Source organism: Vidua chalybeata, chromosome 11 (assembly GCF_026979565.1).
Source record: "Vidua chalybeata isolate OUT-0048 chromosome 11, bVidCha1 merged haplotype, whole genome shotgun sequence".
In the NCBI taxonomy this organism is placed as follows: domain Eukaryota; kingdom Metazoa; phylum Chordata; class Aves; order Passeriformes; family Viduidae; genus Vidua; species Vidua chalybeata.
The window spans coordinates 16,590,384-16,658,506 of record NC_071540.1 but is presented as its reverse complement, the minus strand read 5'-3'; the positions used below and the strand labels follow the sequence as shown (position 1 = coordinate 16,658,506).

Sequence of the window (68,123 nt, the reverse complement as noted above, 5' to 3'; positions counted from 1 at the left end):
TAATTTTGTCATAGGCACATGACTGTTCTCATGACCTGGACTGTAGTTTTCCCTGAAATATTTTTCTATTGCTCCCAAACCACTGAAAAGCAGTGTCTTCCTAACCTACTCATGTTATTCTTTCTTAGGGTTACAAAGATGATACCAAAAAAGGAGAAGCCATATCAACTACCTCTCTGCATGATTTTTATTTCTTTACAGAACTTATTAATCCTTTGCTTTCCTTCTTTTTTAAATTTCTTTTTACTGTGTAATCAAGTAGTCCTGCCTTTGAGACAGGAGGGATGAGGGCCCTGCCTTCCCCTTTCTGTGCTTTCTTAGTGTGCAAAGCTCCTGCAGTGGTTGTTCATCAAGGTTCTACAGTGGGTTATTTAGGCTGTATTTTTGTCTAGTGAACACTACCTAAGTCACACATAATTAAGGAGTTCATTTTACATCTTTTGCCTGGCAATTGTGATTTCACCAGAGCAGGTACTTGTGGAAATAGTTTGACATATCATGTATCCACATGTGGCTGTATTTAAGATCAAATAGCCAACTGCTCTAATGACATCACAGAACTGAATCCAAAACTTACCCTTTGCAAACCAGTGAACTAAAGCAGCTGATTCCATTAGACTTAATATTTAATGAATCCACAAATGTGAACTCAAAGTTGATGTGACATCTGATGGTAAGATGGAGTTGTACACACCTGAACTTTAGGAAAACACAATAGTACAGCAGAGTTTTGGTCTAAAACTTTTTCCCACAATTTTAAAATGGTTATTAGCAGCTAAGCACAAAACGGGAACAAACCCCAACGATTTAGGTAGATCTAAGAGGAAGCAGGGGAATGCTTAATTCATGTAAGATGACTAAAGCAAAATTCATGTTGCTTTGAAAGTTCCTTCTTTCTAAAGGGATGTGAATCACTCGCCTTCTAAAGTGCCTAAATACACTGCTGGTAATATAGAAACCTTTGTAATGTATAAAAAGGGTTTCTTTTATGATCTGAAGGGATGTCAAAGTAATTGCTTTGGTGGTTTTTGGGTTTAAATCCTAGGAGCAAACCTTTGCTGCACAAGTCACACATCAAAGCCCTGCCAAGAGAGAATCCACTGTGTATTTAAGATGGTTTCATCTTCTCCACAGGAGTTAAACTGCAAAATGAGTAAGAGGAATGAGGGAGTTTGACTGTTCCAAAGGAGTTCTAACTTGGCAGTGGCTGATAAACAGAAGGCTCTTGTAAACCTAGTGCAAATGTTTTAAAAGCTCTCAGTACTTATCCATTATTCACAGTTCCATGCAGTATTTATTGTGACAACATTCAGGGCTCAGAGAGCTGGGAGCTTGATCCCGGCCTCTTACAAACTCCCTGCCTCAGTTTGTCTTTTACCCCTTGTGCACTTCAGGTGGGAAAGAGAAAGTTTGTTTCAAATACAGTAAGTGTAGGCAAATGGAAGTAGGAATGCAGGAAAATATTTCTTGATACTGTTTCTTTCACCAACTTTTTTCCCACTTGGCTGGAGATTAACAGGCCCTTCATTCTTTGCCATGTAACATGTGACCCTTGTTGATCTCCCCTGTAGAGATTATAAAAATGTAACACATTTTTATACCATTTTTCCTTAAAATGTTTGTATTCTTTTATTTTTATTAATAAAATAGTAATTTCTGCAATGATCTAGGGAACAATAAAAGCTGGTGAACCTGTTCTCTTCTCAAACTTTGCCCATTTAAACTGTATTAACAGTTTACATACATGAGTGTGGATAAATGACAACTGTCTGGGAAAAGTACCTGAAACAGAATTCAACCTCTCTTTCATGGTGTACAGGTGGAAAAGTGATGTTCTGTTGCTTAAAGAGGAGGATCAAGAACATCTCTATCCCTAATTGTTTTACAATTTTATACAACTTTAAAGTGACTTATTCCTCTTAAAATGGGAACAATAGCAGCTAAGTACTATTGTTCCCTTTTTTTTTTTTTTTTTTGTGTGGTTTATGCCAAGAGCTGTGGTGTGCTGTAGTTTAGGACAAATTATGTCTATTGGGCCAAATATTTTTATACCTTTTTATAATTCACACAACTACCTGAATTATGCTGCTAAAACAATGTGTTCTTCCTTGTTTGATGTTTGCTACCCAAGCAGAGCTCCAAGCATCTCATGACTTCACTAAGTTCAGCAGCAGCAGGAAGCCTCAGGCAGACTACAAGAGCATGAATGCAGCACTTGCTGACATGAATCCACAACAAATGTGTTTATCAACATAAAAAGATGGAGAGAATGTGCATTACCTTTGGTCTATGACACAATTTTAAATGCTTTTGTATAAATTGTTGGGGACAACGTCAAACTTGTTCACCAGGGTGTGCTCCTACAGAAAATTAATAAAAAGGGTGATTTCTTACAAAAAGAATCACTTTATCTGTGACCTCTTAAGTCTTGATCCTGAGCTTAAGAACTTAACAATTACAGAGTAATTTATACACATTATAGATTCAATATAGAGAGATTTGCTTTACAGCAAGTTATAATTCCACAACATCTCTATCTCCTGGGGGTTAATTATATCATCATCTTTCTTTGTGCCAACACTTCCTCACTGTTCCACAAGTACCAACCTCTTTATCTGCCCAATTATCTATCTGACTAATAGAAGCTAAACTTAGAACTAAGTTTTTCAATCCATATTTTATTTTCCAAGATTTTTATCAATGCCAGTCCCCAAAAGCTTGAATACCTTACATTTTGTCTGTTTTTTAGCCAGTGGGGTGCTGCATCTCTCTGACTCTTGGGCTTGTAATGTATATAGATAGAAATCATGTATTTATTACTTCTTACTAGAGAGAGAGAGAAAAAAAAACCCAACATTTAAAACTAAAAGAACTAAAATACATCAAAACACTGCCAAGTGTTTTGATGAGCATAAAAGAAGGGCAATGTCATCTTCACTCTCATTAAATTAGCAGTGAGACAACCTGTTAAGCAGCTCTGAATAGAAGTGCAGCAAATCTCAGTATCCAATGCTTGCCTGAACTGGTGTCTGCAGACAAGTGATGTCCTTTGGCTAAGGATTCTCTTTCCTTTTCCTTCACACTGATAGGTTGGGAATCTAAAATACCCCCGTGGAAATGGTTCCCATCACTGAGTTTTAATCTGCCAAACTGACACAGAAAGGACACGACATCCATCTTCAGCCCAGCCGAGTGAATAAACTGAACTGCAGCAATCAATCAACCTCTGGGCACACGAGGCTTTTCTGCCGTGGTGTGGGCAGCTCACACGGCAAAGAGGCAAAGGGAACTGCACCACCTGCACTAAGTATTCTGGAGGAGAGAAAGAAAGCCTAAGAATATCGCAGAATTATTTAATAAACACAGGTCATCAGTGGAAAAAAATGCTTCAGGTCGCAGACGGTGCTCTGACTGAAATGACTGCAATTAAAAATAGGCATTATCGCACAAATTCACCACACGGTGGCACTTGGAACCTTGGAGCCGGGGCAGGGAGCTCCCGGCGCCGCAGGCTCAGCGCAGCTCCGGGGCCACGCGGTCGCCCAGGGCAGCTGCAAGAGCAGCAGAAAAGATGAAGACACCATTGAAAATGTTTAAAACACACAAACACATTTCTCACAGCACTGCATCTAACAAAGAAATTAACTTAAACCTAGTTTCCTTGGACCCATCGTCATGTGACTGAACTGATGGAGAACAGTACCCTCGGGGATTGTATTTCCAGGGAACAGGACCTCATGCCTGTAAGGCAACATTAAAACACTCTCGAGCAACGTCCAACCTTTGCAAATTGCCATCAAGATATGCTGCAGATGGCACAGACAAATTTTGAGAGCAGCTTAGGAGTGTCCTTTATGTAATTTTCTCCACTCTCTCCACACTGTGAGACAGTCTAAGAACAGTCCTTGGCAGGAGAATTGACTCTGTGGTATCTGGATTGCTTAGTTTGCCCCACAATATTGATGTCTCTCCCTGACAAAGCACAATTCAGTCACTTCAGACTGATCTATTTTTAATGCAGTACAAATATCCTACATCCTTTGCTATTAGGCTGTTTTATTTGTTAATTGTTTATAGTGTTTAATTATTTATGCTGTTGAATGTATTTTGTGTAGAGAAACATTTAAATGCAGGTACAGCACTCGTACCTTTCTCTGCCCATGAAAGTCAATCCACAGGACAGGAGGATGAGTCTGCACTTCTCAGGACACAAACTTCTGCTTTCTGCCATCACCTGCCTCCCTTCTTTAGTGCGTGGGTCTGGATCAAGAGAAAATGACAGAATTAAGTGTCCAAGCTGTTCAGAGAAGTCCTCACTTGTGCCACAACTGGTAAGGCAAAGCCAGTGGTAAAAGCGGTGTAAAATCCCCCTTGTAGAGCTCCTTTTTCCTGCAGTGTATCACTCTCATCCACAATGGGTATTATTATCATTAGTAGTAGGACTGTCTGAATACTTATTTTAATTCCTGTTATTAATAAGACTATCTACAACATGTAATTCTGATTAATCATCAGATGAATTACCATAGTCATATACTGTCCCATGGAATAATGAACTAAAAGAAAAATTAATCTAAGAACAATATAAAACTACATTAAACTTCATTATAATCTTCACTCAGAACTGTAATCTCATTACTTTAGGACCATTCAAGTATAACAGCAGTTTTAAATTCAAAGCATATTCCTTACCAAAAGAAATCTAAATTACACTCTGTGATTCTAACTAATACAGTCTAATATTTATGTAATGGTATGTTAAGAAAATAGTTCTGGATTCTGTAATTTATGTGGGCTAAGAGTTCATTTTTACTTGAACAGAAAGATTAGATGGATGTTAAATCATGAAAAAACCCTCTGAAAAAAAAAAAAAAGGAAAGAAATCTAGGGCTAATATTAATTACTGAACCCTTCCAAAGAAACACATGCACAAAAAAAATTATTATTAATGAGACAGCTAGGCAGATGTTTCTGAAAGAGAATAGAAAAGTAAGTTGTACCAATTACATGAGAACAAACACAGAACATTTTTTCTCCTTGCAGCTACATGGCTTTTATCTGTATTATAAAAAAGGCTTAGAAAGTGTTAGTTAAAGAAAAGCTGAAAACTGTTCTTGGCATTGCAAGAGAAGATGCTGAACACACTAAGAGATTGAATAGCAGCACATCGTAACAATTCAAGAAACAAGTATTTTAAAGTAGGCAATGGACAGAGAAAGAATATTTGGAAGAATGCTTGGGATCATTCAGCTGATAGAGGGACAGCCTCAGCTCTGCAGTTCAGGCAGCCCTTCCTCAACCACAGAATGCTGAAATGGGACTGAAAAGGTGCTATTGAAACAAGACAATAAAAACTGCCATATGCTTTTACATCCACTCCCATCCCATCCACAACCAGAACTCCTCCTGCAGCTTCCACGGAGAACGCTCAGGACAGGCTGGGAAATGTGTCCCAAATATCAGGTATTTGTCTCAGATTTGCAGGTACATCCCAACATGCACGGTAGAGGTTTTGGAACATCGCTGCTTCAGATCCTCAACAAAAAAGTCATCATGGTTTGTGGATTAAATAAAAAAAAAAAAGAGTTTATAGTCACCACATGCTCATGATTTGTCTCATTAATTTTTAATGGCAGCTAGAAGCTACAGGTTTATAAATATCTCTTTTTCATAATTGTGACAAGCAGTGACTAGATGCAGTTTTGGTGGAAAATTTTCTGAAATACTGTAAGGCTAGGTAAATTACAAGGCATTATTAGAAAATGTTGAGTTTGACTTTTGGTGATATTACATTAACTTTTACAAACATTAGAAACAAACATTATTTGGTGAAATAGAAACATTGCAGAAGACACTACAACTAAAAGTAATTTACTAGTCAAGTACAGAGTTAAGTAACAATCTTTTTTTTCAGAATGAAGTCACAGTAAATCAAAGAAACAGTAATAAAAACCTGCATGTTGAAGAACACTCTCTTCAACAGACAGAACCTCTGTTTGTGTAACGCTACAAGGGAGGAGTTGGGTTTGCTCAAACCTCTCCAAGAACAGCAATTCTGTCACAGCAATTTTCCTGCAGTGCAACCTGGATTCTTGTCAAGATGTTGGCAGGTTTTGCACCCAGGGTGCCCCTCCATGAAGGAGGCACAGGAGGTACACAAATATTTTTTATACCACAGTTCAGAGACTTGACACACGAGTAATCCCAGCCAATTTTAGTTTGACTACTTTTGATCAGCTTTACAAACACACTTATCAGCTCTTTGTGTTTAAAAGTGTAGCACAAATTGGCTTTTTAAGATACAGTAATACAAAACATTTTGAAACTCACAACAGTAACACAACTTTTGTCCTAGAAGGTGATAAGTGTAACGTGTGCGACTTGATTATGCAATGTTATGAAATATTGTCTTGTTACTGATATCAGAGGAGTTTCTTATGATTTAGTGAAGTCAGGTTAGACAAAAAAGAGCCTAAAGTTGTAACACCATTTAAGACACACAATTTCCTTAATGACACTTTAAACAGAGTATTCTATACATAACACACTGATACATGAACTACACCAGTCAAGTTAACCCCTATAAAAACAGGTGCATCATAGAATTGCATAGAAAGAAATCCCTGGCATTAATAGCTTGCACTGGAGACTAGGACTTTCTCCCTGCCTTTCTAGATCAAAGCACACATGTTTTTTAAAAAGCACATCTCACACTTGACATTATTCTTAGCTATATTCTTTGGAATCACTAGTGCATATGTAATTTCAAGCAATTTTTATACTTCATGCTCATGTTTAATATGTAAAAAATGAAAATTGCAAGGAAAAAATTTCCCTGCCTTCCCCTCCAAAAATCTAATGTAAAATATTCTTCCTATGTAGAATAAAAATAAAATCAAATCTTTCCTCAACAACAGAGGCCTCAAGCAAAAGCCAGAGTGATTAATGAAGAGGATATTCATATGAGATGGGGAAACCCAGGGTCAAAAATCCTTTCTGTGAGGGTATTTTCAAACAGTATTTGTAACTTGGATAAAGAAAACCTCCAAGCAGTAGCCAATGGTTTTAGCTCAGTATCCGCTTTGCTCATGGAAGACCTACATTCAAGCCCATACACAGATGTAAGGAAATACCTTATCACTTCTTTATTTTAGGTAATTTTCTCCTGTCAGCTGAACCTGAGAAAACCTTCACTGAAACAGGTGTGTTTCCCTGAACATGTTTAATTTTGAAATACACCACTGTCTTCCATTTTAAACAAAATACTGATCAGCTCTACATAAGGCCAGTGGTCTTTGTTTTACAGCAATATTGACTGACTATATTTACTTCTTGCCTTGAACTATTTATTTTGAAAAATCCTTAATTTCAGTGCTCAAAAATATTTCCATTCCATTAATAATCCTTCTACTTACTCCAAGCATGTGCACGTGGAGTCTGTACAGGAAACAGAATTACCGAGGATTTGCCAAAAAGCCATGCAGAATAGCTGGAAGGTAAAAGTAATTAACTTCAGGCATTCCTTGCACTGAGCACTTTTGTTTAATGATATAAACCCTGCAGACAGATTAAATCCATCAAAAAAAAAATTTAACAGTATGCATTATGCAGCATCAGGTAAGTAACAGTAAAAGTTGAAAAGGCCAGGTCTCCATGGACAGATTTCATAGAAAACTAGAACTTCTGGCTTCAGATAGAATATAGATTTAGAATATTTGTGCAAGAAGTGAATATATACAACAAACACACTCTGCTATATTCACTGTAGTCACAACTGGTTTCTATTTTACATAACTACATAAATGCAGAGGTGCACCAGGAAGACATATTTCTGACTGACATTTCTTTCACTGTAATATGGGAAAATATTATCAAATCCTTCTGGCTGCTATAGATACACAATTTCTGGCACAGCTAAAAATGTGTCAGGAATTAGGATTATTTTATTTTTATAAAAACTTCATTTTAATGACCAGTTCATTATTGGACTTGTGGTGGGAGAGCTAAGGAACATGTGAGCTTTATTTTTAGGAAACGCTGAAAGGCACATAAAAATTTGAATATATGATATGTTCAAAAAATCAGATTCTGAGTATTCTGCAGGTTACTTTACATTAAAATTAGCAGCTGCTTGCCTGTTGGCATTATGGAAAAACATTTCACATATCTGTAAAGGGATGATGCTCATGCATGAACAGACATTTGTTCATTCAAGTGATATATTTGCCCCTCACATCTGCTGAGACAACTGAGTGTGCACTTACTCTGTTGTTTACTGAGATACCGAGGCACACACATTCACATCAAAAAGTTACTTGGTAAAAGGAGAAAAAAATTAATTTACCTGAAATTATGTACATTTAGTGAAAGTAAATACAACACCTTCAGTTAGTGATTTTATGCTAATAAATAATATGTTTAGCTAGCTGAAATTCCATTTACGGTCACTTAATAGTTCTCATTTGTTTTAGGATTTCTAATAATTAGGGTAAATCTCCAAAATAATGCCACAGAAGGCATAGAGTCACATGCAAAAACCCTACCAGTTCCAGTGTGAAGCAGCAAACACCCATGTCTATCAGACATACAGTACAACTTGACTAGCTGGATAAATGAGCCCACAAAACAACATGGCACATTTCATAAAGCTACAACTTTGCACCATAAATTACAGACACATTTTTACACCTGCAGAGAGATAAGCAATGAATAATTCACTTACAACTGAAGTACACAACCAAAGGATTATTGCCTTGCCTAAACCATCCTGGTATCACTTGGAAAGGGAGGGGGCATGGACCCCATTCATGCATTTAAAACCATTTTTTTCCAGAAATAGATTGCCTTGATAATTTCCAAATATTTAACTTTGCTTGTGAAAGTTTTTTCTTGAACAGATTCTTTAGAAATACAATTTTGAAATGATGTTTTGCTCAAGCTCCCAATAAAATAAGTGGTGTCCTGCCAACTTGAAAATGACCCCCTTTAACACAGGTTTTTCTCCTCAAAGTCATTGTTTATGTATTATATAAATATCATTTGATGTTGCTATTTCATCTCCACTTATCACAGTGCTTCTAGCAAGTATTAGATGGAATAGATGAGCTCAGATTGAAATCTAATGGATTGAAAACATGAATGCTGCCAGTGGAAAAATACTCCCAACCACTGAACTGAACACATATTTGGAAATGTGAATAAACCTTTCTCAGAAATAAATTCATGCGATAGAAGTGCAAGTGTGTAATTGAAGTAGCGCGGTTTTGGCATATGCTCCTGATAATTTCTATGAAAACCCCTCAATCTCCTTCCACAGATTTCATCAATAGCATTCTCTGGTCAAAGCTGGCTGGGTGCAGCCTTCCCTTTCCCAGGCATTACAATGGAACTGTCTCTAAACCTTCTACAAGACCAGGTCTTTTACTGGACTTGCACATGTCTCATCAATAATCTCTGATCAAGCCCACAAAGTTACTCACAAAATTTAGGTTAAGGTCAGGATAAACTGCTTGAAAGCTCAAGAGACTGTTTTGTAAAACCCTCTCCTAGTATGCTTCAAAAGGTTGAATATTCAGATTTGTGTTTGGCAAAGGTGGCCACAAATAAAAGAACAATAATATCTGAACAGTATTATAAAGCTGTAGCCCAATTCTGCCTGCAAAATTCCAACCAAAAACAACAGTAAGTTCACCTAAATCATGATCAAAAATAAAGTGAAATACAACAACCTCCTTGTGCACTTGATACATCCACTTAAGTAATCCAAATTGGAAGTGTTGAAGCCACAGGTGCTAGAAGGAGATTTTTAAACTTTTTTATAGACTTTTAGAGATTGTTGGAGACCAGCATATGCTGCATAAATCAAATTACAATGAAAACTACATAAATCAAACAACAATGAAAACTACCAATCGCTGGAAAATAATCTTGGAGGTCTAGAATTGCTCAGTGTTAAAAATGCTTTTTAGCACTGTGTTTTTTAAAGCCATTGAAAAAATAAACAGAAAATCCTGTTAAAACTTCATAAGCAGAGTTGCAGCATCAGTTGATCTAAAATGCATAGAAACGACTTTTTTTCTCCAAGCATTTTCATTAGTCCAAATAGCTGCTGTTGGTTCACTCTGTCAGTTAAAAAGGCCAAGCTCTGGAAAGCTACAACACATAAATAAATGATGGTTTGCTATATTTCTACCAGATTTCAAAGTGCTTTCAAATGGAGACAAGTCCTTTTCCTTCTCTCCAGTATTAAGGCTCTTATAAAAAGTAAAGTTCAACTAAAAGACACTTGGGCTTGCTTTATCAAATACACCACTTAATATGCTTTAATCATGAACATTTTAAGACCCTAGCTGTGCAATTCTAGCTTTATAAATGTGTTCTAGTAATTTACAGGATTACTGTATTACAAGATGGGGACCTTAATATACTAAAATGTGAAATACTCAGTAGATGCTGACAGTGTATTTCTATTAAGTTTAGTTTCATTAAAAGCACAGGGATTAGGACACTGACTGGGAAATTAAAACCAAGCTACCAATACTACAGAAAGTAGCCTTGCTATTACTTCCATTAAATCAGAACCAGCAATCTAGAGAAATGAAATTAAATATTCTTTTCCCATTGAGTTTCCAGACCTCTTTTCCCCCAGAATTTATAACTTTAATTATTCTCACTGAATCAGACCCTCAGGAGATAAAACTGCTCTCAATTCTCACTAGAGTCAAAAGGTTCTGCAAGAACTCTTTACTCCAGACATTTCTCAAGCTGCTTGGGACCCTTAACCCTTCCAAGAAACACAAAAATGCAGTTTAAAAAATTGCATTTCATCCCAAAACAACCTACAGAAAATTCAAAACCTAAAGGCCTGATCTTACAGCCCTTCACAACCAGAAAATCACACTGACATGGTTTTGCCACTGTCATTATATTTGCAGAGGCCCCACTCCAGCAAACACATTCATGCCTCAATCCTGGAAAATTAGCACCCAGATTTGGCACCAGCACAACCTGTATTCAGCTGAACTTCTGAAAAATCATGTTTAAAAAGGAAAATGCTTTGTTTAGTGCTAATATAATTTAAAACATACCTGTGAAGGCAGAAGTCAGTATGCTGTGTAATTCTGATTGATACACTTTCATATGGCAAGGTAGAACTTTCTTTGATTTCTTTGATTAAACCTCACCAGTTTTGTAAAATCCATCACTTACTGAAATTATTATGAAGAATTTGGAGCAGAAAATTCAGAAAGCAGGCTCCTGCACCGATATTGTTTAATTAAACTGTCAAAAGGAATAAAAATGAAGGTGTTGCCCATGATGCAGACTGGAATTACGAATTCAACTCCTGTCGTCTCTCGTTCTTTTGGTGCAATTCCACGACTTGCCTGCTGACCTGAACACAAGCAGCTCTGTGGGACCAGTCCTACTGAAACAAACACCAGATCCTAACAAACTTTCCCATCAACGTACCACACGAATTCTAAACCAAAACACTTTCTTTTAAAAATCTCTCAGTGAGTTGTGTTTCAAATCGGATGCGATGCTATTTTTCTGCTTTCTAACTATGATTAAATACCTGAAACAGGGTTCAAAAGTAAAAAAAAAACAAACAAACAAACAAAAAAAACCAAAACCACTTTGCTTTAAATCAAATACTTTCACTGCATAATGAAACACAGCTACGCCTTGGGGCATCCATACTTCTGTCTTTTTGGGTTCAAAACGAATCTGTCCCTCAGCCTGCACTATCAGGCCCTTGACCCCGCGGGACAATTAACACGAGCGGGTCAGCGAGGCGCTGAGGGCCGATCCAGCCCTCGCCGGAGCCGGGCTTTGCTTGAGCAGGATTAGGCAAATAGGAGGGAGGGATGCCCTGCGGCAGTGCCTTCCGTGCAACCTGCTGAGGTGACAGCAGCTCAGCCTGACCTCCGGGGCCGGGAGGATGTGCACTCACCCGCTCCTGACCAGCAAATCCCGCACACTCCCGGCCCCTGTCACCGGAGCCCGGCCGGCAGCCGCTGCTTTGGTGGAAGCCACAGTGCTCGGGACACCGAGGGGAACCCGCGCCCGGCCTCCCTGCCCACACCCCGTGAGCGCCTGGGAGGCGAGCCAGGGTTTCCCCCGGCCCCGCTAGTGACACAGAAAACACAGATTACCCCTCTGTAAACAGAACTCTGGAAAACTCCTGCGGGCGGCTCGCGGGGAGGCGGCGGGGCAGGCGCCGAGGGGAACGCGCCGAGCTCCCCCGGGAGGGCTCCCCCGACCCTGCGCGGGCTCCGCGCTCCCCCGTTTCAGATGAAGTGGATCCAGGCAGAGCTGTCGGGGTCCTGCGGGGGCCCTGCGGCGGGCGGGACGCGCTGCCGGCCCCGCAGCCGGTAGTTCTTGCCCTCGTTGTTGTCCCAGTACTCGGCGCCGGCGACGCGGTAGCGGACGGCGAACTCCAGCGTGGTCTCGGCGGCGGCGGCGGCGGCGCCCAGGGGCAGCAGGAAGGCGAAGCGGTCGGTGATGCCGTCGGCCGGCGCGGGCGGCTGGTACGTGGCGGCAGCCTCGGCGCAGCTGGCCCAGCCATTGAGCGTGTAGCGCACCGACACCACCTTCTCGTAGGCGAGATTGAGGACGCGCACGGCCCCGCGCAGCGCTGCCGGCTCTGCCCGCACCCACTCCAGCCTCACCTTGTGCTGCCGCACCCGCTCCGCGAAGCCGGGGCTGGCGCCGGGCTGCGGCGGGAACAGCGGCTCCAGCAGCGGCGGCGGCGGCCCGAACAGCACCGGCTCTAGGTCGCCCAGCGCCGGCGGCTTTCTGGTCTTGAGGAGGTCGGCGGGGCGCGGCGTCGGCGGCGCGGGCAGCGGCACCCGCGGCAGGTCGGCCTCGCAGAAGAGGTGCACGGAGGTGAGCTCCAGCCCCAGCGAGTCGGCGAACCGCACGGTCTTGCGGCGCGACGGGCTTTGCTGCAGCGCGGGGCGCAGGCTGCGGTCGCCGGGCGTGGGCAGCGACTTGGCGCGGCGGCGCTGCGTGGGGCTGGGGGGCACGGCGGGCAGCGTGGGCTCCCGGCCGCGGGTCGGCGGCGGCTTCTCGCCCGCCGCTTCCCGCACCACGGGCGTGGGCGCGGCGTCGCCGTCGGGGCTGCAGCCCGCCCTGCATTGCTCGGCCAGGCTGCCATAGAGGCAGGCGCTGCAGCTGAAGTTGCGCGGCAGGTAGAGCCGGGGCGGCGGCCCGGGCACCGAGCTGTGCAGCGAGCCCGCCTTATCCATGGGGTGCCGGCGGGATCGGCGGCGGTGCCGGCGGCTGGCGCGGCACCCGGGGCTCCTCCTCTCGGACCGCGGCGTGCGGATGGCGAGGCTTTAGCGCCCGGCCCGCGGGCTCTGTCTCTCGCCCGGACACAGCGGGATGCCGTCGGCGCTGTCCAGGTCGCGGCCGGCCCCGGGGGATGCCGGCGGGTGCATGTGTGCGGGGGCGGCGGCGGGACCGCGGCGCTCTGGCCGCTGCCGCTGGTGACGTGCCGCGGTCAGGCAGCGACACACGCCCCGAGCCATCCTTCCTTCCCCATGGCTCCCACCCGCCCCAGTGCCCGCCTCAGTGTCGGCCTCGCCACGGTCCCTAACTACACCCCGCGGCTCCCCCTTCCCGCTCTCCTCGGTACCGCGGCTACGCCGTCCCTCTCCTCCTCCTCCTCCTCTCCTCGCTCTGTTCTGGGTCTTTCCTCGAGGATCTCATCCAAAAAGAGGAGGCGGCAGGGATTCCCCAGTGGAAGCATTAAAATTCATAGCGGTGCTCTCGGCTCGTCCGATCCCGTTACAGAAATAGCTGCGAGAGGAAGCGGCAAAGCCGGGCTCGGGAAGATTACGCGGGCCGATAAGAAACAGCTGGCTTGCAAGTTGGATCTCACAGTGTACATTTAAAGGAAGAAATCCAGCTGATCTGCTGTAATGCGTTTACAGTACATCTGCCCAATAAAATACACCTGCCGCAGTCCTGCCACGCGTATCCGTCGGGGTAAAAGGAGCTCCGGCCGAAAGACGGGGAGATAACTGTGTGAAGCATAAACCGCGCCGCCTCCTGTCAAAAGAGCATCTGGAAATTGCTGAGCAATATTCAAATAAATTACATTTTAATGACAGACTCTGATGTAGCCGGTCCAAGGAGCTAAACCACCACTTTAGTAAGCCGCTTCATTCCAGACTTTCCGTAATCTGAGACTCATTTTTAATTAGTAAATGGCATTAAAAACAATGATCCTACCATCCTGCCAGAGCCTGAGCCTGAACTGTGTTGACATGTGATTCTGATTTAGCTTCTGAGCAGGAGCTTTTTACACCTCTAGCATTTTATCTGCAGCACTTGGTGTTCCTTTGACAGTGGAAATGCGGCTGATAAGATTAAGAATAGGACAAGTAAACCCGATAAGAACTAAGTGCAAAGAAAAAAAAAAAGCCACCAGAATACAGGGAAAAGTTACCCACTGTCTCATATTAGAACAATCAGCTTTAATTCCTTTAGTAGTAAGTATGAAAATAATTCCTAGATTATTGCTGCTGGCTTCCAAATCTTTTTAATGACAGATGATTCATAAGTAGAGAAAATTATGCCCATCGGTATTAAATTTGACACCATTATATTTCATTGTGCAACTGTCTCACACTTGCAGCATGATTACAAGTCTTGAAAAATCAAATAGTAACAACATAAATAAGTACATCTGAATTCATTAGCCCAGAATCTTTAAATTGTCTCACTTGTCCTTTAACACACACCATGGGAAATATATTTTTTAGGTCTCTTTCCTGTCTCCATCACAGAAATGAGTATTTCAGTAAAAGAACATGAACTCATGTCTGGTTTTTGTCTACTCATGTTAATATGGGGACAAGAACAGACTCAAATAATTATTCAAACAGGTTTTAAGGCTACATCCTTTTGAATTAATTTTTCCATAATTTCTCTCTGTCATAAATAACATTTTCTAATGAACTAACACTTGGTTTTGCTGATGTTCATTTCACTTAAAATCAAGTAGAGAACTTTATTTTTTACATCAATTAGTAAAGTTTTTGCATTTTTAAACCACTGCAAAACTATCAGCACTAATAAGCTGAATTGGTTTAAACCAAATTACCCATTCAGTCAGGTCTGGATGTTTTTGTGGTATGCCTGGGAACACAACTTTGGAGTAATTTAGCTTCTGCTGTACTTTACACAACTAGGGTACCTCTGTAAAGTTGCACTTCCCCTCTTCTGGTAATGTTAGTTGCCCAACTTCTTATCATAAACTTGTGTAATACTATTGTTTTTTGGCTTTCTCAAGTCTCCTTTTTCCTTCCACAACCATGGTATTTCATGGAAGCAAAAACCCCAACTCCCTTCTTCTCTGGCGAGGTAGTTCATGTAACTGATGAAAATACAGATTCCTCCAAAGTAGTAAGCAAAAAAAGATAGCATAAAACCCAAGAAATTGTAGTGAAAATAAAGGGGAAAAAACCCAAACCAACACAATAAGCTTTGGACTAGCAGGTCAAGCAACATGAGATGCAGGGGCACCTCAGCCTTGTCTCAAGCACTCACTGGGTAAACACCACCAGGATTCTCACAATGGTATTTCTCACTTTCTTCTCCCAATCCAAACATTCCCAGCAAGCCTCACTGAATCTGAGGATGCTGCTGCTTTCTTTTTACTCTTGCTCACTTGCCAAGTGTGCTATGGGGACTCTCACCCACGCCTTTCACTTCTGAGGGTGTCCTTACTACCAGGCTGGTCTGCCCCCTCCGATGAATTTTCAGACAGATGCAGTAAATGAAAATCTTGAGCACTGAAATTTAACAAATACACATGCAGACATTCCCTTAAATAGCCTGCAGCTTTGTGCATCCTTCTGTGATGTGGAAACTGTGGTTCGAGTTAAAGATGGGAAGCATCAGGCACCATTTGTAAAAGGAAATTTAAAAACAAATTTTGGGTTTGCCTACTATAAATATTTGTACACAGCAAATGCTGAAATCCTTAGAGCAAGTAAGCACTACCACACACAGAAACTATGATTTAATGTATGCAGTAGTAGGCAGCCATCCACCACCTCCTCTAGATCTTAATTTAGTTCACAAAATTTTGCAACTGAAGTTTCAAAGCCTAATCTGTCTCTGCTTTTATAGCACTATGGTAAGGACATTTTTCAAGACTCTTTTCTAAATAATACTGTCAAAGCCAAGCTGATACAGAAATCATTAGTACTGCCCTAGCTACCTTTAAAGAAATACCCATTATCTTTTTGCTGGAAACGAGTATTTTTATGACAAGATAATTTTGAAGGCGCCAGTGCTAATGGAGACAGCATCCTGTAAATTCTAGAGCTATGCAGGTTTGCTCTATTATAGGGCAAGAAGAACAGAAGGTCTTACATTGCAATTAGTGTTGACAGCCTTAGGAAATGGTGCTCAGGCATTGTTTTCATTCCTCCAGATTCCTCTCCCTCTGAAGATTTAAATAGCACAGTCACAGGATAAAGGTTTGTCCTAATAACATTTTGTTGACCTGTCTTTGCATCTTCCAGATGATGTCAAAATTTTTAAAGACAGCCTCTTGTTTGCCTATGTGAGCTGAGTGCCCCTGACATTTCTGCCATGCCAAAGTGCATTTAAAATCCACCTGATGCCTGAGAATTTCCAGCTAAATGAACAGAGACGTTTGGTCCCGTTTTGTTAAACGATTTGCAAAGAAAGAGACAGAACTGTAGCAGAAAGTGAACGGGGAGCTTTCTTCTGCTGCATTTATTGATTGTGTCGAGTCCAGGTAATCGAGGAGAAAGCAAACACCGGCGCTGGGGAGCATTAGGCAGAACTACGATGGAACCATTAATAGGGCAGAGTGTCTGAGCGCTGGGGCTTATCCAAAGTGGCCCCTGTCACATGTCCACTTTAACTTTCCAGAACAGGTTTATATTTAGCAGGCAGATAAAATGGATGTAAAGGCGAAGTGCATTACGGTTACAGCAGCTTTGGAGATGAAGTTGTGACTCAGTACATGAACTGTAAAGGTCAACTTCTACTCTCATTTGTGCAGCTCCTTTGAAGCTGATGAACTATGTAGGTGTTACATGAGAATATCACCCCCAAATTTAATAATCTTATGTGACTACATGAATGTGACAATGGTATTTACACTGGCAGTCTGTAAGCCTTGCGTGATACAGTTGTTCTGCATGCTTCTGCTTTAAAAATACCTTCCCACACTGATGATTAACTCAGACTTTATTTATTTCCCCAAGAAAATATCTTAGTCACATCTCAAGAATTGCCGGATTAGAATTAGGTAGTGTGCTTGAGGTATATAAAAGAACAATGGTATTGATTTCTGTGTCAAATATTATCTTTACCAACCAGGTTATACAGTCTTTATCGATTAAGGTGAAAATTCTTTGATTCATAGAGTTGTATCAAGAACATTTGATGTCCAATCAGTGAGTAAATTCCAGCAGGCTGAAAGTTCTGCTAAACAAGACATGTGACACTTGGAAAGGGTGTTTTGTGCTTGGGTATTGGTTTCTAGGGTTTTAGTTTTGTTTTGTTGTTGCTTTTTTTTTCTTTTTTTAAGTATTGGGACCCAAATGAAGACACGACATTATTAAGAAAATAGAATTTTAAGAGTTTAAAAAAAAGCCCAGTTAAGATAGTGAAAAAGAAAAGGTACCCTAACATAAACATCACATTTCTGGAGAAAATTATAAATAGCATTTATTTTTCCTATATAAATAATTTTACACTTTTTAGAAGGTTTGGGACTCTTTCAGTTCTAGAATTTTTAACACAACTCTTCATGCAAGTATCTGAAAAAATGCACTTAGGGATGTTCCCAAATCCCATTTTCAGGTAAGAGTCATTGTGATTCAGTCTTCATGCCATGGTGTAAAATAACCAAGGGCCTTCTATCAACTGCAAATAGTCTCAGTAGTACTAGTTCATGATTTTATAGAACCAAAAATAAGCTTGTTGCATACTTCATTTTTTTTTTTCACAGTTAGAAGAAAATAGACCATTTTCTTCCCTTCTTTGTACCTTTCCCCTATGGTAAAATATTTTCTAATCTGGTTTCCATATTTATATACAAAATACAACCTCTACAAAACAAGCATCCTTCACAAAAAGCCCCAAGATAATCATAGATACTTGTTTCAGTTGCATTTTTCACTAAATAGAAAATGCAAGATATATATATATATATATACACACACCCCTATATCTAGCTGTGAAAGTAGAAACATTTTTCGAAGTCCAGAAGGAGATAATTTCTTCCATTCAGACAACTGAAAATAATGCTGCTTCAGTGAGAATGCTTAAAAATGAATGCAATACCAATTAAAAGTAAAGCCAAAGCTGTTTGTTATACTAATTTTAAGTTGCAGCCATTGCAGACAATCAGTTTTTTAGGACTACATTAAAAAAAAAAAAAGTTGCAGGGAAAACGATAAACATTATTTCCATGTTTTCCAGTGTTTCATACCAGGTAAGAGTTTTGCTGTGTTTTTTGAAACTGTCAAATCAGACAAATTAGACAGAGGTTTTACTACAGTCTGATACAAGAACACAGCACTCATGAATTATTCTACAAGAATAATTCTGCAGCAGAAGGCCAGAAAAACTGCTGAGCAAAGACCTAGAACACAAAGAAACAAATACACAACACTTCAGCCATCACAAACTTAATCAAGTTATGTGCCTTTGAATACACTGGGTTCTTCCAGCAGAGGAAACAGCAGCTTGTTTTTGTGTTAAGTTCTCTCAAGAACAACACCATTCCTGTTCAAGGAAAGGAAATAAAGTTACAGGCTGGATCAGCCAGAAGTGCTTCCTCCATTCAAGGTGCCAAAACAAAACAAGTGAATTGTTGACAACAATGTGAAAATGCAATGATGGAACACCTGAAAGTTAAATCAACATTTTTCTCCTATTGTTTTAGGTCCAAACATCCAAAGGACTGATTCACTGTCAAATCCTGGAGCCAGAAAGAAAATCAGCTGCATTGTTCTGATGGAAAACAATCAGCTTGCCAGCATGCAATTTCTTCACGTGAAAGAAATTCAGAACTAAACCCATACGCGTCAGGAACAATTTCACTGCCAGCAAAATTCTCAGCAACAGCAGGCAAGAAAGTAGTTTGAAAATACACGGGGGCTCCCCTATCTCTGAACAGCCACTTTCTCAGTCTGTTCTCAATCAAAAGTTAATTTTTCCTGCCTTTTGGACTGTCTACCATTTGTGAAAGTTTCCAGAGGTGCAGTCTGGCAAAATATCTGACTTCTGCCTGTAAGTCAAATCCATTCTGAATGATGAAAAGCCTCAAATAACAGCCTAATCTAAAGCAGAACCATCCGTGTGATGGGAATAGGGCTGTTATTCCTAGAAGGATCTTACACATCTGACTGTTCCATGATTTTAAACGCTCTGAACAGGAACTTAGTTTCTAGATATTTATGACATCTTCCCCTCTGTAAATACCTCCCTTACCCCTCTGGAAATACCTGAATGCTGCTGCTTGCAAATGCTTACCTCAGGCTGTGATGGGGCTGAACACAGCAGCCTCCTGCTGTCCATCAGGGAATGCTTCATTCATGACTACAGCTGAGGGAACAGTGCAGAAGAACTTTCAGTCATGAGGCTTCTGCTCATTCACCTCCTCTGAATCACACATGCAAGGCTTACAGGTAACAAGAAAAATCAGAATTTTATATCCTCCAACTAACAGTAAATGGTGTGATCATCACTAAGCACGGGAGCTGTGCAGGAAGAAAAAGGACAGAGTATGAGACACACTCAAACCAAGCTTCTCTAGGGTTTGGGGTTTTTTCAATATTCAGAGTAGGAAAAATATATTGTCAGTTAAATAAAATACATTACAAAATAATTAGGCATTAGAATAGAATCATCATACTGCAGGTGAATTTCTACTGGGTGGTATGATACTAGAGATCTTAAACCACCCTACAGGAGGGGTGGATGGTAAGGTTGAGGAAGAAAGCAAAGGAGCACTGTCCTGAGAGTCTGTTACAGAGGTGAGGCATCTGCCACAGAGCTGAAACTGCAGAGGTTCTCATTCCACTGCATGTACAAGGTAAAGATTACATTTTGAGCTGATGAAAGGTTTGAGACAGAGAACCCTTTTGCCCAGAGATCAAGAACTGACATTGTAAGATACGTTTTGAAAGCTTTCCAGTTGGTAGAGATTTTGTAAACTAAAACCAAGATGTTCAGGAGCAATGGGTGGTACTTGCCAATAGGCACTGGATCCCCCACCCAGGCCTCTGCAGGCAGAGATCATGGCCATTAAAACAGAAGGCAAAAAATGATTGAAGTTAACTTTATTCCAAAATATGTATAATTTACAGGACTGAATAAGTGCTTCATTTGTGAACAAAACAATTTCAATACTTGTGAATAACTTACTAGTAGCTTTGTGTAACACTTCAGTTTCCAACAGAGGGAAATATGAAACAGTATTTTGGCACAAAGTTTTCTCTGCATGCAATAATGTAATTACAAGTTTCACAGTTACTAGGACAACATTCCTTCTTTGGGATTGTCACTTGTAAAATAGGTCTAAGAAATGAATGCTTGATTTTTTCTGGTCACTGCAAGTTTACTGGCTTAAATATCAAGGATTAAACATGAACATCCTTTGAAAACTAGATTTGTCCACTAAATAAAAAAATCCCACCAGTAATGAGAAGAAAAATATTTTAAGGACATTTCTCAGCCTTGCTGAGATTAACTTACACACGCTTTGGGAAAGACTCACCCATGAGATTTATTACTCATTCATTCCAAATAATTACAAACTTAAATGAGATGGTAATCAGGTGTTGAAGTCTTTAAGCTGTAAAGATATGGCCATCTTTCATACCTAGCTTTATCACAGATGCACTTGAAAATGTCTGTAGATAGAGGTACTGTCAATCTAGCTCTGCATGCAGGTGCCTGAAGCATGTAAAGCACTGGATGTTGTGAAATGTAGAGCTGACATCACCACAAGTCATCTATTATATTCCATTGCTACTTGTTGCAGGTACTGTAAAGCCAGCATATGAAAAACGGTCACAAGTAAAGGGACTTCTGTTATTTAACTCAGCAGTTCCTTGAGGCATTTCCACCATTTCAGGCTGTCTGGTTACGTTTTCAGTGAAGAATCACACACACAAACACAAACATTCCCTCACCCTGACTGCGGGGCTGAGCGCCGAGTTCTGTTCATTGCATAGCAATGGCACTTAAAACAAGAGAATTCAGTCACATCCTAAGCAAGTCCTTCTTGCACATATTTAAATTCACATCAACTCTTAAAAAACAACAACAAAAGAAACAGAAGCTGCATGATGGCACCATACACTGGTTTGCTACCATTAAACAGCTGTATCCTCACAGTGTTCCTGTTATCAATGGTTACTGGAGGCCCATCCTACCAGGACACAAGCATAGCAGCACCTTAAACCAAACAGGAATGAAAAAGCTTGCAAGGCCCAGAATGTTACCAACAGTTTGGTGTGAATGCATTTGGAACAGTAAATGGTACATTAAGACCGTGTTTAAAAAAACCAACACATGTCAGAAATATATTAAAGCAAAGGAAGCTGTACAACCTTAATGATAAAGGCAAGCACATTTGGTTCACCTCAGAGTTGCCATTTCAGGAACGTGTTCTTTTGTGAGCTGAGCACTCTATGTTGATTCTGTATCAGTTCTATTAAATTTCCCTACATTTAAAAGGCTATTAACCCCCCTCTAGCCCCCTAAGCCCCCAGTCCTGCCAACTCTTACATTTCTACCCAGCCTCACAAAAAAAAAATCAATTCACATCTTAGCAGCATAAGGATTTAGAATAGTGGAAGGCAGCCATTGTTCTTTGTTCTGTTGCCCCTACACAACTGGGGTCCATATGACTAACAGGGAAATTCAGCCTCTTGTTTCCAACAGAAAAAACTGTGTATTGTGCCTTGAAATAAAAATTTCTAAGGAGTTAGTTACATACATTAAGTTACAGACACTGAATCAAGTTCTTCAAAACTAAATGAGGTTCACAAGGTTTCTTTTGCAGCGGTTTAATTTACAGCTGCAAGTATATATACATTTTTTAAATGCTTACGTATCCTTTGGAACTGAGAATTTTCAAAACACAAGCAGCTTTACATAACTAAGAATATGTAGCATTAGCAAACTCTGACTTAAAACTATCAATTTTTCTAGGCCAACACAAAAAGTTTTGGGGAGGACTCCCTCCCTGCCCACAGCAGAAAGTATTTACAGGTGTATTAGCAGAAATAGATACAAAAACAGCCATAAGAAGAAGAAACATCTACTGTCAGACAAACTTTTAGCATTCTGACAAACAAATACGGAAGGCAACAAGACAAACCTTTCATTTTTCAGCATATTTGTGCTTATGTTCTCACAGAATGCAAGCCCCAAATCTGCTGTTTTCTTTGTTCAACTCTTTATATACTAAAGCAAAACACAAATGAAACTACAAAAGTACTAATTCAATTTTATAATAGTGTTACACAGGCATCCAGATCAAGATCCAGCAATCACAGCTTAACAGAATTAAGCAGAAAACACAAAGGATAAGTACACATAACATTAGTATCACTTCCAGATAAAAAATTGTGCTAAGAGGCTACAGAGAATCTGATGTTACTTTCTGTATAGCAGCTCTACTGGCAATAGAGGATACAAAAAAGAGTAAGACAGTAAGTCACTGCTGACCAATACTTACAATACAGTGCCTTGAAAATCAAATCAGAGACAAACTGCAGAAAAAGGGAGATAAGTATCATTTTAGTTCTACCCAGAAACAGTTGTGTCTGAAGTTTATTTTATAACAAAGGCAAAAATAGAAAATCACCCTTTTCTAAGAATTTGTTTAAATGTGAAGAATTCGTCATACTCAGCAATAGTGTTTCAGATCAGGTTTCATGAAGTTTTCTGTGGGATTCACCAAACTATGAAGTCTGGCTGCAGTCTTCACATTTTCACAAAAGTACTTAATAAGTCCAAACTGAGTGACATATGCCAGAAATACATGATCCAAACCTGCTTTTCACTGTTATGAATAATTTATGGAGAACCAAATTAGTGAAGAAAGAAGTTAATTTTGCTCAGAAGGTAATTTTGTCTTTCCTAAGACAGGGCAGATATTTAATGATCTCTTAATACTGCACTTTCAATAAATGACTTCATGTTGTAGCACTGTGTTCACCTAATTAAAGTACAAACTGTTTTAAACAAATAGAATGAGTGAAAGGATTATGATTTGCATGTTCTAATAAAACACACAAAGCTCAGGAAGACTTTTAATTAAAAAGTACAATAACTGGGTAACGATTACATTATAAGATTTCATCCACACAAACTTTTGGGTCTTTTCCTGACAGTCCCTAATGCTAAGAGCTTTGGCTTACACAATAACATGGCAATTATCACTCCAATTTGTAAATTAGTTTCAAAGTACTTTAAACCTCGCTGGTCTCTCCGATGGCTACAATTCAAACCTTTCACTAATTCTGCTCCTCAGCACCCAAGATTCCTTCTCTTGAAGAGTAAAGACTAACTTTCTAAATTCAGAGGTAATGAACAGCTTCTACAGCTGTGGAAAATACCCTTTTTCCAAACCAGCTTTATAGTAACTGCCTCTCTTTCACACGTCATTACAGACAACTTGCACATGGGATACAGAAATCAGTGTAGGAAGAAGCATTCTCTGGTATTCCAGCCAGGGGAAGAAAGGAGAAGGAAAAACACTTTAACATGTGAAGTTGCAACATTAGTACAAAGATATTGCAATAGAATAAATTAACCTAATTTTGTTATCTTATCTCTCAATTTCAAAGTAGGCAGGTAAATATGACTCAGTCATATCTTCTCAAGAAACAAAATTACAAATGAGGCCTTCCTTTTTTAAATATATCCCACCCTTCAGATGAGAACCCTACAGATATTGTGAAACCTGGGGGCATTCCTCACAGCAGAGTTACTTTCTCCTGAAGAACTGCAAGATTCTGTTCTGCAGTTTCTTCAGCCAGACTGGAAGTGTCTGAAATCATAACTAGAAATGTTGAAAAATCAAACAGGCAATACAGATGGGGTTTCAGAAGGAAAATGTGAGTTTCAGGATTAATCTGAAGAGATTATTTCAGTAAAGACACTCAACACAGCAATATAAAGACTATTAGGAAAAGATAAAGGAAAAAAAAGGGGGAAAAATAAAGGTATTGCTCATCTGCAACAAAAACAAGCTGGCTGCAATGGATGAGTAACTTAACTCCCACATCCTTGAATTGAGAATATGCAGCACAAAGCATAGGGAGTCATCAAAACCTAAGGCTTGGACATACATTTGCTGCTGGGCTGTACAGTAAATACACAGCCAATACCTCTCCTCTAACAATGGAGGAGTAAAGTCCGTTACAGGCCCAGGAATTTGACACACAGAGTTTTCCTTTAAGGTTAGAGAAACTAAAACCTGTCCAGTACAAAACCAGAGGCCTACATTTCACAGATATTATAGTAAGAGATAAAAATTACTTAAGGCCACATTCACATACATTCACAACTGGCTTAATGTAAATGAAAAATATCACAAACAGTGGCATGAGGAGCAACCTAAACATTAAAAAAAAAGGTGCCAAGAGGTCATATGCTTCTTCTCTGAAAAATAAGATTGTGTGAATTTGACTATACTCTGGGAAACTGTGAAAGCTGCAGGAAATGAGGGCTGCAGATCGAAGTGCAAAAGCAAGATAGAGCTGTTCTGGGAGGGCTTCTGTGAGCTGATCTCCCAGCTCTGCTGTATGGATTTCCAATTCTTTTTGGAAGCAGGAAGTCCAAAACAGGAAGTCAAGGTGAGTGTTTTAAGGAATTTAATTGTCCATTTTTAAAGATTTCTCTTAAGGTAGTAAACCACTGTAACATTAACATTTCTCAACTCATATCTCAATAAAGCTAGGAGAATTTTAGCAAAACCAAATGATTCCAGTCTCTGAGGCACACACACTGTAACATTTGCATCTTCAAGACAGAAATAATTTAAGCAAATCCCTTCTGAAGACTCTAAAAATGTTAGTCCCATTTATTACACTAGCTAAAAGGATGACATACTAATTTTCCCTACAATTAGAATTCCAAGTTCTTTTCCTACCCTTCAAAGAGCATCAGTGCCACTCAGGGAAAAAAAAAATACTGCTTTCTACACACCTTTTTAATAATAAATATTTTCAACAATTCAAGAATCTCTATGTGTCTAGTGTGTTGGACAGGTATTTGGAAAATGTCAGCTTATGCAGGAGAAAGAGCTGTGAAGGCATAAATTAAAAGAAGACAATGCGGCTGATTATGTTCATGCCGGATTTAAAATACAAGCTACTAAAAAAAGTAAACAGAAGTAGCTTACACTAATAGAATCCTCCCCCGTAAGTTCAGGGAAGCATCACAATTGAACAGGTCAGGGTTTTGGTCCAGCACATTGGAACCCTGCATGTAAGCCAGGAACAGAGAGTCAGAGATACTGAGAACAACTTTAAACGTTCTTCCACTTAGATGAAAGCAGTAACAGCTTCATAAAGAAGTCTGAGGAAAAAACATAGGCACCACATAATTTTTTAAGGTTCAAATGTACATTAACATGTTACAGCCCCCCCTTTCCCCTCTATTTATACACACATAGTTTATGTAAAGTTACATATTCAATAGAGTACCTTCAGCATGAAAAGTCTCTTAGGTCAACTGCTTGTGACAAGTACATTCAATAATGCAAAGTGGATCACTTGGTAAAGCCATCTCTCCCACCCCAATAAGTTAAATTCAAACCACAAGGAACAGTTATATTATGTAGCACTCAGTGGCTGGGCTTGTCAGAGCTCTGGAACAAGGAGCACAGCTCTTCACAGGTCTGTGTTTCTACTGAACTGAACTGGGACTCCATTGTATTCCAGGCTAAGTCAGCCAGAAGGAAGTCATCCATTGCTGTCTGTGTTTCATTGCTGGTAAGGAATAAACTCCCCAGATTCTCAAAGCAGCTATCCATAGTCTGTGTCTCAGCACTACTGAGCTGGACTTTGCTTTCAATATTCTGAGCAGGTGTATTTTTAGTAGCCATATATACTTCTGTCTGGGTTTCTGTATCAGATGAGTCAGTGCTCATCGAGAAACTAGACTGTTTCAGAATATTTCCTAAAGGCAGATGGGTAGTACTGTCCAAAAAGAAATTCAAGTCTGTCTGTGTCTGTGTATCAAACATCTCCAAACCTAAGAAGTTAGAATTGCCTCGGCAGTTATATGATTGAGTGGCACTATCTGAAAATAAGAAATCAGTCTGAGTTTCAATGTCCAGTGACTCCAAAACTGGCTCAGAGTTCAGGGTACCAAGCTCACTCTCTTCAGTCTGAGTTTGGATGTTGGATGCAGAAAAGAACTCTTCAATGTCGAAGTCTATCCCTGTGCTCTGTGATGGACCAGATGGAAGATGTGTGTCAGCATTAGAACTTGTCTCAGACAAAAGGCCACGATTATCCAGTGTCTGGCCAGACATGTTTCCTGAAAAGATGTTTTCCAGATCACTTAGCAGATCCATAGTCTGGGTTTGATTATCTGTTGTATTTTGAGATGGAAGTATATTTGTCTGTGTATTGAAGCTGATAAGGGATTCAGACTTAACTGTATCCTCATTCAGGCTCTTGCAACTACTTCTTTGCAGCAAGGTTTGATCTATACTTGCAGGCATTAAATTGTTTTCTGGAAGTTCAATGTGAGTAGAAACATTATATGATGAAGGAACATTGTCAAAAATGTCGCTGCACATTACAGCCTGGTCCATCTGTACTCTTCCATCAATACAGTCCTGTGTCCTGCTGGTTTGAGTCTCTCTAGAAATGCCACACGTTGGAAAACAGCCCTGACTGAAAGCATCAGTCTGAGCAGCTATGGATGAAGTCAGTTTGGAAGCAGGCAGCAGTGTCTGTGTCTGTACACTGATGGGTAATGAAACCTGGGAACTGAATGACAGATCTGTCTGAGAACAAGAGGACACAGAAGAATTGGGAGTCCAGGCTGCAGCTGGTGCAAAGCTCTGTGAGATGTAAGATAAGTCAGTCTGTATATTTATTGAAGAAATTTTGTTCTTGTGACAAACATTCCCCAGTTCTTGCCCTGTGTTATTTGATGTAACCTTGTCCAATTCAACTTGTACACCAGTACTTACTGGCTCACAATCACCAGAAGTCATCACTTTTGAAACAGGCATACTGTCTTTAAAAACAAGTGTTTCTGCCTCCAGGGCTGGAATCAGGATTCCTATAGACTGAGGCAATAAATGAACAGTACTTACAACTGAACCTTGATTATCAACAGCCACTACAGCAGGTTTGACAGAAGAGTCTGTTGCAGATACATACACAGGCAAGTGAGCAACCTGCATCACTGGAAGTTTAACCAAAGCCACCTTGGGCTTGGGTAAAAGCATCTTTGGTGCACATTTTGGCTGCATTTGGTTCGTGAAGTTAGAACTGCAGGAGCCTTCAAGAGAGGCTGCTACTTTCACTTCGGAGGACTCCAGTTCCTGAGTGCCAGGAGCAGTACTGTGGGTATTGCTGAATGCTTCGTTTGCTTTCTCTGCCAACTGCTGATTATGTATGGAGGACTCCATTTTCCTTTTCTTACTAGGAGGATCCCTGTGAACATGAGATCAATAATTTACACTTCTTTCCAACACAGAACATCTGCCTTCCATTCTTTTGAGTCACTGCATTGAAAATACCAACTGAAGTCACAGATGAGGTTGGATACGAGAAGACAATTAATCCAGAATAAAACATAAAAAGACTCCATGAAGTTCAATTTTGCTAAATGTCATTCCTTACTCTCTCATTTTAAAAAAGAATAAATACTACCCCTTATGGAAACCTATTTCCAAATGGATGTGCAGGTTTAGATGGTGTCTTCCCCTCTTACATTAAGCACACTGATTTGAAGACTTAATGTGTTATTTTGACACTGACTTGGACTGAGCTTTGAAGGGACAGAGCTCTTAAAATATGTGTATGGGTAATGGTCTCTCATGGAAATGGAAGATAAAAATTAGCAATTTTTCACACAAAACTTAAATTTTGCAGCAGTTGAACCTCAAAGACAGGCTAGGCCTCAGAAAGTAGATTGCCCTTTATGAAATATATGGACATATTGAAACTATAAATCTAAACATAGGTGGTAAAAAATACATCCACCAACAACTGCAACAATGACTAGACTGTAAGAGAAAATAACCTGAACTGCATTCCACACCTCAGTTACCAGCTATAAATATCTCCAGATCATGTCTACTCTCACAGAACTGTAAAAGTAGATGCAACAAGAACCACCACCATTTATACCAAGCACTGCAGTGTCATCAGTACTTTTTGTTTTCTATGCAGGGAAACCAGATCTTACTGATTAGATGATCACCACTGCCTTCAACAAAACAGAAACTCCTAAAAGCAACAAAGAAACTGCTAACTGCTTTGCAGCTAAAGCAACATGATCCTACTCCCTATTTAATCAACAGAAAGGAGACAAAAAGGCAACTCATGAGACACACAGGACTTGGTAATGAACGTATCATTACTTCACTGCTTCACTTTTACCTGTGTTCTGCAGGAATTTCATGGCCAGTTCTGTAAATATGGGACAGTAATGCTGTTCTGCTGGCATAAGGGCACCCACAAGTACACTGGAAAGTCTTGCCACAGACCTCTATATGCCGTTTCAAATACCATTCTGTGCCATAGGAGTTACTACATTTATCACATTTGTGCTTCTTTTCAGCATGCATTTTCATAAAGTGCTAGAATACACAAGGGAAAGTAAACATTAGCTTTCAGTGAAGATTAAAAAAAGAAAATCACGGTTAGGGGAGAAAATATCTGCAATTTTTAGTTGCTAAGTATCGCTGAAGTGTAGCATTAATTATTTTTTAAAGCATTACTACAAACAAATTTAAAGAAATCAATAGAGAGAATATGAAGTTTGCAAATCTGCTGATGCTACATGCATCTTAAAAACACAGATAAATATCTACCCATTCTAATGCCACTGAAGGTATCCTGTGGACATCAATAAATCCATAGATCAACCTTGCCAAAAGAGCACATTAAGTCTATGCTGCAACATGTGCACGCTCCTGAGAATATACAACTGAGCAAATAATCTCAAGTCATACAGGTCAACACTAGAGCAAACACCAGAATTTTTCCTTTTCATTTATGGCACCAAGTGCCAGCCACTCACCTCCTACAGGGTCCCCAGCTCAGCATGGGTAACCAACTGCAGCACAGTGCTCTTTCTGCTCACTAATGCAGAAACAAGTCTTACATGTTTTCTTAAACAGGTTAACTAGTAAACAAATGCATTTTGATATTAAAGCAGAGAAAAGCTTTTAATTCTTGACCACTTGAAAAAGCAGTTAAAAGCAGCAGCCACAGTTTAAACCTTCATCAGTTGCTACTGTGATTCCCCCCCCCCCCTTCTTTAATCTTTCTTCATTTATTTAATTTGTGGAGAGGGGCTCTGATCTAGTTTAGAAAAACATACTGGCAACTGTCAGATGAAAAGGTTCAAGTCCTCTAATATAAACATGCAAACATGCAAACTCATGAATCACATATGCACTTGGAGTTGCTGCATATAGTTCTCTAACTTCTTGCCTATGTGCTGAGAGGTTATGCTCATATCTGTATGCAAAAGCACACACTCTTTGGAGTAGAGACAGGACTAAATCAGTGTGAAAATACTTCACGAAACAGGAATACCTGTTTTACAAGAGAAAATTGGGAAAATGGTCTGTTTGGTCCTCTAGGGCAGCCTTCAATAGGACAGCAGTAGAATTTCTGTGAAGTTTTCAAACCCTTCCTTATTGGTGCATTAAGTTTTCCATCCTGAAAAAGAACCAGTTGAAAAGTTGACAATTCTACAGGTTTGCATATTCAAGACAATAATCAGAATACACATCAACTATGGCTCGCTGAGTTTACACATCTTAATGAGTTGGAAGGACTTTCCTATGTGATTTGAAAGTTCAAACAGTGTGGTAAATATCCCTTTTGCAAATATCACTTTGCAAATATCCCACCAAAATTACCAGGTGCAGTTACAATAATCTCTATGGAGTAGTGGTACTGTACTATTTACTTTTACCATGACACTCCCTGTCCCATATTTCCTGTTATTTGAGCAAAAAAAAAAAAAAATTCCATACAGATACTACTATGGACTGCTTATTCAAAGTGGCTTTACTTGTTAGTAGCACAGTATGTGAAGCTCCATTAAGATTAGTCACTGAAACACAACACTTCCTTGATGCTGGAATTCTGTTAGCACTGTTTAGAGTTTACTTGTAATAAAAATGAAAAATGCCAAGTATGCTCTGCCACTTAATTTAGATCATAAACCAAATCTCACTTAAGTCTATGAAACAACTGGTATGCTAATTCTGACCCTCCAAACACTAAGTGACCAATCTATCCAGACTTTCCATGTGAGCTGTCTTACTGACCCTCACATGTACATAGAAGAAAGCAACACAACTTGCTCAAAGAGACCTCAAATGTACATATAAGAAGGACATACTAGTGAGACTGTCCAGATTGTTCAGCTACATAGAATCCCTTCCTTCTGAGGACACTGGCATGGAAAGCAGACAAGACATGTATCTCTAGACATGCCCTAACTGAAAGGGTCTCAGTGGAAGCATCAGGCATCTGTATCTAAGCAAAAATTTAAAACTATTTAAAATCTGATGCTCAGAGTAGCTGAGAGTCTCCTTCCATCCTGAAACTGAATTGGAGGCCAAACATAGTCCCCAGAGCCAGTTACTGTAGTCCATGATGGCATCACCAAGATGATTTTTCAGGGAAGAAATGGGACCATGCCTTGTTTAAACTCTGCACCTGATTTTCCTTAGCATGAGCATAGTGAGCACAGTCAGTAATGGAAGGTTGATTTCGCACCAGTCACTCCCTAACTACCTCTTTGGGCAAATCTCCAGCTGGTCATGTTTACACAGGTTACACCAAAGACAGAGAATGCACAAAGCACAACAGTCCTCCCAATGTGAAGCAAACAAAATATTTACCTCAGCTGGCAGGGCCCAAAGGGCTTCACTGCTCACACCCCCTCTTCTTACCCACCTGCAGTTACTCACAACCCAACAATGCTGTCCTCAGCCACTCACACCTTGCTTTTGAAGTCCTTTCATTTATACCTCAGGAAGCTGGGGAGGGGGATATTTCAATTATTTTGTTTTCCCTCAAATGACCCCTTAAGCTAAAATAATCTGTAAAATGTAATCCCTTCAAGCAACATTTCAGTTATATTTCCACACACTCAACACTGCTACTTGCTGAAATTGGCACAAATTCATTTTTATTAATGACATACCAGACTCAAGCAACGTTTAGAGCCTCTTGACCAAAATGGTCACTTGCCATATCAAGAAAACCTGGAATAAGGCTCTAAAAAGGAGTTTTCATGTAACATTTTTACCTTCTAAGCACCTCGTACAGCAGTTTTCCCTGTGGACAGCCCATTCATAAACAGGCCTGTTCTATCTCTGCTGAATCATCACTGTGACTATTGTTGTATCTCCTAGAGCCACTGCCCTAAACAGGAACATGACACAAAGAAATCTAGTTGTTCCAGCCCCAATTCCACTTTTTAACCCTGACTCGTCACAGAACACTTTCATCACATGTCAAAGTCCTCTGGAGAAAAGAAGATCTGCCTTTAAGTCAAAGCTATGCTTGGCCTCTCCCATTGCAGATGATACCAATATGCTGAGTAACTGGCAATTAAGAGTTATTTATTCCTAAATAAAAAGTTATGAAGTGTGTTATATTTAACATCACAACCCAACAACTGACAGGGCAATATGGGAAACATGTTCAGCCACTTAACAGGTTAACCTCAGTCAGGTTATTTAAAATGACTGAAATACTAAGGTATAGAATAACACCAAGTGTTTAAAAGCTTTAAGGCAGTAAGATGCCTTTTTAACAGCTGGAACATAGCCTTCAGTAGCAGAGAGCACCACACATTAATTGTGACAAGTTGAGAGATACTCTACACATATAAGATATTGTACACGGACAGTAATCTTGCTTTGACCTATGCCAAGTCCTCGTGGCTCTAAATGGTTAGTCTTGCATCTTCTCAAAGCCCACCTGGCCAGTCCTATTTATGACATTCTCACAGCTTCCTTCCTTACCTATCTGATTTTATGTCCCATGTTTCTACAACATCCAGCCACAAAAATTATTGGTAGATATTGGTCCAACGTACTTCTCCCAGTGCAGACACTTGCACTTGCTTGTGACAACAACTGGGAAAGCAGGAATTAATAGTCCTTGCTACAGACTTAGTCAAGGTGAACTTAGTGACGTCTTGCTTTCCTGCCCCAGAAAGGCTTACTCCAAAGGATTAATTTTAAATGATGTTGCAGTAGACTGTAGTCAACTATTTAAAACATGGGGGTTTTTGCAACAGAAGCTCAGCCATTTCTTCACTAAATAGGACACGGAGAGAAGTGCATTTATTCTTATGATAACAACCATTGTGATAGTGCACTATTTGAGTAATCTACCCCAAGGTTGTGCTACCCTTTCCAGTTCACACTGACTACAGCCTCCCAGCTATCCACAGAATCCTCTCCTTTACATGAACTTTTCTAGCTTCATTTTAAACTACACACACATAGTTTCCCTTCTTCCCATAAAATAATATAGCCAAAAGACCAAAGAATTAAAATAAAAAATTCAAGTTTATATCCACTGCTCTCATTTTTAATTGGCTTATCCTCTGTCAAGGACCTAAAAAAAAAATATGTATCAACACTTCATATCTTCTTTGTTAGGCAAAACAAGCCAAATTTTTCTAATTTCCCTTTGTCAGAAACACTTGCCATTCATGACCCTTATCAGTTATTTTCTACACATCTTCTGGGTTCATTTTAACTTATTTGAATCAGATTCTTACCTTACAGTACTGAGACAGAATATCTCTCTGCCACATTTTAGGATTGCCCTTCTCAAAGCAGCTTTACCCTAAATGCTCATTCATGTAGGATCAAATTATTTTGCAAGTGTTTCCCACTTCAGGTTATTTCTGTTTACAAATCAGAGCTGATCAAACAGTTTGTTATCACTTCACAAGACTAAAACCTGGTACTGTTGCACTTGACTCTGTTTTTACAGGGTAATCTCTATGTAAATGTCTTTCGTTTGCCACCGCAATCCCTTATGGGTTTTGGTATAAAAACATCCTACTGGTGCTACTTTTATTAAAGAAAATTAACCAAGTCATCCTCCCTTCTCCTCAGGAGTACTGTGTTCTCTCCTTCCCCAATAGCTTCTTACCATCTCATTTGCCAAGTTGCCTCTTCACCAATTTAATACTTCACTAATAAATGCAATCTACTAAATTATTTTTATCTGGAAAATCAACTACCTCTTAAGAGGGAATGTCAATATTAAAATATTTAGTCTCCCTTAAGCCTCAGCAACATTTTAGTCTCAATTACAATGCCCTTGAAACAAGTCAAGAAGTTTCTGAAAGTCCGCATCCATCCACGTTTCAGCATTTATTCCAAGCTATCACCAGATTCAGGAATTAGGTGTATGGAGTATGCTCTAATTCCACAGGGCACTGGTGGCTAACAGCAAGCTGGGTGAGAAAGCAGCATCTCCTCACCCATCGTACCCTGAGTTATGTAACCCACCAGCTGCACTGCACGCTCAGAGCATCAGCTCACAACCAAAATGACTCTGCTGACCTGAAAGAACACTTGGAACTTCTGCTGTACCTCCCCCCACACGGACATGTGAGATCTAACACATAACACACAGTAAAGCTGTTAGCACGTATAGGAAATGAAATTAAAACATCCCAGAGACACAAGACAGCAAGTACACTTGACACTATTTCCTTCTGTTCCTCACCAACGAGCACGTGTGACCCACACTTGACTCTGTAGCCATTTCACAGAACAGGGATGTTTATTGTTCACCCACTGAGGCTGCACTTTCAGCTATGAATGCTGCACTTGAAGTTTTCCAGGAATACAATTTGCCCTTGCACACTTGGCATTATAATTTTGGGAAAAGTAAGGATATCTTTCCAAAAGGCCCACTCTCAATGTGTGCCTGCTGAACTGTGGTTCTCCTCCCCCCCAGCACATGCTTAGCTCAGGAGTATTATGGAAATGAGGGCTTGTTTCCAAAATGGCATCCATCTGTTTTTGCTGTTTTTTTTAGCTCAGACATTTTTTAAATAACAAACAAAACCCCAGCAGCCCTCGGCATTGGGATGGAGATGGTTTGCCAGCTGATGAGGTTAGGAAATGCTGCATGTTTGCACAGCACCTCACAAGTGGGGCTTTAAAATCTTACTGCAGAAAGATTGGTGATAAGCAAGTAAAACAACAGAAGCCGAGTCCCAAAGAATTTCTAACTGCTTGTGCTATGTTTACAAAAATGTGCAAAAATGGTTATTTTCTGTAAGTAATTTTAGAGGAAACCTCAACACAACTGGTCAGCCCGTTCACATACACACCTGTGTATTTATACAGAGACCTGCAGGGGCCTTTCACGAGGGGAAATTTAAACACGAGCCAACGAGAAACACTCCATATTCCCATCTGGAATCGCAGAAGGATTTGGGTTGGAAGGGGACCTTAAAGGGGATCCTTGAAGGGGATCACCTCGTTCCATCCCCGCACCGTGGGCAGGGAAACCTTCCACAATCCCAGATTGCTCCAAGCTCCATCCAACCTGGCCTTGGACACTTTCAGGGATGGGGCAACCTGTGCCAGGGCCTTCCCATCCTCACACTGAAGAACTTTCTCCTAATATCGAACCTAAACTCTTTCCATTTGAACCATTTCACCCCTGTCCTGTCACTCCAGACTCATCCCCATCCTTCCTGTGAGTTCCCTTCAGGTACCAGAAGGCCTCAATTAGGTCACCCCAAAACACCCTCCTTTCCAGGCTGAACAATCCCAGCTGTCTCAGAATCTCTCGGAAGAATCCCAGTTCTTCTCAGGGTGGGGAATCACACCGCCCCTCAGTCTCACTACGAACCAAACCCCAGCACAGCCAACACCGCAGCCGCCCCCCGGACCCGGACCCGAGCCGGCCGCAGGCCCCGGGGCGGAACACGGCGCTGCGCCACGGCAGAGCCACGCAGCCACGGTGAGGGGCCGAGCGGGACGGGGCGGCGGGGCCGGCCCGGCCTCACGGCGGTACCTGGAGCGGGTGCGCCTTGCTGAGGTGCATGTTGAGGGCCGGGCTGTTGGGCAGCACCTTCCCGCAGCCGGGCACGGTGCACAGGATGTTGGTCCGCACTTGGGACAGCTCTGTCACCGAGGGCCGCACCAGCTCCCCGGCGGGCGGCACGTCCCTCACGGGCGCGGGGGGCCGCCCCAAACCCCCGCCACGCCGCCCGGCCGCCGCCGCCATGTTGCTGTCAGCTGCTCGGGCCCCGCTCCGCTTCCGGGGGCGGCGGCCAATCGGCGGCGGTGCTGCTGAATATTCATGAGGCACGTGGCGCGACCCCGCCCCCGCCCGCCAGCGCCCCGCGGCGGCGGCTGCGAGCGGTGCGGCCGGGCGCGGGCCCGGGCGCGCTCCCGCGGCACAACGCGCGCACACGGCGCACCGGGACTGGCGGGGGAAGCGGCGAGGGGCAGCCTGGGCACGGCACCCGTCCGGCGCACACCGCTCAGGCGGCTCCGCTGCACGGCCCAGGGGCTGCGGTTATTGTGTTGCACCGGGAAGCGGAGAGGCAGGCACCGATTTCTCTACTGATCAGTGACAGGACACGAGGGAATGGCCTAAGCTCTGGCGGGAGGGTGGGTATCAGGAAAAGGCTCTTCATCCAGAGTGTAGTCGGACATCAGAACAAACGCCCCCGGGAAGTGGGCACAGCAGCATCTGGAAAATACTCTTAAGTCACAGGGTGGGGTTGTTGGGGTATCCTGTGCAGGGCCAGGAGCTGGACTTGACAAGCCTTGTGGGTCCCTTTCCGACTCAGAATATCCTATGATTTCCTGATATTCACCAACACAACACACAGAAGTTTTTCCCCCTCTAGCTGTTCAAGTTAAGGGAAAAGATGAACACCAGTTTTTGGGTAAGAGCAATGCCATAGGTGTATGTGTGTTCCTCCTGCAGCCTCTGTGCCCTCAGCTGCAGGCATTCTGCTGCTTGGGGTTAGCACAGAATAGTTTGGGTTGAAAGGGTCCTTTAAACACCATCTAGTCCAACCCCAAACTTCCAAATTGCTGGAAGAGACCAACTGGAATGGGGAAGACAAGATTGGTCTCTACATTCCTCCTTCTCCTTACCTCCTCCATGGGGACACCTGCACAGCAAGAAGGAACTCCAGAGCTGCAGATGTTTCCTGACAAATTAATAAATACACACCTCCTTGCCTGGAAATGCTGCATCATTCCTGGAATATCCCTGCTTACAGGAAGTTAGAGATAAAAACATCTCTGAAAATCAGAGATACTAAAAAGAGGATGTTGAAAAGGGGATGGAGGCAGCGTTTCCCAGAAACAAGAGGCAGTAGGCCAGGTACTCACAGTGTTCTAGAGCATTTGGGAACTTTACCTTTATGGTAAATCACTGCCCTCTCAGGCATTTAGGTTATTTGGGAGAGTGCATTATGAAGAACAAGTTGCACACAGTGAAATAAATGCTGGAATCTTAATGGATCTGAATCCTGGAAGTATGGTGAAATATGTGAAGAGCCAGCTCTTAATGTCTATCACACCAAACCTGGAATTTTTCCACAATCCTAACGTTATGTGAAGTACTTTGTCAAATCAACATTTAAATCACACAGGTGGAATTCCTAAAATCCATACCACTACCAGGTCCTAAACCTATTTTCATGTGTTAATTATAGAGATGCTGAAAACCATACCAAAAATCTGTATATGGTAAGTAATGTTTTCAAGTCAGGCCAAACAAACTTTTATGAGAAGACTTAATTTACACATTTATTTACAGTCTAAAGACAAAAACATGCCCACACAACCTCTGGAAATATGTCTGCTTCTGCACACTGAGATATTGAAAGTATATTGGAATTCTACATACACCAAGTACACATAAAACAATCCAGATAACAAAATTAAAAGTAAACACTTGTACATTTTAAATGACTCTTCAGATAAAATCTATCTCAAAAAACAAAGCAGGAAATATCTACACAATTGCCAATGTTTACCAGCTCTAAAGAATTTCATTACAAAGCTGTTTGAATTAGTGACTGTTGCCATCTTGATTCCATAATCTTTGTTCCCAAGCAAAAATCCAGTGGCAACAGGCAAGGATTTCAGAAGTATCAAATATTGAGATATTCTAAAACATGTAACTTTCTCAAAAGAAAATATTGCCTCTTCCATGACAAAATTTTATAAGACACTAATACCAACAGGCAGATTTTCAAGTATTTCTTACTGGCTGTTGCCCTTGGTGAGAAAGACTTTAGAAGCTGAATTAATTAATACCTCCTAAAACTAAATGGAAGCTTTGTACTGACATCTGTATTCCAAAAGTCCATTCTCCCCCATGCCCTGAAATAGTCTTAGAATACAATTTATCTACTTAGATAAAAATATGCCTGACCTGCAGCGAGGGAGCACCACCCATTTGAAAGGGAATGTTCCCATGTTCCAAACAGGACAGGTGTTCTAAAATAGGAAAAGACACCTGGAATACTGCAGCCAATCTACAGCTATGATAGCCAACTGAATAGCTACAGCTATTATTCTGTCTTTATTAACTTCACAAATACTATTAAAATACAGTTAGCAGCAGTCATCACATTTAAATTTAAAATAACTATCATCTCTGTTTTAACTTTGCAACTAGCTTTTTTTATTAGTTAAGGCTAACTTCTGTTAAAGACAACTGTAGAAAAAATAATTCAAGCAGAGCCCTAATTTGGAAAAAAGTTGAAGGTATTAAGAAAGAATAACTTATTACTGGTATTAATCTAAATCATCATAAGATATTTAAAAAATAAATGAGTTGTGTATTTCTCTATGAATCAGTTTTAAATTAAGAGCTTACAAGATTTTCTGGATGTAAACCTTTTTTCTCTCTAATTTTAAAATAATTCCTAGCTTTATGTGGTATGCATGTAAGGAGTGGTGAAAGTGGTGCATCAGCCATACCTGGGGAGAGAGAGAGACAGATAATTGCAGCTGTACTTGACCACTACTACCTTTAATAACTGTTAATAAAACTGAAACACAAAATGAAACCACTAAAACCACAGCTTGAGTATCCTTGTACAAACCAGTAATTCTAAGAATAAACTGTTATATATTTAGACATAAGTTTTTAAAGTGGTAACATTTTTATTCTACTATATTTCTTTTTCTAAACCAACAGTGAAGTTGCTCCCTTATGCAAGATACAAGCAGAATGTAAGATGACCAAAATATTTAAAACTCTGGAATTTCCATCCATTTTACAGAGTTGGAACACTTACCTGCTGGTGCCAAGGATTTCAGTGATTCTAAAAGATGTGGACTAGAAAACTTGACTAAACATCTGAATGGTTCTTTTTTATCCAAAACATCCATTTTAGGATCACTTTTAAACATCGTCTCAAGCTGTTAACACAAAATTTAACCAGTGAGTATAAGCAATGAATATATTTTATTTATATGTTATTACATTTAAACATTTAATAAGACTGTTTCCAATTTGTAATGATAACATGATTCCAGCTGGAAAAATGTTGTAGTAAAATCTGAGGGTGCCACCATGTGGCAGAGCTTTCTGCTGAAAGCAAGAGGCAGCTTGTTCAGCAATACTGTAAAACAATCAGTATTTCTTAGACTTTTCAATTTATCTTTTCATGCAATAAAACTTGTGCATCATTGAGAAGTCAATTATGGTGTCATACATAGCATAAGCTTTGTACTTAAAAAACCCCCATTTCTCATGCTCCAACACACTGCTAGTCTAAGTCTACCTTTATTACAAAAACAGGTTGAAATGCTGAGTTCACAAGGCTGAAAGACTGAAACAAGATCTAAAACTCTGACCAAATTTCAATCTGTTTCTTACAGAAACTTTTAACTCATTTATTTTAAAATGTCCTCACTAAAGTTTAAAAAACCCCATAATATTTCTTACATTTGAAATTTAATCGAACTACCACTACATTAAAATTAGACAACCCCAAATCAAATTGGTTGCTTTTCCTACCCTGTATTGTGCAAATTCGAGTTTTGGCTGGGGACCACTACCAAAAGCTTCCTGATTCAATTTGTGGATTCTTTCTTTCTCACTTCTGTTTTCTTGAACTATCCTTATATCTGCTGCAGGGGAAAAGAACAGGAAAAAGAAAACAGAAAGACAACGATGTCAGCTGCTGCAATCCTGTTTTTCTGATCAGATTATTCCAATGAAAATTTGTAAACAATAGTTTTAATGAATTCATTGCACTCTTTTTTTGGATAAGGTAGTTGTCTCTACCATTTATATTTTCAGTTCATACCAAGAGAAATACACAAGCTAATGGGAGATGCTGGGCATTGAGTGGATTTGGTTTCTATGTCCAGTACCACTCATGGGAAATACTGACCTCTCCCAGCGCCAGCCAGTATTAAGGCACCAGGGATGGATAACACAATGGCAATGGAGCATATGTACATTTCCTTTTATCAATCTCATTTCACAAGCCACTAGGAATGACATTTAAACTGCCTTTACATTTCAAATATACATACCATTTTCTGGTTCTACATTCTCTTCTTGCAGAAGTTTTGGAGTGTAAGTTTGGAAGTTCTAAATGGAGAGAGAGAGGAAAAAATTATTTTACTTCAGTTCTACTTTTAGAGCCTCTAGCTGAAAAAAAATTTAATATATTTCCTTTTATTTCTCATTCTGGAAGAATGATCTTCCAAATTTTAACCATTACTAGAAGTCTGGAAGCCAACCTAATTTTGAAGAAAAAATGCCCATTTTAGGATATTTGTGAACATTTTCCTATTTATAAGTTTTGCATGGATGAGCAGACTAAGCACCCATTCCAACAGCCTTCAACTCATGGTTCTAGGAAGCCTAATGAAAGGATGCTAACAAAGCTTAGGGCTGAATTGTTCATATAATTTTTAGTCTGAGTTTAGCCATCAGGAATTACAATAATAGAGTATATGGGATACCAAATAATTTCATCCCCATTGCAATGTTACCTTCATGAAAGGCTGTCGACCTCAGTAGTTCAATATTATTTTAACTTGATGGTCTCTTGGAAAAGGTGAATTTTCCCCCATGCTAAGGGGTGAGAACTAGGCCTGAAACAAAAAGCAAGACTTATCTTAGGGTTTACTTGTGAAGTGGCTCACCTGGCTATATCTTTTAAACACAATATCTTTAAGGGAGTCTAAAGAATGACTTCGAAGCTCCATTTCACGGATGTCATGGTAATTGGAAGCAACAATCAGGGCCTTCAAATAAAAATTGAAATTGCTTTAACATCAGTCTTAATCATCACTGTGCTTGTAGTATGTAAAAAACATAGCATCTCTAGACATTGTGATGTTTTTGTTCCAAGGTAAGCAACCGCTCTTTAACTAGGATTTTCATATCTGAAAAAATGTTGCAGAGATTGTTATACAGCTCATGTTAATATTTAAAAGCATTTACAGTATTAACAAGCTAAGTCCCATAGTCTTATCAGCTGAAAAAGAAACAAACAGAATCATAAAATATTTGAATTGCTACTACAGAAATGTGAGGAAATTTCTAAATAGAGGAAAAAATACTACCAAAGCTGATCATCACAAGTTAACAGAAATGAACAGCATTCCCTGATGAGCTCATATGCTTAGCTCTTGAAGTTAACAGTGTTGATCTAATATTCTTCTACTTCTGTGAGACAATTTAAAGGAATACTGCCCAGGACTTGGTTAAAAAATTAAATTCAGGAGCAGTAAAAATCCCAATAAACTGAATTTATTCACAGTGCACCAATCCAAAGATTTGGGTTTTGCCCCATTTTTATCATGAACTAAGGAGAAAAAAAAATACAGAGTTTAGCAAATTATGTTAAGTGAAGTGTCTTTACCAATTCTCTTAAAAGCTAACCCAATTATAGCTCTACATGACTGTGGGGAAATCAGGGTCTGAACAGTTTTAATCTGTACCTGACACAGCAGAGGCAAGTTGCTCTTCAGCACTGAGGCAGAAATGAAGACATAGGGAGTCTGTGAATGGTACACAACATAGCTGGGTTTGTACTGGTTTGGTTTTTTATATGGTGTTCCCCAGGCAACTCTAATCCAGATTGCATTATCCTCATATTCCTTAAAGGTGATGGTGACCTGATAGGAAAAGACAAGTTTTGATTTACCAACACATTTAAGTATCCATAAACATTTTCTTCTCTCTTAACATCTCTGCTCACAATACTCAAACATAATTTAGTACCACTGCTTGAATAGGAAAAAACCCATTAAGTGGTGTAAGGACTGTATTTAAATAAAATTTCCACAGAAAAACAATAACCTCACAAACTGGGATAAAAAGAAGAATTACCCTTCAAACTCTAATATTACTTTTCTTCCTGTCAATATACACTTTTTTTCTGAAGGTTGAAAATATAAAATAGCTTATTACAAAAGCACTGATCTCTCTTTTGGGAAAATAACACAAAGATGTCTGTTTAGAAGGAGAGCTAGTGGCAATAATTTCAATATGTCAATTTTTGGAGAAACTAAACTTTTGATCAACTTGTGATTTTAGACCTGATTATAATATTTATCACTGCTCAAGAATACACAATCCAAAGTCTAAACATTCCCTTTTCTAGTCTTGTTGATTTGCTCCTTGTTTACTTCTTTTTACCTTGACTCAAGTAAAAACTTAAACAAACAAACAAAAAAAAACCAAACAAAACCCCCCAAATATTGCAAAACTTTATTGTAAGAGAGTGATGTGAACTGCAGCTGACTGGCTGTGAGTGTGTTTGGATCTGTTGCCCACTTCCCACTGGGTGTCATGGAGTGACACAGGTGATCAGCCAGAGGCATTTTCTATTCCCTTGCCCAAATGAAGCTGGTGAGCTAAAGCAACTAAAGGCTCCTGCAAACTGGGCAAAGATTTGATAAAAAAGCACCAACATGCTGATTCTTGAAGCCAGTCACATTTTAAGATAAACTTACATTTTATTTCCTTCCAGCATAATTGTGAAGTTGCTAAACCAGATATGCAATACGTTTTTCCTATTTCACATGCAGTTCCTATCATTCCCAAATGATTAATTCCATTTAATTCTTGACTCAAACTGTGAGGAACAGTTATGAAAACAACATATTGACACCAGAGCCATGAAGCAAATTTAGAATGAATTCTTACATTTTTCAAGGTTGACCGAAGTCTTCCTTTAAACTTTTTTTTGAAATCTGTTATGTCAAAATATTCCAATTCTTCTCCTGTTACATGATACAAAAAAAAAAAAAGATTTGTGTTTATAATAAGTAATCCAGAAATGTTTTTAGTTTTGCTGAAACAAAATTAAGCAGAAAAAAACAAAGTTGCATAACCTTATACAAAAAGCTGTATTTTGATTCTGACTCATATTTTTGCTATACAGAGAAAAGATTAATATTTAATTAGTAATTACTAATGTATAATAATTGCTTGAGAAGTTAATGGAATATTAAAGATAATCTCCATTGAAAAATCCATACTAGGCTGCAGTAAAATGTTAAAAATCTCTCTACAGAAAAAATCCAGATGAGACTACATTAAAATGTGGTTAAACTGTAGGATATGAGGCAGCACTAAGTTGCTGAGAACTGTGGGATTACAGCAAGGAAAGATATTTTACCTGATTTTTTCATCTGGTAAACACTCCACATTCTTTTGTTTTGGTAGATGTGGTTGTCTAGGAAAAATAGGAATTGCTTAATAATATAATGTAATATCAAACAGGAATTAAAGGAACAAAGAATTTTACAATACTTTTATAGACAGGTTACTTTAAAAAATATGACTTCTGATCATACAATATAATGTATTAACATTCTTAAACTACCACTCATAGCAATCATAAAAGCAAAATAGGTTTTTTTATTAAAAGAGATGTAAAGTTCTTTTCTAGTTTGGTGAGTAGCTAATAAAGGGCATCCCTGAGGTTCAATGTTTAAGGAAGAGTTTTACCTGAACTGCTCAATGTAAGACATGTAGACTGTTAGAAAAAACTTTGAGATTTAAACTATTGTCTAAACAAGTTGTGAGTTGATATTAGAGTTAGGAGTTACATAGTTTTGTTTGTCTCAAGGTTTTTGTAAAAGAGGCCACATCCAATAAGATTAATCTAAAATGTGATGTGCTTACCTCAAATGCATCTGCATCCCACAAGGGTCATCACTATGTAATTAAGGGCATTATCAACTTACTCAGAAAAAATAAATGCCATTTTAATTCACTTTTTACTTACAAATTATGTCTAGAGCTGCTGCTTGCTTTATGTTTGCAGAATTTTCCTGGAAGGAACAAGAGTGCATGGTGAACTACAGGTCGAGAAGGCCAATTACACTCTTTATCAAGTGAAAAATAATCTCAGTATTGGTAGTTTAAAGGACGTTTCACTGAAGCCCACAGCATGTATATTCTCTTCAAAGGCACCACACCTGGTCCCAAGTTTTGAGAAATCAATAATGAAAACTATTTCAGCAAGGTTTAAATGTTCCTCTGCAGAGGCAGCAAGAGGAACGTAATCCTTAGAGTGTGATGTACAAGCAATTAGAGAGAAAGTTAATGGGTATTTGTGACAATGCAACAGCAACTGGTATTTCACTATCAGGAGTTTTAACATACTGGTTATTGCTTATTTATGTTCTACAGCATGAAAAGATTTTAAAGAAACTGCATAACACAATTGGAAGTATTTCAGAAAAAAATGCTTTTTTAAAACATGGCATTTGCCATCTTATGATAATAACTTAAGAGTTTCTTTCCTGTAGTTTGATCTACACTCCAGATAAGCAATTTTTGAGTATGAAACTCAAAGAAAATCATACCAAAAGCTATAGAATTCAAGATGTATCAGTAAAAACTGCAGCTGTCTGGGTTATGATTAGAGACTTCTGGTACGTATAAAAACTCCTGGTACACTAAAATCAGAGTTAGATCATATTTTTTTTGCTTACAGCATGCTGAACGTAAGTAATTCTGGCCAAGGAAAGTTAAAAAAAAAAAGAAGTCTAAAAGATAAAAACTAGTGCTATCATTACCCATATAAACAACTTTAAATCAGGACTTTGTAGTGAGTATACATCTCAATCAATGCCTTTATTTTACAATTTAGAAATACACCCATTTTTTATAGGTTTAACATACTGAAATTTTATCTACCATATGTAACTTAGAGCTCAAAACATGTATTTGCAGACTTACTATAGGGCTGTTCTACACTCCTAGAGATCAGACAAAATCAATGGTGTTACCAGCTCAGCTTTACATTTTCCAGACTACAAAGTGCCATTTGAGGCTGTGTTGTGGCCAAAGATTAATGTTTCAGATTTTTTTCATGATGCTTCTCAGGCACCCTACATGTCACTGACATTTTTTGAAGGAGAGGATTTACCTCACAGAGCTGAACAACTTCTTGAGAAATGTTGTCCTTTATCTGGTGGAAATTTAGAGTCTGCAGCTGTGCCTCAGAGAGAAAGCCCCATTTCTGCAGCATCATCTTGATTTCATCCCTTGGGATTTTTAGCACAGTTCTTCGGATGTATTCAGCCACAGTTTCATCCATGATGGAAACACCTGGAAAGCTGAAAGGTTAAAGAAAGTAAGACCAAGCCACAGCCAGTCTCAGGGGACTTGCTCCCTTCAAAGGTGTACAGAGCTGCACCTCGGCACAACTCGGCCCTAAGTGCAGCACTACTACAGACTTAGACAGTGGCAACTTAAAATACATGCAATAAAACTTACATAGACACTGAATCATAGAATATCCTGAGTTGGAAAGGCTCCAAAAGGATCAGAGTCCAACTCCCAGCCCTGTGCAGGAACACCCCAGGAATGCCACCAGGTGCCCGAACGTGTTGTCCAAACACTTCGTGAGCTCTGTCAGGCTTGGTGCTGTGACCACTGCCCTGGGGAGTCTGTTCCAGTGGCCAGCTCCCCACTGGATGAAAAACCTTGTCCTGATATCTAGTCTAAACCTCCTCTGAGGCAGCTTCATGTCATTCCCTGGGATCCTGTCACTGGTCGTCAGAGATCACTGCCGGCCCCTCCACTTCCCCTCAGGAAAAAGTTGTACACTGCGATGAGTTCCCCCCTCAGTCTCCTGTTCTTCAAGCTGAACAGACCAAGTCTCGTCGCGCCCTTAGAAGTCTCCCTTACTGACCGAGGCCTGGTGCGAGCAGAGGGATGGGGCGCTGGGTGCCGCCCAGGGTTGTTGCTGTCTGTCCGGTCCGATGAGTGTCCGGGGCCCTCGGACAGCGGGCACGAGCGCGCAGAGCCCCGCGACCGACCGACCGACCGACCGACCGACCGACCGACGGACGGACGGACGGACGGACGGACGGACCGACCGACCGACCGGACCTGGCCCGCCCCGGCCGCCTCACGCCGCTCCCGCGCCCGCCTTTCGAACCGACCAATCAGACCCCGCGCCGGGCCCCGTCCATCCAATCACAAGGCTCTCCGCCTGCAGCCTCGCGCCTCTCCGGCGCCGGCGCCGTGCGCGCTCTTCGCTCTGAGGCGGCTTCCGGCCGGGGCCGGCCGAGTCTCAGCGTCCGCCCCGCACCGGGGTGAGTGAGGGGCGGCCTCGGGCAGAGCCAGCGGGAAAGGGAAAAATTCAGGGAAAAGAGGGTGTATAGGGAAATCCTCCCCCCTCCTGCTGTCTTCCGTTCCAACTGTCTGGCTTTGGGGGGGGGGGGCACTGCCGAACCCGGGTCCGCCTTCTGGGACCCTCCGCTCACTGCGCAACGTCCTCCAGAGCTCTCGGAGGGCTTTGGAAGGGCAAGTCTGAGTGGGATCACGGGTTTCTCCGCTGTGGCTGCTTTTCCTGTGTCTGTCTGTGTCCCGTCGCTTCTTTAAGGCCTCCCGGGAGCAGTGGGGAGCTGCGGAGCTGGTTCAGAGGGACCCCCCTGCCTTAACCTGGTAACAGCAGCTGCCCCAGCCCCTCGTACCCCGTGCTGCAGAACGATGTTTACTTTCTGTGGAGTGCTCCCTGCCTTCCGCCACGGGATCGGTTTGCTAGAGGGCTCAGAGGCTGTGTTTTCCAACATGGAAACGTACGCTTTGCTCCCTTTCTCTCTGAAGGGGAAAAGCTATTTTACAGTAAGCAAGACGATTCTGATAGGTTAATAGAATTCTTCTTTTGGAAATTAATAAAATGATGAGATGGAATGAAGCCTGGTCTGGTGGATGCAGCTGAAGTACAAGAGCAGCTGGCGAAACAGGAATTTGGCGACAGTACCTTGTCCTTATGTAACTGTAGAGTGAGTTGGGTTTGAAGGGGCCTCAAAGATGATCCTGTTCCAATCCCTGCCATAGGCTGGGACGCCTTCCACTGGACAGTGCTTTAGTTTTATGCTTGTCTGGATGTTGTCATTCTTAACTGTATATTCTGCAAAGGCATAACAGGAATAGGAAGAGACAGCTTTAGTAATCTGTGATACAGTGTTGTACTGTGCAGTGGTACTGGCTCTATGTTATAAGAAAAATATCCCACGAATCGTGCCAAAACTCTACTGATGTTTCTTGTATGAAATAATTGCCAGGAAGTGAAAATATCTTCTAGTGCTTTACTCAATCACCTATTTCAACCGTAAATAAAATTGTAGAAATTAGTATTCAAGTTGGTGTGCCACCTGCTCTGTTCCTTAGGATTAACACCTTCTTAATTTCTATTGCTAAGTATGAAATCAGGTATGGTGTAGTTTCATCAGGTACTAAAAGCGGGTGAGTTCATTCTGCTGCTGTAAGGGAGGTTGAATTGTTGGCAGAAAGCAGTCATGTAAAAAGAAAATCAATATGAATCTTATTTATCAACATGAAAAAAATATTGTTCTTTAGGTTTGGGAAAAGTAAATGCATTCTACATCATTAAAAAGATCTCAAATTAGACATAATTGATCCTTTTTTCTTTCTAGTCTTCATAGATATGTTTCTAAATTATTTTCTCCCATTCTAATAAGTAATGTTGAAAAGCCAGTGCATAGTTTTAGAGACTGAAATTCAAAAGGTCGTGAGTAAATTTTGTAAGATTTAGCTAAGCTTGGTTTATTAAAGTGGATTTTTAAATTTCTTGAAGATGCTGGAAAGTTTGGGATCATTCTCAATGTGCCTAATCATAGCCTTAAGCACAGCAGCATAAAATGACACTTAAATATCCTGGTGTGGGAGATGTTAATGATATTGCTGAAAGGTGGAAACAAAGTTTTGAGTTCCTTTGGGTTTTGAAGTGGTTTGCATCAACTGTGATTTCTCATTTCACTGAGTATTCAAAACTATTGTCAAAATTCTTTGTGTAGGAAAGAGCACTAGGAATGCAGGATTTCTGCTGAAGTGTCACGAATGATACCTTGAGGTAAACAACCGCCTGTTAGGCGTGGAGCTGAATTTTTTATGTTAAAAATTTGTACAATCTTAGAGAAAGCAGGATTTGAGTGAACAAAAAGTTGTTGAAATTTGTAAATATTTTTTTCCAAACACCAAACAGAACAATACTGTGTAACTGAGAATGTGAAACTCCAAATGTTTTGTATTAGTCAAGTTCGACAGTGACATTAACTGCAAAAAGGAATGTTAAACGTGGAGAGTAGAGTGGCTTCGGAGGAGTCGCGGGTTTGTTCCCGTCCCTCCCTGCTGTGAACCCCTGCTGTGCTGTGCGCGGTCCTGCTGCCGCCTTGTGGGCGTTGTTTGAGTGTTTGCAGCAAATACGTTCGTGTTCTGTGGCGCTGTGCAGAGTTCTGCGTTCTTGGTAAAGAGCTTCATCCTTAGCAATGTAGGTGCTCAGGTGGATTTTTTCATCATCAGGGTTGCTAAACAAGGATTTGCATTTCGCTTTAAGAAGTCATTTCTCTGAAAAGTGTATGAATTCGTGTGTTTTTTTTTTTTACCATTGACCTTAGATAAAAAAAAAAAAGATTGTTCTTTTCAAATGGAAAAATAGTAAAACTCGCTTTCAAAAATAATCTTCTAACATATTTTAATTAAATATGGAGAAAGCATCTTATGGAAACAATTAACCTAGATCTGAACCTTCCCTTCATTGTTGCCCCTCAAGCATGGAAAGGTGAAGCATTGGGCTAAGCAGCAAACTAAAGGAACCTAATTCAGTTTTCCTTCTGCATGAGGGAACTGGTTAGTTCATATTTGTGGGAGTTTCTGAGAAAAGAAAGGAACTTCCCTGGATTCCTGACATGCTGACCTCATAGTTGATTTTGGGAAGAAGTGAGAAGGTACCAAACCCTTTGTTTCTCCACACAGGAAGTGTGAAGGAAGTCAGGAGGAGAAATTGGCAGGTGGAGAGAAATGAGCATTTTATCCTTAATTTTGGTGTCAAACATGAAATGCCCACAGTGTTTTTCCCTGCTTTTTTGGGTCAGCTTTTGGTTTCTGCCCACTTCCTGGGTGTCTGCAGTTTTAGGTGAATTCTGTAGAATATGTAGGTTCCTTTTGCAATTAATAGGAAATAATTAACGTATTGAACACGTGTACAGATCAATTTTCAGATTACGGATGAGTATCACATCTCAGTAATTTATATGTTGATTACTTTTAGAAAATTTGAGATGCTTAGTCTCTCAGGATTGCTTACACAAGGAATTATCTCAATATTTTTCTAAACAGAAATATTAGTATTGGAAGTTCAGTATCATTATCAGAGAATTTTCAGCTTTAGGTTTTGAAAAAATCAGGTTTATGTTGGAAACCATACTGCTAGAATATCTTATATTTTCCCTACTTAAAGAGAAACCAGGCAGGATATGATACTGGAATGAGACAATTTCATAATTTTTTTTCCCCAGAAGACTAAAATAGATCTAGAAACTGGTTTAGGAAGTTGAAAGATTAATTATCTTTATCCATGTCCTCTACATTCAGAGACTAATAGTTTATAGAAACTATTTATTAGAGATTAGAATAAAAATGTTTATTTTAAGGTATTTTAACCAAACTATTGAGACACCTATGTAATGTAATTTTTATCAAGAAAGAAAAAATTGCACTGAATCTCATACCAAACACATTAAAGGGCAGAACATTTCTGTGCAAACCAGTGAGATATGTCAGTGCCATTATGTAGAGATAATTTCTTTACTTCTCTCCCAATATTCACTTCAGATTTTAACATTTGCTTAGCATTTTGCAGTTCTAAAGCAATTCCTGTATTTTCTAAATATTGTTCTTTTACTTCACTTCCAGTATTTCTTGTACAGAAATCGTGTGTTTACCTTGGCATTCTTTACCCCATATTTCTGTTGGTAGCTTGCTCAGAGCAATTTATATTGCTTATTCACGATTTTTTCCTGTGATTTTTTTTTTGTTTTGTTCTCCCAGTATTCTTTTATGTATCAGTTCCCTTTGAGCTACCACCTATGTAAAATTCTGTCCATTAGGACTTAGATTCTGGTAAGATGGCAACTTGCAATTCTTATTTTTCATTGGAATGTTGTTAAAAAGAAACTAATTAAACCAGTGTCCTTTCTTCACACAAATTGTTGTTTCTCTTGAGCATCTTTTGTTTGTCAGTCATTCCCCTCCAACAAAAAAGATTTCAGCCTTCCCTGTGCATTTACACACCACTGTCTAATCTGACATTTCTAAACATCAGTTTAATACTGAGCACTGGGAACACTGCTCTGTCCTAACTTCAGAAGTGCTTAAAGCCTCCAGGGAAGCTCAGAAAGATGTTTTGTTATTTAGTCCATCACATCCTGCAAGAACTGAGTGCTAAAACTTGAAACGTTCTAATATTGAATGCTATTTGAAAATTTCAGGAGTACTGATCTATGAACTGGTGTGACAGTTAAGACCTTTGATTTGTAGCATTTATTCTACAAGAGGGGCCATTGGAAAATCCCTTGGAGTTGTTAGAAGGCTTTTAACCTAAAAAAGTGCACCATCACCTCTGGTTGTGGCATTGGTGGCTTTCATCCACGGTCTGAGAATACTTTTGCAAACAATGGCAGTGATTACTGTTCTTAGTTTAGAAATAATGACTCTTTCCTTGAAATGCTCCATTTGACTTGCTGCCCTGTGCTGATGTGCATTCCCTGTTTCATTAGGACACTGCTCTGGCTTTCTCCTGAGACTGCCAGCTCAGATGACAGTTTTAGGAGGCGCAGGCAGAGGCTGAATGATGAAGAGGTTTAATAATCATCTGGGTTCACACATGTTAAAGTAACACACAGCCATTGAGCTGGTCACCCTCTCAGGGGCATGCTAACTCCAGAGCTATCAAAAAAGCTCTACTGATAAATTTAAAACATATTGACTTTGTGTGACATGCAATCAAAAGCTGGTGGCAATAACACAGCAGGGTTCTTAATCACTTTGCTGTTACAGTCGTGCTCCTGCTGTCATATTTCTAAAGGTTCATTTGTTAATTTGTTGGAAAGAATGCTTAAGCAACTTGTACAGTTTCCAATAACTTCTGTGCTAAAAGTAAGTGTAGTGTAATATTAGACTTCCAGATAGTATGGGGGAAGGTTTTTGGAAGAAATCACTACAATACTATGTGGAACATATTCTCATGGTTCTCGAGTGGCTTTTAAATGTTTGGATTTTAAAAATTAAGTTTGCTTGTGGGAATCTAACTCTTGTTAAGCTGAACACATAGTGGGAAGTACTGGATATATGAGTGTACGTGGCTCTTTAAGCTGAATATATTCCTCGACCATTCTAGGAATAGCAGTGGAGATTGTAACTGTCAGCCCTGCAGCTGAATTTTGGGATTTTACAATAGTAAAATCTGACCAATGGCTACTTGTATTTGTCCACTGTCTAGCAGGAGTGTTAAGACAGTGATGGCTGCTTAGTACAAGTTGTAGTGGTGTTTGCCTGGTATATTGCAACTAGAAAGGTGATCCCTTTGGGAGAAGGAGAAATAACAAAATACTAAGCAAACAAATAAACAAACAGGCGTCTCTCTAACTCAATGGCAGTATGGGTCATAAAAATAAAATTTTACCAAGATGAAAAGAGAATCTGGAGTTCAAGAAAGATTAATGCTGCTAGGGAGTCCCTGAAAATTAAAATCTCAGCTGTGTGTTTATGTCCATGATAGCAAAGATTATAAACTTCTAGTTGACCGTTAACATTTGGGTTGTGTAGAAGATCAGACACATGCTGGATTTAATGACTCTAACAGTGTAATAGAAATTATATGCATTAAATGTATTTTGATCTCAAATATTGTTAAAATAACACAGTGATAATATCTTATCTGTTAAATCAGACTTGCTAGTGACACTATTTTAATGTTGGCAGGTGGAAATTTTCTCAGATTCCTGTCCTTGTGCTACTAAAATCATCCCTAACTAAAGATGCATCCAGACCTGTCTCCTCATCTGCACACTGAAGAGTGTAACCTAATTATCAGTCTGCTCAAGAAGTGTCACAAGGAGGTAAGAAGTGTTGAGCAGAGAAAAGAGTGGGTGGATTGGGGAAATGAGTGTCAGATAAATTAGTGGTGATATTATATGATCATGGAGAGAAAACCCTCCTCTAGGTAGAACAGCCACAAAATATATAGCTGGTGTGTTTTCACTGAAGAGCTGTCTGATGACTGCATGTAAAATCATGCCAGTGATTTATTTAGGCAATACAACATACCTTAAAATTTTCTGTGCTACAGTTTAACACTTAGGGACCTATTTTAAGAACTGAAATAACTTCTGCATCTCTTAGCACTGTGTACCCCTCAAAAAACAATAATAAAATCAGCTTCAAATGCCCTCTTTTTGTATGATCACAGCATTTCCATATTCCAGCTGTCCCTGGGGCAGATGTTTCAGTGTGGTTAGAAGCAGATGTGTTGATGGGGATCCCAGCAGCCACATGCCTGAAGTTCAGTGCTTGGAGAGCTAATTGGGAATTACTACTTGACTTCCATCTTCTTACTAGGTACCTACTCAAGGATGTGAAATGCTAAGTTGTCTTCAGGCTTCTCCACGCTCTTCATTGCTTCAAGATGATGGAATCATCATCATACTTGTTTAAAAGCCTTTTTAAAAATTTACTTTGTCTACATCTTCTGCATCTCTAGATATAGAAGATTTGGCCCCTGCATTGAAAACTCTCTGCAGCATCATTGCAATGTTAATTATTTTCCCAGTATATTCTAAACAGATGTTCGTCAGAGATAATCTTATGGTATTAGTGCATAAAAAAGTTAAATTTCATTGTTTTTACTGGGATAAAAATATATTCAGATATTCACTATGAATGTGAAAACTCTTTGATTTACAACACTACATGCAATCTATAATATTTTCACCTCCATGGTTAGTTGTGATGTTGATCCTTTTTTCTAGTGCAGTTGGATTCTAAGACAATATAAATGTTAGCTTTAATGTTTTGAACAGAATTGTAAATTTTTCTTTTCAAAAGCCATTGCAGCATGAGAAACAAGGCTGATAATTCACAAAATGTGAGAGAAGACATTTTATCTGAAAGACGGTTAACAACATTTTTGCAAGATTTTAACATAGCTAAAGTAACATATTAAAAAACATTTTCAACACCACACTTTGTTATGATTTTTAAATTACAGCAATGAAGGGAGCAGAGCTTTTAATACTAAAATTCATTTGCAGGGAGTATATTGTACTGGTTTTCTTCAGCAACATGTAATTTGTTTTGTTGGCACTTGGAATTCAGTATCTTGAAACATAAGCACCCTGCAGTCTGTTGATACCATCTCATAGGTGGTGCTTCCCATTTCACTGCTCCTGTACAGAACATCTCCAAGCTTTAAAACTAAAAGTTGAATTAAATGTAGGAGTTACACTTCTCTTCAAAGTTCAGAAATTTTAATTTGCCTAAAAATGCTTTAGGTAGTTTGAGAGATTGTAGAAATTTTTTTCCTTTCATTTTTGGTTGATTTTTTCCCAACAACTTTAATGTTATAATGTAGATAAATGTTCTGTAGCTAGAATTTAGTGAGAAGACTACACGTGCATTAACTACTGTAGTAGCAAAAGGATTGCCAAATGACCATCAGTTAGGAGAACAGGCAGCAATATAAAGTGAAAGTGTTGTAATTATTTTTTCATAATTGTGAAAGCAAATCCAATTAGGAAAATGCATTCAGATTTGTCCTGCATACATAGAGGGGCTTTGTGTCCTTTGAGTAGGAATGCAGCAGTATTGATTTACTGCTTGCAAGTAATGAATGGTTGACTGGCTTTTTGGTTTTGGTTTGGTTTTCTTTTGTTCTATATGAATATGAAGATAGAACTATCATGGACTTGTGTGATGTAGCTTATTCGACTGCCTTGAGAACTGGAACTAAAGGCTGCACTTGCACTCCTTGGTGGCAAAGGAATCTGTTGTCAATCTGACTTATGAGGGCACTGGGAGCAGCAATAATAATCACGCACAGAATTATATTCTCTTGGTTTTGTTTGAAGTTGATCTTTGCATGAAGGGGAATTACTTTTGTCAGTCTTGTGCTCAGCTGGGAGAGGATGTTTGTGCTGGCAGTTTCAGAACAGAAAGGCTGAGGATGACTTTTTCACACTCAGTTGAAAGGGACCAATACTTTTTCATTTGAAATTCAATGGGAATGTACTGAAATATTCTTTTTAAATTGAACTCACTGAAATCTGAAGTCAGTGATATTAATGAGTTATTGGTGACTACTTGCTGTTTTCTTAAAGTGCCAAAATGTCCTAAGAACCTTAATCTGCAATTTAAGTTGCCATTCCTGAGGGATGAAAAGCAGTATTTTTTAATTGTGTGTCCATTTTCATAACAGTCAATTTGATTTACTTTTTCCTTAATCTAGAACCCGCCCTGTATATCAAGTTTTGTATCAAGTGAGGAGAGGTTAATGGGATTCCTATTTGATGTCACTTCTTTTTTTAATACCTCCACTCTGGTGCCAAGTATGTGCTATAAATAGATGAATTTTTATAGGTAGCAGCTCAAAGAAATGTGTATTGTCTTGCAGTTGTATCACTGTAATAGGTGTAATAGCTATTTTTGAGAAACTGATTCTTTGTTTCCCTTATAATCTCAGCCAAGAAGTTGGCATTTTAGGAATCTGGCTAAATAAACATAGATTAAACCCACTGTATGCAGTACTCAGAGTGGAGTTAGCTTGAAATGTGAGTGTTCACCTTGAAATTTAACATGCAGGTATGCAAGTAGAATACAAAATTAAATCTGTATTAGCTGTAATGAAAATGTTGTAAAAGCAAGATCAGTGTGCAGTAAAGTGACAACTTGTTCTGTGCAACTGTTTCAGTCATCTGATGCCCTTTATAAATCACAGAGGTATAACCTAGCTAATTATAGCACTGCTGTAGTAAAGTGTTTGTCATAAACTTTATTAACCCACTCCTACTTCAGTTGTGTTCTATTGGATGAGATCTTGTTCGCTGTTTAAATCCTTAACAGTGTTCATGTATCACTTTTCTGAATCCACCCAGCTGCTGGTCAGCTGTGGAAATGCACATAGGTTTCCCTCTGAAATGTGGACGGGACTTCATTTGCATCTGTTTTGTTCTTCTTGGTCTTTTTTGTTTAAATTCATTAGTTGTCTGTAAGATTGGCTGAGTTGTCTCCATTCATTATGTAGCTGCAAATATTTACTAAAAGCCCTCTCCTTCAGCTCTTCTAAATCACTTGGATGCTCTGCTGCCAGGTTCTGCCCTGAGATTCTGTAACATGGCACAAGCATCCCCCTGAAAAAGCAGTCCTTCTGCAGCCATGCATTCTGAGAGTGGTTTAATGTCTGGTATTATGGAATTGCTTTAGGAAATCCTGGCTAAGAGGACAGATTTTTCTGGTGAATACCATCCTGTTAGCTGTGGAGAGCCCTCATGAGGACAAGGCCTGCAGTTTTTTAGAAACTAAGGAACACTTAAATGTGCATAAGGCCCACAGTTGAGCAGTGCCATGAAGATGGTAAATGCATCTTATTTATTAACCTCAAGATCCAGAGAGGTTTTTTCATACTGGTTCTAATGTTCCAGTCAATTAAGCCTAGTGCCTGCATCTTCTGGACCAACAGCACATTCTTCATGTAGCTGGGATAATGGAGCAGTGAATCCTTTGCCTCTCTAGGTCACAAAGAAATAATGAAAACTAATGCAGGGAGGACATTGCCTCTGTATCACAACCTGGAGTTCAGAATATTTATTTTTTGTATTTTATTTAACCTAGTGTAAGAGAGAGTTGTGAGACTGACTTCTAGATCAATAAAATGTATGTTCTGCATTTAAACAATAGCTTCAGCTAAGGTGTCCTCCTTTAGTCTGGTTATGCATGGTGAGTACCTTCAACTTTCAGCCAGGCAGGCGTGGCTCAAGTGAGCTTCAGGAATAGCTTGAACCTCTGCCTGCTTGGGGAAAAAAGTTACCAAACACCACTTTTCACAAGAAAGGGAAAGGAAAAGACCAGGATATGTTGAAAAATGCAAATGAATTTAAATAAGTTTAGAGCTTCAGAGGAAGAAACCTTTGAATTGTAATTTTTTTTCTCCTTAACTCATCAGCACAATGTTTTGAAGTTTTTTGGCCATTGCAATGATATTGATCGTGAGATGAGGAAATGCTTAAAAAAAGAGGTAAGTAATAAATTATAAACATTTTGAGTTAAATACTTAATAAAAAATGGGAGAGAACTAGAGTTGCTTTTTACTAAGTAGTATGAAGCAGTAAATGTAAGCATGCTCTGCTGTGGGCACTCGAGACCAAATCTAAACTTTTAAAAATAAATTTGTCAAGTAAAATCTGGCATTAACAAATGTCATGGTGTATTTTTTGATATACAAAAATAGGCAAACACATTTTAATATTGCAGATAGGAACTGACACTTCACAGATTGCTTCTGACTTTTTTCTTAATTTTTTAGTAGTGGTATTTGCACAGAAATTAATATAAAGCAGTAATGGTCATCTCTGCAAAAGTACCACTTAAAGCTGAAGTCAGTTACACTGACTGAAACTACTTAATGAGTTGCTGAGTTAGGCCCTAAATGAAAATATCTGCAGATAGGAAGGAATGAAGATGGAGTTTAAGTGGATTAACTGTTTTAATAGGCACATTTTCAAGAAGAGTGTTCTTTATATTTATGGTGGTTTTGCCTACATGACAGAACATATAAATGAATATTTCACATACCTTTTAACTTTAAACTGTACTTTCTAATTTTTACATAAATTTCACCATACTAAAAAGTTTCTTTCCATATAATCTCATTATTGTTATTTTTTCTTCCACTGAAGCCTTTCCATTAAAGGAGTTCTTGATGATTATATTTGTCTGCTTTCTTAAAATGTGCTTATATTGATATGCCATTACTAGGAAGCCCCTGAAAGTTGTTCACAAATATTGAATAGGTACAGATGTAGCTTTTAAAGATCTGTTGTTCTCATTCTACATAAAAACATGGATGGGTTATTGAAAAATTAAATATTGGCAAGGGAAAAAGTTAAGCTTTCTGTAAATGTTAAGTAATGATTCAGGTCATTATTTCAGTTATAGACCAATCAGTATAATGGATGAAAAACTGCAAATCCTTTTCAAAGTCAATTTCTTTAGTAGTTTATTACATTATATAGAGAATTGAATATTTGTGGCTTACTTGGGTTTTATTCTTGATACCAATTATTAAAATATTGAACACATATATACTCTAACCTAAGGACAAAAAGAATTTTCTCTCATGAAATACATATCAAATGATGCATTGATTTTTAATTTTTCATTTGTTTGAGCCATGAAAATGCTTCCTTTTTGTTTGCAATGAAAGAAAGGCTCTTCAAGCTTCTGCTAGTGCAGGGGCATACTTGAAAGCATGGTGATCTTATACATGTATCTTACCTGTGAAGGCTTTCTTGATTCCATTTTACCCTGGAGTCCTGCCTCTGTTGTGGTTCTTGTTTAAACCATTAAAAACCCCCACATGCCTTACCCTCATTCAATCCAAATTTCCCTTTGTTCCTTTCATCTTGGTATCCTGCTTTATCTGTGCGTATAATTAATGTCCAGGATCAAAAATAGACCAAGCCTGTGATGACAAATTCATGTTTCAGAAGGCAGATGCACATTAATCAGTGTCTTGCAAAAGGAAAAGAGCCTGACCTGTGCTCTAGAATAGCACCAGTGCAACTTTTTCCTAGTTCATGTGTGAAGTGTAGCTGTTGTATATTAGTTCACTGTATAATTAAGTTCCTCCTTAAGATTAACTGAATATTCTTTATTCGAATGTTCTAATACTCTTTAGCTTAATAACCTCAAACTTAGAAACCTGTATTTTAATGGAATAAATGTTAATTTCAAAGTTAAAATGTTAATTTCAAAGTAAAAACGAACCTATATCTAGATATTAACAAGAGCTGTATTTCTAATGCATCAGTCAAACATACTGTTTCTGTTCCTGGGTAAAAATGCTTCTACAGTTTTAGATTTGACATATCTGTTTAATGGTAACAGCTGATCTGTTAATTTCCTTATCTGTCTTCCAGTTTGAAGAAAACAGGCGCAGAAACCGGGAGAAACGACAGAGGATAGTGAATGCTCACAAAGCCTCAGAGAAGTGAGCTGTGCTGTGGCTGGACAGCTGCAGCTCCACAGGGATATTCACTTGCAAGCTGACAGAACACTTGTGTTTCATCACCAGTGTCCAGCCTGTGGTTTGTGAAATGGTGACAAAATAAATGCATCTAATACGTATTCGTTCCCAACAAGGCAAACAATGTGAAAAAATAAATACCATACATTGCTCACAACCTAACTTAATTTTTGACCTCTAAAAGAAAACTACAGTGGCAAGTCTGTTCTGGCACTTTTGTGATTGTTAAATAATGAGGAATTGGTGTGTGTGAGGTACTATGTGTTCAGGGCAGCTGTGTTCCCCACTTTGTACTGAGTTGCATTTATTTCCTTGTGTTTAGCATTCTCTCTTTCATATCATGGGTTTTATAGGTTTTTTTTTTTCTTTTTTTTTTTTCATTGCAGAACACTATGACTTTTTCCATCACTTTTTGTAGTGTAATGATAACACTTCTTAAATGAATTAGGAAAAAGAAATTCTAAACAGATGTGGCTTGAAATTTGAAATTGCCTATCAAGGAATAATTGGAGTTCTAGTATTGGAGCTAAAAGGATGAAGCTACTGTCTTCAGCTGAGAAGATTACAAATCCTCCCTGCCAACCATATGTACAGTGTAGACTGTTGTAAGACAATTTGTTCATCATACCCAAAACAAGCGGCTTTAGAAATTCAGAATGGAACATTTCCAGAGATTTACAAAACTTCCCTTTGATTTTTGTTGAGTACAATCAATGTGTGCTGAGTGATTTTTGAAGAGGAGTGCTGCCAAAAATACAAACTGAAGTTCTTCCATTTTCTCTGGTACAAAAGTAAAGTCACATTATGACTATTGAGGTTGAAGCAAAGCTGACACTGAAGTGTAACTTTCTCAGGCAAGTCAATGTGTATTGTGTGACCAAGTTGCCTTGTTAGCCTATAAAAGGTGTTTATTTTCCATCAAACTGCTGAAAGTCCAGAACAAGTTTTAAGAATTCAGAAGATTTGATATCAAAACATACACTGGTTTGTCCACTGATGGAACTGCTTCTCTGTGTGTCTGCTAGATTCTCCTTACTTTTAAATAATGACTCTGTTCTGCCTAGCAGCAAAATAGTTTTTAAAAATTATAAATATTCTTGAGCCAAATATACAAAGTATCTAGAAAACTGTTGGAATAAAGGTGCCTATTCTACAGTGAATGACATGGTTTGTTGTAAGAACCATTGTTGATACTCAGTCTTGAAATTGGTACATGCCCCTATTTTTGGAAGACAATGGTATTTTGTGAGCTGTTTTGAAGGGTGAATTAGAATAATTTTAGTTATTTTTCAATACCTGGATGGACCCAATTAAATCGTTAAAATTAAACCACAAATGTTTTCAGTGAAAGCTCCAAGCAAAGCTGAAGCAGTTATTTCTGCATCTTGACATGCTGTTTGTTTCTTAGAACAAGTAAACGATGCACTGCTTGAATTAATACTTGAATGGTTGGAAATGGTGCAGCCTTTATTGGTACTTTCCAGAGTATTTTGAAAGAGTAATTTGTAGTGAACTCCCCTATCTGGGAACTCTGCATCCATGATACTTCTTCCATTTGAGATGACACAACCTACTTCAGGCAAGCTCCTAAGTAGGATTTGTAGCCTTTAAGTAAATAAATAAGTTGAGAATTGTTCCAGAGATTAGGTTGAGAAGCTGATATCTGAGTGCAGAAGCATTGAAGCTTTTGTTTCATTAATCAGCTTCTGTAAGTCCCAATCTTTCACAAAGCAACAAAAAAGAAGCCAAGAGCCACTTAACACAGCTCATTAGTCAGAATCATGTTTGCAAAGATCAATGTGCTTAGTGAATGAAAGACCAAATGGCACACACAATTCCTATTGATACTTCTAACTACATTTATTTATAAATCTATTTTACAGATCAGCTTTGTTTACCTAGTGAAAGTCTGATCATGGTCTTCCTTCTGTTTCTCTTTGCTAATTGCCCACTAGTAGTGTGATATGAGAGTGCCCATTGATTCCTGTGGGTTTTGTTCCTTTTGTTTGACAGGGAGTTCATGTTGCTAATTTGATCTTGAAGCTGAAAAACTGGTGTAAAAATACTGATGATTTATCTGACAGAGAAAGGGGTAAGGGTGAAATACTAAATGTGGATTTTTTTTCTCGTTTCCTAAAGTGAGCTTGGCTGAAATAAACCTTTTTTGCTATAGACTTTGAAGACAGTTTATTGCAATGTCATTTGTCTATAGGAGCATTTTACCCATTGTTCTTTCTGACAGAGTGTATTTGAGTGAGAAAAGAAATTTCATGTAATCTGTGTTGAATTGTATGTGAGAAGCTCATGTGTGTTTTATGTCAGAAAGTGAAGAAGGGGGAAACAGAAAGGGCAAATGGCAGCTCTGACCATAATGGTGAGGATTTTGCATATTGAAGTGCCATAAAAGTCTAGGATACATGGACAGGAGGAGGACAGAGCAAAAGGAATTGTAACTGTCCAGCAAAATCCCTCCAGTTTTACCAGAAATGACATTATGTTTTCCTTATTTTTTTTTTAAATTTATTTTTTAGTAGAAGGAAAAATATTCTGCTGAATAGCAGCAGCATGGTGTAAGTGAGTCCTGTGAGTTAGTTATTCCCTCTGTTACTGGAAATCACAGATTTCCAGTAATGCATATTTCCAATGTTATGCACTTTGCTGAACCTCCACACCTCATGTATAAAGTGCATTCAACAGCCAGGCATTCCTGAATTTGACACTGCCCATGCTTTAAAAATTTCATGACATCTAATACAATTTTTTTCTGATACAAATTAAAACACACTACTGTGGAATACCTAAAAGGATTTGAACAACTGGAAAACTGATACCGGATTCTGATAGTTGAGTTAAAAATGAATTATTAGCATTAATGCTTAAGCAAAGGAGATTCTCTGCCTGGACGGCATAATGGATTTTAGTGCTGCAACTTACAATACACGTGGAGTTTTATTAACATGGACTAGAATGGAGAATCAGCAAATCTTAGTGGTTCCATTAGATTGTGTATTTTACAGGCTCAGTGATAACCATGCTGCTCATCAACAGAACCTGCCTTGCAGTACATTAAGGTCTACTAATAAACAGTAGTAGATTCACATCAGGTTCCCCAAACCTACTTGAATTGGTGTGTAGCAAAAAATACATAAATGAGAACAAAATATATATTTAGCTTGAAAATGGTTCTTGTGGACCATCATGCTTTTAAATTATTCTTTTGAACTATTTGGTGACATTTTGAAGGCTGGGAACTTTCATGTGGAGCTATTGCTTTAACCAGTGAGACTTTTATTGGTATTTTAATGTAGACCCAAGATACATTTCAAAGATATAAGTGAACAGAAAAATCTTTTGGGACAATAATTACCTGGAAAGATGTTACTGATGGCTTGACAGAACTCATTGCCAGTACAGACGTCAGCCATCCAGAACCTGGAGATTTGTTTCAGCTTGGCAAAAGCATCAAATGCCTTGAAGAGTATGGGTATGTGTGGCTAAGTTACAGGAACGCTGATACCACCATGTAATCCCCAACACTGAGGTGCTGAGAGCAAAGGATGTGTTTTGTTCGCATGACATTAGCGGTCTAATTTTTACAAAAAACTTTGATTGGAAACTATTCATGACCTTTGCTGCCAGCAGCTTGACGCTTGAGTTGTTCGACTTGAAATAAATCTGATTTCCCGTCCAGCCCCGGGCTGAGGCGGCTGCTCCCCGCGCTGGCATCACCGCGCTCCGGCTGTGTCGCGATGCCAGCGGTGACTGCGGCTCCGTCCCGGCAGTGCCACTGGGAAACCCTTCGTTACAGACTGCCAGGAAAAACACTGGGAATGTTTTGGTGTTTTTCCTGAGGGCTGGCAGAACCGCTCGCTGTCAGCCGACAGACACCGGACGTGATCGTGCCCAGTCCGGGGCGGCGGCCGGTTCGGAGTTGCACAGGGCGGCCTGCGCTGCCTCCCGGGGCCAACCACCGCGATCGGCAGCGCCGTCTCCACTCGCCGCCTGGCAGCCGGGAACGTCGCCAGGCTCGGCGGCCACGACCCGGCCTCCCGTATCCCGTCCCCCGTATCCCGTTCTCCTCATCCCGCATCCCGTTCCGCACCCCGCGCTGCGGGACCCGGCAGCGCCGCCCAGCGGCCGCTCCGTCCCGCGGGAGGCGGCGGCCTTCCCGCCGCGCGGGCGGGGCTCCCTCAGGCCGCGCCGCCATGTTGGCGGGGCCCTGTGCGCTGCTTTTGCCGCAGCCTCGCGGTGCTGAGGTGTTGATCTGTGCCCAGGTGCTCGTGCTGTGCTAAGGAATGGCCTCAGCCCCTGTAAGAACCGGGTGCTAGGTGCTGGTGACGTGCCATTGCACCTGGATTCTGTGCAGCCCAACCACCGTGTCTGCCTCAGGTGAAACAACGTCCACACTCTTCCCTCATGGGCCTAATGTTGTCACATCTGACCCCCGTGCTCTTGACATATTCTGGGGATGCTCCTGATTGCTCGTTGATGCTGAATTCTCTTGTACAATCCTGTTTATCACCCAGTTCTTTTATTTCTTTAAGTCAAGTCCATGTTGTGCTCAGAACAGCACTGTTGAAATTAGCAAACGTGGTTGAACTTTGCTATGTCCATCACTGAGCAAGTTCTGGCACAGGGTCCCACATGTTGCCACAAAACACAGCAGGGATTGATGCTGACAGTACCAAAAACTCGTCCCTATCGTGTTTGGTAGGATTAGAAGACTACACCTCACTCTCTTCCACCCCTGGATTGGTAGCTACAGCTATAAGAGATATTTTTGAAACACCTATGTAGTGCCTTAATGCAGGCATTCCTGTTTTCCAAAGTTCAGCAGGATGTTGGAACTGGCTGATGCACCTGGCTCTGGAAGCAGCCAGGAATAAAAGATCATCCTCAAAGACAACTGGCATGGATGAAGTTTTGATTTATTAGTGATTCATTTTGTGTAGCATAATGGTTGGTTTGTCACTTGCTCTGGGTATTCTGTAATATTGTAATTATTTATCCAGTGGCACCTTAGACCATGCATGCAATGCACAAAACAATCCACCTCAGCTGTCTCTGTTAATTTAAAACTGCAGCTTTTAATTCTTAACTTTCCTGTAGCTTTCAGAGCTTTCAGAGCTACATATTTGTGTGGCTTATTTAGCTGTGTTTTGGTTTGGTTCATATTCTAACATTTCTGGTAATGAATATATAAAGTACTTTGTGTCTAAGTAGCATTAGTTAGACAGCTGCGGTTACAAACAGCCCACATAGTCATATTAAATCAATATTAAATGTGTGCTGCTGAATAGTTGTCTTTGGGATGTTGATGGTCCCAATTTAATTTAAACTTCATCCCACTAGTGCTCAAAAAAACCTCAGAGGAAAACAAATCAAAAATCAAATCCCCAAATGAGTAGCTCCGAATGGAATAACAGATCTTTCATAATTGGTCCACAGTGGCTTCATTTAGGTGGATGTACAAGTGTGTGGTGTGTGGCAGCAAACAGTCCAAAACCTGTTGGCTGTTCACTGCAAGAGAGGGAACAACTGTGAAGAATGGGTGTCAACAAGATGCCTTTTTTTTTTTTTTTTTTTTTTTTTTTTTTTTTTTTTTTTTTTTTTTTTGTGATAAGAGACTTTATTTGCACTAGGAAAATAGGAAAGGCTCATTTGAGTTATGGTATTTCATGTGAGGAGAAGATACCAATACTAGAAGTTTCTTCAGAAAGCCAGTTTGTCCTCAGTGTGATGCAGCTGTGCTGCTGTTGGTTCTGTTTGCAGGATGGCCAGGAATAGATGGTGAGGGCTGAAGAGGGGCAGCAACAAGGAAACCTGACACTTTCCTCTGGAGCTGCTTAGTATTCAAAATGGAGATTCTTAAATCATCTGGTGATAACAAGAGCTAGACATTCTGCCTTGGATTTTTTTTCTGCTGGGCTTGTATTCATGGGCTTCTGTTTCTGCTTGGGGCTGTGTTTGAGGTGAGGGCAAAAATGATTTAGTTGATCTAAATCTCCTGGTTGGGAAATTGAAAATTATTGCAGGGAGCGGTGCATTGAGTGGAAACCAATTCCAGTGTCCAGTACTCACTAGAGATGTTGTAATTTTATCTTTTCTTGTTAATTAGGTCTTAAAATGTTTTAGAAGAGACTGCATACAGAAGTTGTGTACTATATGTATTATGGGAGAACAGAAAGTGAAGATACATGCAAGGGAAATAAGAATGCTCCCTTTGAACAGATGAGCAGGAAGGGAACCTGGTTTGTATGAAAATATGTCTTTTAATAGATTGAATATTGAGGAAGAACTTGGGACATTAATCATTGGGACTTTTATTTGTGGCTTGATGTAGTTACAGATCATCAGAACAGTTTTAGTGTATTGTGGTGCTGCTAAGGTGAAGTTTCATTGTGCCCTTACACCAAAAATGGTGCTTAAAAGATGTAGGCAAGTATGCCTGGCAAGTATGGGTCAGGTGAACCTGGGTCTCTGCTGTGTCCATTCCTTAGCTGTGTTCCTTCCATTTGCTGCTGCTCCAGAGGTTGCCCAACAACTCATGTCTGTTTTATGTAAGGGAGATATTAAAGAATGAGAAGAGGAAGAGGTAAAGGCAGAAATGTTGGATTGTCAAAATTGTTAGTAGTATCTAAAACTAGATTTGGAGTAGTGCTGTGTGTGTGCATGTGTACCTATATCTGTATGTGTATAAATGTATAAAAATTGGTACAGTGGTGAAAGAAAGGAGGAGCCAACATTTCCAGTATGGAAGGGTTATGGTCCTTGTTCTCTCAAGCTGTCTGATGGATCAAAACCCAGCAGTAATACAACAGTGCAGCCTTAGTGAGGGCATTTACTTTTATTTGAGGATTTTGATTCACCATATGACAAGTGAAAAAAATATTACTAAAAATCAAGAGTGAAACCAAAATACATGAATCTTTGCAGTTGTCTTTTGAGACACTGCAAACAGGCATTTTAATTTAGGTGTGTTTGACTTAGCTTTGGCAGTGAGAGAAGCTAAAATAGCTTAGCAGCAGCAAGAAGTTTTGAATTATCATCTGCCTCTGTGCTAACCTGCATTTTAGAATTATGTCAGCTAAGTGCAGAATTACGTTCTGAGTCTTAGCATTCCCAAACAAATCAGATCACTGATGTAATGACAGATGTGAATAGTGTACAAATACGGCAAATAAGAATTTTGCTATTTTTCAGCCCATGGGAAAGGATGACTGACTAGATTTGCATCTAGACTACACAGATGCTAAGGTTTTTTCCTTAAATAATTATAATAATTTCTTTTAATAAATACCTTTATTTCAATTTGATCAGCAATGACAAGTAATACAAGTTATTTTTGTTGATACCATAAAATCTTTCAAGTAATTATGGCTTACTCTTCAAATTAGATCACCATGTTTCATCTTCATTTGAGCTTTCTACAAAAGTGGTGATGGATAAATACTTGAGCACAGCCCCTTGAGGTCTGTGGTACATTGTGAAGATCCAGTATTTAGCAGTTAAAGCCAAAATCAGCCCAGGGAAACCTCAAGTCTATTGAATCCTTTAGATTTGAGCTAGAGATGGGCTCCTCCAAAAGCCATGGTCTTAAACAGCTGTGAACCTAAGTTCAGATTCAGAACTGGTTTTGTTTTACAACTTCCTCTTATCTTTGTAAGCAGAACCAAAACCATAGTTTCAAGTCTCTTTTGTCCAGCAGATTAAATGCATGGGCTTGAAACTCAAATCCAGATTTGGTGGTTTAGGCTTGTGCTAATTTTGTTTTCTTTTTAAAATGAAACAAAATATGAACAACCATCTCAGCAGCTGGCCAGAAAAGCTGCCATTTTACCATACCTAAATTGGGATTCTCAGTTTAAGTGTAAAATTGGCCTTTAGGAAAGGGAAGAACACAAGAGACAGTTGGCAGGTGGCAAGTTGACGGAGCGTTTTCCTCCAGACCTGTGCTGAGCCACTCAATCTTGACTTGAAACAGAGTCCTGGAATGATTATGTGTTATTGCTGCTGAGCAGAGAGTGCTTCCAGCATAGAGAGCAGTTGTGCACGTACAGAGTGGGTGAAGGAATCACAGTGCATACACCAGCCATTTTCTCTTACAAGTGAGTTGTAGACAGGGAATTTGTAATTGCTGTTGCTTTTTTGCAGAAATTGTTCTCTGCTATTACATTCTTTTCACAGCAGTATTAGGGAGTTCTTTCAATTGCACATCTTTTGAAATTGGTTTAAAAAAATTGTATTCTTCTTAGTTTACAAATAGCCACTGGCACCAGGCTAGTGGTTTTGTTTTTTTGCATGGTTGTGGGAAATTGTTTAATTCTCCTTTCTGAGTCTTCTTTCTCTAGGTCAGCAGCCAGCAGCGAGGAACATCAAGTAAAAATAAAACTCCTATTTTTAGTTCAGCTACATAATGTCCTATTTATAATACTGAAATTTCAGCTACTACCTGGCCCCTTTCAATTCAATGAACCATCTCTTCTCTGATAGCCCTCATTGCTCTTTTTTCACATCTGCCCTTTTTAATTCTCCTGCAATTATTTTTGTAGGTTTGGGGATGCTTTTCCAATGGGGCTTTTAATACCGCACAGTGCTGACAGTGATCAGTTCAAGTAATTTGACTAGAAACAAGGGCAAGTAGCAGCTAGCAGGGGATACTCAAAACTTAACATAATTCATCCTCAAAATTTTAACACCACAAAACTCTGGGGGGGGGGGAAGCAGCTGCAATCATAATGGTATATCAGTTGATCCAGATAAATGTTTGCTTCTGCTTTTAATCTCTCATGACTATGAAGACATGATACCTTAACTTCATTTTCCTTAGGATGATTCATGACAGTAATTTTCTTCTCTCCCCCCACTCCTTTTGTTTTGTATAAACTTTAACACAGGCCAGTGAGAGGGAGACAGAGAAGAGTACATACACAAACATCTCCTGGGTAGCCAATAAACTGCCTAGGATCTGGAATTGAAATGGTTAAAAGTGTGTTGAAAACCTCAGCGTGTAGCTGAAGTCTGGGGTTTTGGCAAGTAAAAGATGGCTCTCAACACAGGACCTTAGGAAAAATGCATTTGTCCAAAGGCAGTTTTACCCTGCCCACAGTCTTGGAGATAAGGAGGGAATTGTAACTGGAATAGTTCCAAAATACGTTTGTCAGCTCGAAGAGCAAGAAGGAAATGTTGATGTGCCACTGGGTGAGGTTCTGCTGCCATCAGAGAGTGGGCTTCAAAATGGGGATTTCACTCTGGTTAAGCCAAAACTAATGTAGAAAAATTTCCAGTTAGAAGCAGCTTGTGAAACCTGATAGACCCTATTATCCACTGGGGACCAAGCACTGAAAACATTTTATTTATTTCCTCCATATGATGTATCTCACTTGAAAGAAATGAAATTACTTGTAAACCTACAGCTTTTCAACGGGGTTGAGTCATGCTGGAGACTGATGAGAAGTTGGATGGGGGTGGAGGAGGAGGGAAAGTAATTCTGGCAATGTGGAGACCTTGTCATTGTATGGCAAAGTTTGAGTTTTAAGAACCATGATTATGCTTGAGCAAAATTTTTGCATGATGTGTATGATACATGGTGCTGAGCTGTGTTGGAAACTGAATAAATAGATTGAGCAAGTACTTAGCCAGGCACTGTCACGTTGTTGTAGCAGAGGTAGCAAAATCTGATCGCTGGAAACAGCCATTCTTTAGGAAAATGGGGAGCTGCTTTAAAAGAGACAAAATAATATAAAAGCACAATTTAAAACCCCCAAGCAACAAACCCTGTAACCCACAGCATTCAGTGGCAGAGGTACAGAACACTTTATGTAATTAGATTCCAGGTACAAAGAGCTCTGCATTTCACAAAATTTCAGTTATCTTCTGAGCAACAACAAAAAGCTATTGTTTCTTCTTGTCCTGTTTAATCTCCTTGTTTGAATGTAAATCCAAAGAGAGTTCTTCCTTTTCAGACAGCTCTTTATTTCTCCTTCTTTAATATGCAGAATAAACAATATAAAGTGGAAATAAGTGAGGTATAAATAAAGGAAAAAATATCTTATGACTGCTCTGTCTCAAAACCTTCATCTGTAGTTGGGTAAAAGATTCTTTTTGGAGAGGAAGGTGATGGTTGGAATGAGGTTAGGTGGGATAAATGTGTAATTCTATTGTTATATTTAGCATTGCAGTATCTGTGAGCCAAGAGAAAAGGTACAGATGTGCAAAAGAGGAATATTTGAGGGTTGTCAGTCTCTGCTTGAGGAGAGACCATATGA

The 68,123-nt window shown here is 39.6% G+C and overlaps 4 protein-coding genes across 5 annotated transcripts; 1 reads left to right on the top strand and 3 right to left on the bottom strand.

Annotated features, from left to right (window-relative positions):
- Positions 1-12,290: 12,290 nt before the first annotated feature.
- LOC128793340 (protein phosphatase 1 regulatory subunit 3E-like) lies at positions 12,291-13,250 on the bottom strand. The gene has a single exon (XM_053952401.1). It carries the CDS (start codon positions 13,248-13,250, stop codon positions 12,291-12,293), a length of 960 nt encoding a protein of 319 aa, XP_053808376.1.
- A 7,075-nt stretch (positions 13,251-20,325) lies between these two features.
- On the bottom strand, positions 20,326-35,518 carry ATMIN (ATM interactor). Of its 2 annotated transcripts, XR_008432782.1 has the most exons (5): positions 35,301-35,518; positions 29,814-29,939; positions 28,650-28,849; positions 25,424-27,698; positions 20,326-22,784 (listed from the first exon to the last, which is right to left on the bottom strand). XR_008432782.1 is itself a non-coding variant. In XM_053952400.1 (4 exons), exons 1-4 carry the CDS (start codon positions 35,511-35,513, stop codon positions 25,868-25,870), a joined length of 2,370 nt encoding a protein of 789 aa, XP_053808375.1. In that variant the 5' UTR covers positions 35,514-35,518; the 3' UTR covers positions 20,326-25,867. The 2 variants fall into 2 exon arrangements, 1 of the variants encoding a protein (XP_053808375.1); XM_053952400.1 differs by having other exon boundaries at positions 20,326-27,698.
- A 1,526-nt stretch (positions 35,519-37,044) lies between these two features.
- On the bottom strand, positions 37,045-45,623 carry CENPN (centromere protein N). Its single transcript, XM_053952827.1, has 11 exons — positions 45,442-45,623; positions 44,674-44,863; positions 43,525-43,570; positions 42,913-42,969; positions 42,438-42,514; positions 41,228-41,404; positions 40,427-40,528; positions 39,809-39,866; positions 39,285-39,397; positions 38,560-38,683; positions 37,045-38,239 (listed from the first exon to the last, which is right to left on the bottom strand). The coding sequence occupies exons 2-11, from the start codon at positions 44,842-44,844 to the stop codon at positions 38,124-38,126; spliced, it is 1,041 nt and encodes a 346-aa protein (XP_053808802.1). The 5' UTR covers positions 44,845-44,863; positions 45,442-45,623; the 3' UTR covers positions 37,045-38,123.
- Positions 45,624-45,744: 121 nt separating this feature from the next.
- On the top strand, positions 45,745-60,036 carry CMC2 (C-X9-C motif containing 2). Its single transcript, XM_053953172.1, has 4 exons — positions 45,745-45,847; positions 51,540-51,676; positions 55,774-55,845; positions 57,749-60,036. The coding sequence occupies exons 2-4, from the start codon at positions 51,596-51,598 to the stop codon at positions 57,821-57,823; spliced, it is 228 nt and encodes a 75-aa protein (XP_053809147.1). The 5' UTR covers positions 45,745-45,847; positions 51,540-51,595; the 3' UTR covers positions 57,824-60,036.
- The last annotated feature ends 8,087 nt before the right edge of the window (positions 60,037-68,123 follow it).

What these genes read in the sequence shown, in the direction of transcription:
- LOC128793340 (XM_053952401.1), bottom strand. Translation starts at nt 13,250, where the DNA reads ATGGATAAGGCGGGCTCGCTGCACAGCTCGGTGCCCGGGCCGCCGCCC.
- ATMIN (XM_053952400.1), bottom strand. Translation starts at nt 35,513, where the DNA reads ATGGCGGCGGCGGCCGGGCGGCGTGGCGGGGGTTTGGGGCGGCCCCCC. An exon ending in GCAAGGCGCACCCGCTCCAG is followed by an intron (nt 29,940 to 35,300) that starts GTACCGCCGTGA and finishes GTTCTTTTTCAG; the next exon opens with GATGGAAAACTTAATGCACC. An exon ending in GAAATTCCTGCAGAACACAG is followed by an intron (nt 27,699 to 28,649) that starts GTAAAAGTGAAG and finishes TCATGTTCACAG; the next exon opens with GGATCCTCCTAGTAAGAAAA.
- CENPN (XM_053952827.1), bottom strand. Translation starts at nt 44,844, where the DNA reads ATGGATGAAACTGTGGCTGAATACATCCGAAGAACTGTGCTAAAAATC. An exon ending in AGCAGCTCTAGACATAATTT is followed by an intron (nt 42,970 to 43,524) that starts GTAAGTAAAAAG and finishes TATTTTTCCTAG; the next exon opens with ACAACCACATCTACCAAAAC. An exon ending in TTACCAGATGAAAAAATCAG is followed by an intron (nt 42,515 to 42,912) that starts GTAAAATATCTT and finishes ATCATGTAACAG; the next exon opens with GAGAAGAATTGGAATATTTT.
- CMC2 (XM_053953172.1), top strand. Translation starts at nt 51,596, where the DNA reads ATGCATCCAGACCTGTCTCCTCATCTGCACACTGAAGAGTGTAACCTA. An exon ending in TCAAGAAGTGTCACAAGGAG is followed by an intron (nt 51,677 to 55,773) that starts GTAAGAAGTGTT and finishes TTAACTCATCAG; the next exon opens with CACAATGTTTTGAAGTTTTT. An exon ending in GGAAATGCTTAAAAAAAGAG is followed by an intron (nt 55,846 to 57,748) that starts GTAAGTAATAAA and finishes TCTGTCTTCCAG; the next exon opens with TTTGAAGAAAACAGGCGCAG.